This window comes from Anolis carolinensis, chromosome 4 (assembly GCF_035594765.1).
Source record: "Anolis carolinensis isolate JA03-04 chromosome 4, rAnoCar3.1.pri, whole genome shotgun sequence".
Taxonomy (NCBI): domain Eukaryota; kingdom Metazoa; phylum Chordata; class Lepidosauria; order Squamata; family Dactyloidae; genus Anolis; species Anolis carolinensis.
The window spans coordinates 197,967,320-198,039,408 of record NC_085844.1 but is presented as its reverse complement, the minus strand read 5'-3'; the positions used below and the strand labels follow the sequence as shown (position 1 = coordinate 198,039,408).

Sequence of the window (72,089 nt, the reverse complement as noted above, 5' to 3'; positions counted from 1 at the left end):
CTGCCCTTGAAGACGGTTCGGAAACTTCAGTTGGTTTAGAGATCAGCAGCCAGATTAATAACAGGAGCAAATTATAGAGAGCGGTCAACCCTCCTATTTAAACAGCTCCACTGGCTACCGATAAGTTTCCGGGCCCAATTCAAGGTGCAGGTTATTACCTATAAAGCCTTAAACGGTTCAGGACCTGCCTATCTCCGTGATCGCCTCCTCTCCTACGAATCAACGCGAGCCCTGAGATCATCCGGGGAGGCGCTCCTCTGGCTCCCGCCTTTGTCTCAAATGCAGCTGGTGGGGACGAGGGAGAGGGCCTTCTCGGCGGTGGCCCCCCGGCTCTGGAACTCTCTCCCTAAGGAGATCAGGTTAGCTCCTTCCCTGCCCATTTTCCGCCGGGAATTAAATACATGGATGTTCCAGAGCGCATTTGAATGAACAAGCCCAATACAGCTGGCATTAGAATGCTTCTCTCTGTTTTAAGGGCGTACGGCACTTTATCACTCATTTCCATGACATAGCACTTCATAAAACCTGTCCCCGCTGGTTTGTTTTTAATTCTCTGATTTTATTGCTTGGATTTTAATGTATTTATTATTTATTTTGTGAATCGTTGGAATGTTTTTGGTCAAATGTCTTGTGTTGTTGTTTTCGGGCTTGTCCCTGTTGTGAGCCGCCCCGAGTCCCTTCGGGGAGATGGGGCGGGATATAAAAATAAAGTTTATTATTTTATTATTTATATCTCCAGGGACCTTTTGAGGCAGAGCACTGCAACAACAAAAGAGAATGCATGTGGCTCCATTGAGCTTCAGCCACAATGCTCTTATATGAATCTCTAAAGTTACTATGATATGGATTCCCCGGTGGCGCAAAGGGCTAAACCGCTGAGCTGCTGAACTTGATGACCGAAAGGTCAGCGGTTCACATCTGGGGAGTAGGGTGAGTTCCCGCTGTTAGCCCCAGCTTATGCCAACCTAGCAGTTTGAAAACATGCAAATGTGAGTAGATCAATAGGTACCGCTCCGGCCAGAAAGTAACGGTGTTCCATGCAGTCATGCCAGCCACATGACCTTGGAGGTGTCTACGGACAACGCTGGCTCTTCAGCTTAGAAATTGAGATGAGCACCAACCCCCAGAGTCGGACACAACTAGACTTAGTCAGTGGAAAACCTTTACCTACCTTTATCTAAAGTTACTATGATATGGCTGTAACTTTAGTGTCATTAAGGTATTTTTGTCATTAGCATTCCTTTGGTCATTCATTCCAAAGAGAAAAATAGACCAAAGAACAACAGATCAGGTTTTATTTTATTAATTTCAAAAGATATATTCCATGTTACCACCCCAACGAACTGCTCATAAAAGTGTGCAGTAACTTTAAAACATATACAATAATATCAACAATAAAAGAGGAGGCCAGACCATTGAAAATAACAATATCGGCATCTTAAATGTCTTTTTTTTTAAATGGGAGGGTTTCACAAAGCAGTTAAATTGCATTAATTCTACAGTGTAGGTGCACCCAATTTGAATGCAAAACATATACAAGTTCCAGGCATAATCAAACAGTGTCAAACTCTCGATAATAGTATGAATTTGGCGACTGAAGGAAAATTTCATTGGAGTCAGAATTTGTACCAAGGCCAATGGCCACATTCCTCCCATCCCTATAAATGCAAACCCGGCAAGGACTCGGTTTGAGGATTCCAGCAAAGTAACTATCTGAAAGGAAGGCCTTCTTATAAGTAGGAACTTATTCAGGAATAGGGAAGACCAGAATGCATGCATCTGAAGGACCCCAGTAATTCAGTAATGTCAGCTTCACTTTGTGGCAAGGTTGTTGGAAACAGTATCTTCCTTGAATTCATCTCTCTGCTTTTGTTTCTTGCAAGCTTGCTGGGATTGATCCATTGGTGCTTGACCTTGGACTGTGTCTGGCCACCTTTGGAAATCTTCCTGTGTGCTTGTTTGAAATTTGATGGCTTAAACTTTGTTATTTGGCTTTGGAAATTCCTCGCTCAGCTTATGTCACTCTCTCAGGCAGGACTCTTGTCTTGTTTTTGGCTCTGTGTTTTATGCATTTCTTCAGTCTCTTAGCTACATAAGGTGGTAACAATTGTAATTCAATCAATTTTAGTTTTAGGTAGTAACATAGTAAAATGAGGAAAAGGCAAAGGCAGTTGAATATTCCTGATAAGTTCAATGCTGGCAGATGGCAGAACTCTGGTGAGGTGTACACAGATATCGTTGGACCAACAGAGGGGAAAGCTTAAAGCAGAGACACTAAAATCATTGGAATTTTACTAATCCTTTTAACACAAAATCTCTTAATCTTAACTGACTCAATACATTTTGGATTTATTAAAATTCATTAGCAGATCAGAACTTATGGTATGCTTGATCAAGAAAACTAAAACATGCAGCCACTTGGCGCATGCACAGTGGTCAGAGAGGGTGCCCCGCCCATCTCGCCCACCTGCCAGAGGCGAGGCGGGGCCAAAGACATCTGCCAGAGGCAGGGCGGGGCCAAGCGTCCACATGGCGCAAGCGGCCGCCCATCTCGGCACCGGTTTACCGCTCAGTCCTGCCGCCTGCCTCGGGACGGGTTGCCAGAGGCCCTGGCAGGTAAGAGGCCTTCCTGCCTCCGCAGCCGCGGCCTGTTCTGGTCTGCCCTTCGCCCTCAAGGCCAAGTCTCCGGGCTGCCTGGCCATGTTCCAGAAGCATTCTCTCCTGACATTTCACCCACATCTATGGCAGGCATCCTCAAAGGTTCTGAGGTCTGTTGGAAGCTAGTTAAGTGGGGTTTATATATCTGTGGAATGTCCAGGGTAGGAGAAAGAACTCTTGTCTGTCTGAGGCAAGTGCGAATGTTGCAATTAGCCAGCTTGATTAGCATTTAATGGCCTTGCAGATTCAAAGCCTGGTTGCTTCCTCCCTGGGGGCATCCTTGGTTGGGAGGTGTTAGCTGGCCCTGATTGTTTCCTGTCTGGATTTCCCCTGTTTTCAGAGTGTTGTTCTTTATTTAGGCTTTTCCTTAATCCCTCATTATCCAACATTTTCGCTTATCCAACACTTTTATTTTTCAGTGATTGGTTTGAGGAGGCGCCAAAATTCTGTTCGCCTACACTTGAAAATTGCCTTGAGCCGGCCCTGGGTGGAGGCTCCTTTTTTGGAAGCTTTTAAAGAGAGGCTGGATGGCTATCTGTCAAGTGTGCTTTAATTGTGCTTTTCCTTCATGGCAGAATGGGGTTGGACTGGATGGCCCATGTGGTCTCTTCCAATTCTGTGATTCTAAAGTTGTGTCCAATTGCATGGATATTAGCACTGGCAGTTATAAACCATCAGCAACAGAATAAAGCAAGTCACATTTTATAACTTTTTGGTACAGTGAACTAGAAAGCAAGCACCATTTAACTGGACTTCTTTTCTACTAAATATCCTTGGAATTGGGCTACAATTTTCTCTGTAAAAATGACATAAAATGTGTTCTCTTGAATAAGAAAATAACATTTCCCCACCCTAACAGTATGTTATGTGCCCAGAATCTTAAATTTCCTGCCCATGATCAACTGCATCCCTCCCAGCCCGAGCTATTGATTCAGCCCAGTGGCTCTGGGTGAAGTGTTTTTAGTTGCCATGGTAATGAGTCCGTGGCAAGCTGAATTTGGGGCACCACTGCCACCCAATGGCTGTGCCTAGTAAGTAGGCACAAGAGAAAACAGCTACCATTTGTTATTACAGGTTGAGCATCCCTTACCCCCAAATGCTTGACACCAGAAGTGTTTTGGATTTGCAATACCTGTATTTCCATATATGTACATAATAAGATATCTTTGGAGATGGGATCCAAGTCTAAATAAAATGTTCATTTATTTAGACCTTATATACACAGCCTGACAGCAATCTTATACCCAATATTTTTAATCATTTTGTGTGTGAAATAAAATGTTTGTGTACACTGAATCATCAGAAAACAAAAGTGCCTTTATCTCTGCCACCCATGTGGATGACTTTGAGGATTTGGGATTTTAAAATTCCAGATAAGGAATGCTCAATCAATATAATTTTTTTTAAAAAAAAAAAAGCTGTGTTGGTCTCTTTCAGTATAAAAAGGAGGATGTGAAGGAGAGGAGAGGTAAGGAATGTATTAAATGGTGTACAGGTGTGATGCATACAATGTTATCTCCCAAATTTAAGACTAACTGGCTGTTATTTCAGTATGAGTTTTCATTGATATAAACTCACTTCTTCGGGAGCTAAATATACTTCAGTTTGGTTCCTGGCCTATCTTAGACCTTTCTGAGATTTTTTTTATAAGTTGTTTTTCAAGTTGCTGTAAAAATGTGTCTGTAATGGCAAACAAGAAATGGAAGGATCAATTTTCATAATGGAGGGAAAGGCATAGGGTGCTGGGCTTTTTAACTCAGTGAATAATGTCATGGGAGCTGTGGATGAAGAGGGTACTCCCTTGCCGAGAAAACATCAAATTATTCAGCACATTAACATTCCCAAACTGAGAGGCGCTCCAAAAGCATCTATCAAATGGAATGGCAAATGAGATCGAGCATAAATATCTGCAAAGTGATGTGCATTGGGACAAAACACACTGATGGGGTCTAAATGGCCTGTAACCACTTGGGAGAAAAATATCTGGATGGTAAGCAGAAAGCCATTGCTTTACCAGAGCATGCATTCTGTGCTGGGGCTTATCAGTAAAGGGGATTGAAAATACAGGCAGTCCTCCAAGTTACAAACAAGATAGGAGCCGTATATTTGTTCTTAAGTTGAATTTGCATATAAATCAGAATAGGTGCATTTTTAAATGTAAAAATGGGGGTGAGACAACAGGAAGTGAGAGAAATTTATTTATTTATTTACAATATTTCTATCTCACCTTTTTCTACCTCGAAGGGGGCTCAAGGCGACTTTACAGATAGACAGCTATTTGATGTCTTTAAAACAATACAAAATTAAAATGGACATTTAAAAAGAATAATAAAATACAATTTAAAACAATCAGAGGCAATTAAAAACCATGCAATCACAATTAATCACATAATCCACAAGCATAATCCAGGCCGTTCCTATGGTCATTACATGTCATTTTATATCTGTTTATTGTACAGGTTCTCCAAAGACTAGGTCACGTAGCCACGTTTTTACTCTTTTACGGAAGATCATGAGGGAGGGGGCTTATCTAATATCCCTGAGGAGGGAGTTCCATAGCCGAGGGGCCACCACTGAGAAAGGCCCTGTCTCATTCCCATCAATCGCACCTGTGAAGAAGGCAGGACCGAGAAGGGCCTCCCCAGATTATCTCAAACTCCGCATTGGTTCATAGAGGGAGATGCATTTGGACAGGTAAGCTGGGCCAGAAATCTACCCCTAGGAAGAGAAATACACTCCTGGAAGAATTATCGTGGGGAAAAAGTGTCTCTAATGAAGTTTTATCACCAATCCTTTTTTCCACAACAAGCCAAATTTGTCAACATTCAAGGATCACAAGGACAGAAAGTGAGGTGAAATTGTCTGAACAGGGACACAGACAGACAACAAATACCACAGGCCAGGGGTGTTAATCGTCCCCTATGCTATCCAAAGCTATAGATAGAGGATTGATCAATCAATAGATAGAGGGCTGGAGTTACACTTGAAAATGTACCTGTTTTGATTTACATACAAATTCAACTTAAGAACAAATCTACAGGACCTATTTTGTTGATAACTTGGGGACTGCCTATATTCTGAACCAAAATATGAATGCTGATTTGCTTCTTAAGACACACATATTTTTAATCTCTTTTTCTCCCTCTCTCGGATGCCACTTTTGATAACAGTAGTGGAAATAAACAGCAAAATATCTGTGGCACTTCAAAATATATCATAGCCACCACTGAAACACACTTCCAGCTAGGATTGACTGATATACCTGGTAAACTGTGGCATTGCACCTTTTGACTACTACATGACAATCAACATGTCTTTTCAGATCAGCCAGGGTTTCTCCACATGTGTTCCTTTTAAAGACTATTAAGTTTTAATTCCTACATGCTTCACTATGAATATTTGGTTTGAGACTGTTAGTTTTCCCCGCAAAAGCCCAGTATGCCAACTATAATACATTTATGAACTCTTTGCTGACAAAAGATTGCTCTCTGCATAGCATTTTATATACAGGGATTTTAAGATCGAATTTCAGATTCACTCTGTCAGATCTACAAATACTAAGCTTAATGGTTTTTTTAAAAAAACTAGCAAAACACCACCATATAGAAACACCAATGCTCACCTGCTTAATCTTTAATTAAAAGAATAGAACAAGCAAGGGTAAGTACAAAAAACAAAATAGTAAATATTTAATCTGGGCATGGTGATTAAGCTAACAAGATCAGTAGGTTCCAAGGATGAGAAGTTGCAACTACTGAATAGTAAATCCCAATAAAGGTACTAAGGAGATAAATAAAACATCTCACAAAGGCAGAGATAAAAAGCATTGCAAGCACTTCAGCCATTGATTATAGTTATATAGGAACCAGCCCACAGGGAAGGAATAATACGTCCAAATTCTATACAGCAAGGCTGAGGACTAGGTGGTCGTCTAGATGCCATTAGACCAAAGCTCCCATCAGTTGCAACCAGCATAGTCAATAGTGAAGGATCTTGCAAGCTACAATCCAGACAGATATCTGGAAAGAGGATATCCCTGGCCCTGCTTTAGAGTATTTTTACATAAGTCTTGTAGAGTTTCCCAGAAAAATCTGAAGATACATCCCAATAGGTCAGGCATGGGCAAACTTCACCCCTCCGGGTGTTTTGAACTTTAACTCCCACTATTCTTAACACCCTAACAGGAGCTGAAGTCCAAAACATCTGGAGGACCGAAGTTTGCCCATGCCTGCAATAGGTGCACTGCCAGTGTCTAAAAATTTCATCAGTACTGACTGGTTAAGAATGGTCAAAAACTACTATGTGAAGTGGCAAACTACAGGTAACATTAGCCATTAGGAGTCCAAGATCACGAAGCTGAGTCAGTCAGAAGGTGGAAAAACAAATCAAGAAGAAGGACATGCTAAAAATAGTTGAATCCCTTTTCCAAGATTAAAGAAATCAATATCAGGTCTTCAAGCTGGCCCAGATTCTAAAATCTTTAAGGGAGACATTTCCCGAAATCCCACCACCTTTATAGGCATTTAAGAGGGAACTTGAAGAATGAATTTCCATGGCTGCTCCTAGACTGTGGGATAACTTTTCTAGAAGCTTAGGCTGGCTTTCTCTTTGTTTTGTTTTTTTCACAAGCAGGTACTATTTCAGCAGGCTTAGGAGAAATGCTGTTTTAGAAAAGGTTTTATCTGGTGTTAATTCTATCATTTCATTGTTAACATTATTTTAATCTTGTGTTATTTTTAGCTTTACTTATATGTCTTTTGTTATCTACAGCGAGAAAAGCAGGTATAAATAAAGTGATTGACTGATTGATTCCATGAAGAGTGACAGATGTTGCTTCCAGCACTCGAAATATGGTTGCAGCTCATTTTATCCACAGAGGTTGATTGCTATGTGAGGACAGCCAGGACCATTGCAAACTAAGCTTTAGCCTGGCCCCATGCTGGGTCACTCTCAAATAGTACTGCATTGCTGCCGTTTCTGAGACAAGCATGACAACAATCATGTTCCGCATTGCAACAACAAAACCATGCTTCAAGTGCCCACTAGGGAAATTAGACATCCCTTTAAGAGAAGCAAGGCTCTGAGAGATAGCTTTGGGATTTAATTCAATGTTCTCAACTAGTAACTCCATTTTTCTTGCCTACCAAAATCATTTTAAGATACATCGCAGAAAGAATTAATTTCAGATACTGTTTTGTAAGGGCTACTTACTTCCAATAAGCATCTGACTGTTAAAATGAATTAAAGACATTTTGCTAGTCATGCATTGACATGACATAGACAGTGATGGTGAGGGATGTTGTGACATGTGGTTGTTGTATGTATTAAAAAAACTCAAAAATCAGAACAGTAGATGGGAAGCAACACTCTGAGGGCAGAGGAGCTCCAGAGAAGGCTAATGACTCTGAACAAAGGATGCCCCCCAGGCAGGAGATGAACCTTTCCAATGCTAATTAAGGTGATTAACTGCAACATTCACGCTCGCTTCCAACTGACAATGAACTCTTCTCACACCCTGGACTTTCCACAGATATATATTAACCTTCCTTGCTTAGTTGCTCCATGCCTCACAACCTCTGAGGATGCCTGCCATAAATGTGGGCAAAACGTCAGGAGAGAATACTTCTGGAACATGGCCATACAGACTGGAATACATACAACAACCCTGTGATCCCAGCCATGAAAGCCTTCGACAACACGTTGTGACATGTATTTTTATCCCAACTTTCTAATAATTGTCTCCAAAAGTTACTCACATCAAAGAGAGTTGCGACAAAGAACATACAAAGAAACAGGAAGACCAACTGTTTAGCCACAGTCAAAGGAGTGAGCAATAAATATACATATCTAATTCAGAAGAGACTAGTTTTACCTTTGTGTTGTCGAAGGCTTTCTGGCTGTGTGGCATGGATAAACTAGGCAAGCAAAGGAAAAAATATATATCTGTGGAAAGTCCTGGGTGTGGCAAGAGTCCTTTGTCACTGGGAAGCCAGCATTAATGTTTCAGTTAATCACCCTAATTAGCATTGGAAAGGTTTTGTCTCTTGCCTGGGGGCATCCTTTGTTCAGTCATTAGCTGTCCTCTGCCCTCAGAGTGTTGGTTCCCATCTACTGTTTTGATTTTAGAGTTTTTTTTTAATACTGGTAGCCAGATTTTGTTCATGTTCATAGTTTCCTCCTTTCTGTTGAAGTTGTCCACATGCTTGTGGATTTCAATGGCTTCTCTGTGTAGTCTGACATGATAGTTGTTGGAGTGGTCCAGCATTTCTGTGTTCTCAAATAATATACCGTGTTCAGGTTGGTTCATCAAGTGCTCTGCTATGGCTGATTTCTCTGGTTGAATTAGTCTGCAGTGCCTTTCATGTTCTTTGACTCTTGTTTGGGCGCTGCGTTTGGTGGTCCCTATGTATACTTGCGGTCAGTGGTTCTCTTGATGTATGGTAAGAACACCTTTCCTCTGGGTGGATCTTTGTCTTGACTCTCATGGCTTGTTCTTGGCCTTGCAGCTCTTCTGATGTCTGTGGTGGAGTATCCATTGGCCTGTAGAGCCCAGTTTAGGTGGTTTAGTTCACCTTGGAAGAGGTGATGGTTGGAGTTTTTATGAAGGTATCTATCTGTGTGTGTAGGTTTTCTGTAAACTGTGTGGCCCAATTGTTGACTGGGTTTGCGGATGACCAAAACATCTAGAAATTGCAGTTTTCCTTCCTTTTCTTTTTCCATGGTGAATTGGATGTTTGGGTGGATGCTGTTAAGGTGGTCCAGGAACTTGCTGAGTTCTTCCTCTCCATGGCTCCAAATTGTGAAGGTGTCATCTACGTATCTGAACCAAACAGTTGGCTTTTTTGGTGCTGTTTCTAGGGCTTGTTTTTCAAAGTGTTCCATATAGAAATTTTCTACTACTGGGCTGAGAGGGATCCCCATGGCCACTCCATCTTTCTGTTAATAGAATCCATTGTCCCACTGAAAGTAGCTAGTGGTGACTGACCGCATAGGCAAACTGATGAAGAAGCACAACCTACAAACTATCTACAGACCCACAAAGAAAATCCAACAAATGCTACGGTCAGCGAAAGGCAAGAGGGATCCTCTCTCCTCTGCAGGAGTCTACTGGATACCATGTAGCTGTGGACAAGTATACATAGGAACCACCAAACACAGCGCCCAAACAAGAGTCAAAGAACATGAAAGGCACTGCAGACTAATTCAGCCAGAGAAATCAGCCATAGCAGAGCACTTGATGGACACAGTATATTATTTGAGACACCTGGTCTCAACCTGGACACAGTATATTATTTGAGAACACAGAAATGCTGGACCACTCCAACAACTATCATGTCAGACTACACAGAGAAGCCATTGAAATCCACAAGCATGTGGAAAACTTCAACAGAAAGGAGGAAACCATGAACATGAACAAAATCTGGCTACCAGTATTAAAAAAAACTCTAAAATCAAAACAATAGATGGGAACCAACACTCTGAGGGCAGAGGAGACCCAAGGACGCTAATGGCTGAACAAAGGATGCCCCCAGGCAAGAGACAAATCCTTTCCAATGCTAATTAGGGTGATTAACTGAAACATTAATGCTGGCTTCCCAGTGACAAAGGACTCTTGCCACACCCTGGACTTTCCACAGATATATATTTTTTCCTTTCTTTGCCTAGTTTATCCATGCCACACAGCCTCCGAGGATGCCTGCCATGGATGTGGGCGAAACGTCAGGAGAGAATACTTCTGGAACATGACCACACAGCCCAGAGCCGGCCCTAGGTATTTTTCAAGTGTAGGCGAACAGAATTTTGGCGCCCCCCCCCAAACCAATCACTGAAAAATAAAAGCGTTGGATAAGCGAAAATGTTGGATAATAAGGAAGTATAAAGGAAAAGCCTATAAAACATCAAATTACATTATTATTTTAAAAATTAAGCACCAAAACATCATGTTTTACAACAAATCAATAGAAAAAGCAGTTCAATACATGGTAATGTTATGTAGGAATTACTATATTTGCAAATTTAGCACTAAACATTGAACAGGGATATAGGGCAGTGTGGTCTTAGATAACCCAGATAGCCCTCAGTATTAAAAAAAAAACTCTAAAATCAAGACAATAAATAAAGGACAACACTCTGAAAACAGAAGAAATCCAGACAGTAAACAATCAGGGACAGCTAACTCCTCCCAAAAAAAGATTCTCCCAGGCAAGAAGAAGCCAGGCCTTGAAGCCACAGGGCCATTAAATGCTAATCAAGGTGATTAATTACAACATTCACACCTGCTTCAAAGAAAAGTTCTTTCTCCCACCCTGGACCTTCTACAGATATATAAACCCCACATACCTAGCTTCCAAGTTCCTACAGACCTCACAATCTCTGAAGGCCCCAAAGGTGGGCTTGCGTGGTGCGAAGGTGGGTCTGCGCCGGCCGGAAGGCCCAGCGCGGTCGCTGGAAGGCCCAAAAGAGAAGGAGGTGGAGAGTGGTGCCCTTCTCCCAGGACGATGGTGCCCCCGGGACGATGGCGCCACAGGCAAATGCCTATTTCGCCTTATGGTTGGACCGCCTCTGACACAGCCCGAAAGACATACAACAACCCTAGTCTTACCTTTCTTAATGTTTTTGCCTGATAGCTGTTAACGACTCCCATTCCTTTGCCTCATAAAAAGAGCTAGAATGCTATTTCCCAATGCTTTTGCAGCCTAAGAACTACAGGCACCTGGGGCCAGGTTTTTTGTTTGTTTGTTTGTTTGTTTTGCACAGAAAGAGAAACAAGTTCCTTCAAGCTGCTTTTTCTCTAGGGCAATGCTTAGGTCAGGTAAGTCTGTTCCTTGCCTTGGTATCATCAATAGCAGAAAACCCAATATGCTTCCTTCCTCCCCTCTAGACCCAAAGCTGTGTTCCTCAACTATTCTTTTTTAAATGTAAAAGAGAGAAAGCAAAAATTCTCAATAGAACATACCCTCAGTGATTTCCATGTTCAAACTTGCTTGCTTGTGCTTACAGTTCTGCTGAGATACTTTCGCACCATTTTTTAAATGGCCTGTATTCTTAGTAGTAGAAGGAGCAGCATGCCACCAAACAAATTTAGCTATGTGGCCATGCCACCATGACAAAATGAAAGCTAATTCAGAGTGAGAACAATTCAAGCAGTACTAAACCTACTGATGTTGCAAAACTTTCCCAAAGTTGGAAAAGATACTTGTTTTAGCTCACTAAACTTAGGAGCCAGATTCTAGTAATTCTAATCCAAAATTTATTTTTTCAAACCTTGGAACTCACTGAGCAATAATACTGCCTCTTGTAAGAACGGCAGTTAAAAGGGGAAAATAATGTCAAAGCTTACAGAATGACAAGTCTGATTATGATGACAACGACGATTTTATTTGTTACCCACCTCTATGCTAGACAGGGTACAACATGGTCAAAACACATCAACATAAAATATAAAATAAATACATATATTAAAACACATGGTACAAAGATTAAAATAAAATAGAGTAGTAATAGAATGTATATTTAAAACATGGTTTAAAATTGAATGACAATGGAACAGCTACCAAAATGCTGGAAAAGAATCTCCTTCCATCTTGCAGTAGAACAGAGGAAGACTCAGGCAAAATAATAGGAAGAGGTCCCTTGCTGGGAAGACATGGGGAGCCACAAGACAGGTGTAAAGTACACGCGCATGGTCAGTTTTTTTAAAAAAAAATCCATGTTACCCTGAGGACCAGGATGGTTGGACTAGACTAGCTAAAGGGCTCAAAGGCTAAACAAAAGAACACTGCCTAAAGCAGCAGATTCTCAGGAACCAACACTAAGAAGTGTTGTCAAAGGCTTTCATGGCCGAGATCACAGGGTTGTTGTATGTTTTTCGGTCTGTATGGCCATGTTCTAGAAGTATTCTCTCCTGACGTTTCGCCCATATTTATGGCAGGCATCCTCAGAGGTTGTGAGGTATATACATCTATGGCTGAAGGAATCACTAGTCAAGGTTAATTTCATGGGGTTTTTTTAACAGTACACAATTCTAGCACTATGAATCTACTTTAATCATCACAACTGCATCCTGTGAAATCATGGGGTTTGTAGTTAGCAAGGCACTGAATTTTTCTAGTGGGGAATTCTAAGTATCTCTTATGGCAGTCCTGTTCTTTACTCCATGATTATTTCTTGTCTTGCATATTATTTCAACCGACTGATAGAGGAATGTGTGTGCCATCTTCCAATAGCTTTTAGGCCAACCAAATAAGAGACAGAATTAACAGCCCTTTCTATCTGCACAATTTAAATATGTTTATTTACTTGGACAAACATTCCGATTCATCACCTTGGAGGAGCATCAACATCTGAATCAGTTCAGAGTTAGAAGATCTGAATTTAAATTAATGTGTATTCATTTAGTTAATCAGCCAAGTAATTAATTCAAGTCAGCCAACCTGCATTAATTTCATTTTCAAATTAATTGCCTTATTAATGAGAATACTAATAATGCTAATTTAAATTAAAGTTAAACAGTGGTAATTATCAAGTTTTGTTTAAACACATGCTTTTAATTTTGCATGATTACCAAGTCCTAAGACTCATAATCATATTAAGCACAATGCAGGTGTGATTACAGCAGGTATCCTTTGGCTACAGGCACATGCATAATGAGGACTCCTGGAAGTAAAAGTACTCAGTCATCATACCCACTTACTGAACAAAATCTCATAGCTCCCTTTCTCTCAATCTCACTACCCCATACCACCACATTAGACAAAGAGATTATTTTTGCAAATACAAAATCCCTCACTACTTCTAGTTATCGACACTCCTTATCAACATTGGTTTGGGTTGACTGTGGTATAACACACTGCTTTCTTAAACTATGGGTGACAACCCCAAATGGGGTCCCCTTACCTTAAAGTTGAGGTAGAAAAAACATTTGCACCAGTAAAACCTTAGTTTTTATACAAATCTGTTAGCAACTACATCCAGTGTTTTCAGTGGACTCTGCAGATAATGCTTGAGCTGTACTTCATAAAAAGGGAAATCACTTGTTTAGCAACCCTTGCAAATGCTGATTTATCATCCGCAAATATTTTGATTTTTTTATACCTGTTTTACATAACTATATACCCAGAGTCAAGTGAAAAATTATTGGGCAGAAAGGGGTCATGAGTGGAAAAAGTCTAAGAACCTCAGGTGTAGTAGATACATGACAGATTAGGAGAGACCCAGGTTTATATCTGCACCCACCTATGAAGCTCAATGGATAACCATGTATGATGCCCCATGCTCCTTGGAAAAAGGGACAGGTAAACACTATGAGGATAGGAGCCCTATTCATGTGCTATGCAATACATGTACACAAAGAAGGCCAAGTTCACAGCTCCCACTATCAAGTATGTTCAGAATAGCAGAGAAGGGCATGCTGCTATGTTTTTCCCTGCAGTTAACTTAACATGCCTTGCTGAATTAGCCACAAACAGGTCTCAAAAAGAAAATGCTGCTCTTAATGAGCTGCTAGGACTTATTAATATGTTCTGCATTGTAGATATGCGAATTGTCTTTTTGGGCCTTTTGCTAACCACACAGTCACTGTTACTTTAGCTTGTTTTCCTAGAGATGTCTGGCTATGCCATCAATTAGTCTAGTCATTGCTTCCAAAATCTGGAATCTTGCCATGGCCCTTATTAGGTAAAACAGACCTCCACAGTTGTAAAATCTATAGGAAATAGCCAGCTCACCCCCATGCAATATTCATCAACACAGAGCCATTTCCTTTAAAGAAAGACTCTGGTGACATCAGAAGCTGTAGAAATAACACTAGAGATATGGCATCAACATTAATCACAAAGGCATCAGTGCAGTCGACAGCTGGGAAGCAGGAAATAAAATGGAACATGGTGAAACTTCAAGAACACACATTGCTGAGACTCATTCCTCAAAGATTTCTATCAACTAACAAGTTCCCGCTGCCTCATTTGCAGTATGTTCAAACTGGAGATGTCAAGAATGAGGCAGCCCAAATTATACATAATGCAACATTCTTCTTTTGCACACAACTCCCAATTTGTTTCATTTCTCATGGTAGTGAAGGGGGCTCCTCAACACATGACTCAAAATATACAAGTAACTCCTGAATTCCCAGTTATCTTCGTGGTAGAAAGTAATTATTTTGCCCTGAAATTGGATCAATTTGCATGTGAGTAACATTACTATTTACATCCCACACCACTGAAAATAATATATGCACAAGGTCTATTTCAACGGAAATAATACATAAACAGATTGCCTACCAGAGTGATTTTATTTTCGTCTTTCTTCCATTACCCAGTAGCTCTCTCTGAACTCTTCCAAGGTTTTCAATGTTTCTACTACAAATTTATCCTTTGTCATAAATCCTTCTATACTCTTGGATTTTCATGTTTTAAAATAAGGTTTTTCTGTAATTTTATGGTAATCCAGTAACAACTGTTGCATCTAAAGGAGGAGGCTTTGCATAAGAACTAGACTGAACAGCATGCAGACTAGTAACTACTAACCTGAAGATAAAGATAGGAGCAGGGTTCAAGTCCTTTGCATTACACCATTTAGGATATTATTATTTTACTCTTCCCTCAAAAATATAGAATTCAGTAGGGATATTAGCATCTCAGGACAGAGAATATCATTGAATTGATCGCTGCGGAGAACTCACACCTGCATGTTCTGTTTAGGTGCACTAAAAAAAATCTAGAAGCATTTAACTGACAGGAAATTAATTGTTTCACTGTTGAGTAGGCAGAAGCGAATAATTTCATTGCACTCTAATAAGCCCTCTTATCAAAGGAGATTAAATGTGCTGCATCTACAAGCCAAATCAAGAGCAGACGACTCCTGTCCATCCAAAAAAAGGAAAGCAAGACCTCAAATTAGCTGGTCTTGAAATGATACAAGTTTACACAAGTATGTTTCCAATTCTTCTCAAAAGGTCGTTCTAGATATCTGGAGAGATACAGTTGGAGGGGGAGAGGCAATGGTGCATGTCAGTGAGTGCAATTAGAAGAGAGAAGAGGTCAGTATGAGAACTGTTGCACCCCAGCAAAGGTCCACCTTGCTCTCAACACACACCATTGAGACAGACTTGGTAGAAACAGTTTATTGGTGAAAAGGTAGCAAGAAGTAAGGCAAAATGCAATAAGAAAATGCAATTATCAAAATAGGATCTAATGTCCCAGGAAACAGTAAGTAAATCCCTAGATGGCAAGGCTTAAAACAGGAACATGATCTTCAAAGCAGAATCCAAAGTACACGATACAAACAGGAACATGAAGGCAAGAATACTTTTCCAAAATACATAGGCAAAACCTGAACTAGGTCTTGAGGCTTGAAACAGGAACAAAGCAGAAGATCTTGCTCTAAAAGCAAAGTTGCTTGATCTGAAATGCTGTCCTCACATCTCTTCTATTTACCCATTTTTGCAAGACATGAACACATTTCTTTGGCCTTGGGTTCCCAGCCTTTTGGCCACAATCCTTGGAGAACGTCTGGGGAGCCTGGTTCTCAGAAGCAACCTTGCATTTCTGTCTAATTGCACTCCCACATTATCACTATCTGAAAGTGAAACATCTGGCTGTTGCTGACTCTCCTGGCTGCCCTCCTCCCATTCTAAAAGCTGTGAAGGGTCGTGCTTATCTGAAGCCTCTGCTATCTCATCTTGGCCTGCTAGCTCATCTTGGTTCCCTGCCTGAGGCTCCTGCTGCTCAGACTATACAACTGTGAAACCCCAAATCCTTCTTCATCATCAGACTGAGCCACAACAAGAATTAATTCTGGAAAACACAGAGTGACCAAGGCTGTTACTCCATACACACATGCTTGGGAATAAGATCCATTAGACTCAGTGAGATCTACTTGCATTAGCAGTAGCAGTAGACTAGCAGGACCAACAGATACTGTTCAGCTAAGATTAGCTAAAGTACAACTGGAAACCTTAAGGAGTTTCAGTACAGTGAGAAATGGGTGGTTGTCTTTTTAGAAGGTATGTAACTATTCTAACAGAGCTTACTTTTGTTGTGTTTAAGAAACACAGCAGATATTGGTTTTAAACATATTGATAGCATTTTAATCCCATGAGATATCAGGACAGTGCATAGTCTTTAAAAATCCCAAGAAAACAACAACAAAAATCAAGTACACACATTTAAAATCTGAAAATATCAATATGAAGTATTTTTTGTCTGGCACCAAAGTGAGAGCAATGTTGGCAGCAGGCCAGTATCATTGGGAAGGGCATTCCATAATGCAGTGATAACTGTCAAGATGTTAACTGCACCCAAGATCTTTGTTTAGTTGACCAAAACAAACAAGATTCTGGCTTTCAAATGGGCAGAACAATGTCGTTTTTGTAGAGATTGTTCATGCTAGCATATGAACAACTGTTTCAACAGATGATCTTAAAGTGCAAGCAGGTTGCTTGTGCTTTAAGTATAAACTGGGAAAGAGAATTCCACTTGAGCTAAACCTACTATACCCATGAACTGTTGCCAACAGAAGGTAGGACACAATAATAATGCCTCCAGAACCCTACAGTAAAAAAGAAGGAAAGCAAATAAATATGTCTCATCAACACCCCCAACATGGTAGCATACATTTGTAAGTTTGGCCCCCAAAATGAAAATCATAAGAAAAATGTAAACTGGTGAACAAAAAGCCATCCCTGTATGAATTTTGGAAGAAACTTCAAGAGACCTCTAGGTGTTTCTGTTTGCTTATGCACAGTTTACCTGCACATATGCATATTGTTAGTTTTGAATTTTAAAAACCTGCTGAAACACATTGAATTCCCCTTTTTCGTTATTGAGATTAGGAACCCATCACTATTTTTTCCATGGTACTTCCCCATTGATATCAAATGTTTTGTTAAATAAGTAATGTCCCTGAACACATCTACTTTGTTAACTGAAGTTTATCTGTATTTGGGTCCCAAGTTGCTTGGAGATTTTGAAAGCAAAAAGCAGCACTTTGAACGAGGCCCAGAAACAAATAAGCTGAGGTGCACCCAATTAAAATTTTGGCAGTTATATTCTGTACCAAAGGAGCCCCGGTGGCGAAGTGCGTTAAAGCGCTGAGCTGCTGAACTTGCAGACCGAAAGGTCCCAGGTTCAAACCCCAGGAGCGGCGTGAGCCATGCAGTCATGCCGGCCACATGACCTTGGAGGTGTCTACGGACAACGCCAGCTCTTCAGCTTAGAAATGGGGATGAGCACCAACCCCCATAGTCAGACATGACTGGACTTAACATCAGGGGAAACCTTTAGCTTTACCTATTCTGTACCAAAGAAAATTCTCAACTATCTCCCAATGGCAGCCTCACCTATTGTAATCCAATCAAGTTACTAGAACTTGATTGGATTACAGATCACAGCAAAATTCATCCAGTAGTTGTTTTTAGTAAGATACTCTTTACCATAGAAATAACTCCAAAACCAGAATCCAAAACCAAAGATATCAAGCTGTGAAGCTGTTCTACATCCACAACCCCATCCAGAAAATACTGAGCATGATCTTACTACCAGCATCTGCTCACAGCCACCTCCATATTGTCAGAATTCAGTTACTCTATTGGCCCTCACTAAATCCACTAATAATAATAGTAATAACAACAACAACAACTTTATTTATACCCCGCCACCATCGCCCCGCGGGGACTTGGGGCAACTCACATTGTTACAAAAGTACCAACACAAATAAATTAGCACAATATACACAGGTTAAAACACAATAAGGTAATAAAACAAAAGTTAATACAACAGTAATAATATCAAACAGCCACCAATACAATTCAGTCAAACTTCATAGGTGGGGGGACTGCAGCAGATAGACTCATTCTATCATAAAGATAGAATCATTAGATTAAAATACCCAGATAAGAGGGACCTAGTAAAATTCAGAATAGAATTATAATGAGGCTGGTCATCCAATGGCTGTCTCTCCAAAGACCAACCAGAACTTCCAAGTTTTCAATTGTTTCTTAAAGGAGGATAGAGAGGGCGCCAACCTGATCTCCCTAGGGAAGGAGTTCCAGAGCCGGGGGGGGGGGGGGGGCACGGCCGAGAAGGCTCTCTCTTTCGTCCCTACCAGACGCATCTGTGAAGAAGGCAGAAGCGAGAGGAGGGCCTTCCCGGAAGATCTCAGAGATTGCGTACGTTCATAGGGGACGACGCGGTCACGAAGATAGGCAGGTCCCGAACAGTTTATAGGTAATAACCTGCACCTTGTATTGGGCTCGGAATATTATCGGCAGCCAGTGAAGCTGCTAAGGAATCCAGGAAGCATTTTAAATATACTGAAGGTAGGAACTGTGGGCTCCAATTTTCTCATTGAATCATCAAAAGCACCCCCTCCAATAGAAAGGAAGTATTTAATTAAAAACAAACGATAAAAGGCAAAAAGAAAAGCAGTACCTTTTTAAACAAACGAGCTGCACCGATTACAGCAGCAAAGCCTTTTATCTCTGACAAAACCTTATTTTTTGTTCACGTTATACTTCAGTAATCCCCATTTCTTCCAATCCTAAATCAGGTTATGTATTTCTGAACACTATACATTTATGCAAAAACATACATACCCTGTTTCCCCTAAAATAAGACATCCCCAGAAAATAAGACCTAGTAGAGGTTTTGCTGAATCGCTAAATATAAGGCCTCCCCCGAAAGTAAGACCTAGCAAAGTTTTTGTTTGGAAGTATGCTCACCGAACAGAACACCAGAGCAGATCAGTAAATGTACGTACCATAGAGTGTTATACATGGAAATAATGGTAATAACAAGAAATTCTTGATAGGATTCACAGTTTGTCTGGTTATGCTGGTTTATGATAACAACTACTGTATAGTATATAATAAATGTTTTTGGTTTTTTTGTTCCACAATAAATGTGAATTCTTCTTCATGGAAAAATAAGACATACCCTGAAAATAAGACCTAGAGCATCTTTGGGAGCAAAAATTAATATAAGACACTGTCTTATTTTCGGGGAAACACGGTATGTGCATTGCAAAGCGCAATCTGTGGGACACAATTACAAAACCTAATAAAGGTGAGCTTGGGGACTGGCATTACATCCAGCCTTCTTTCTCTAAAAGGTGCTACAAGATTCCTTCGCATAAATCGAGCCATCATTTCTCCTGCTGCTCAAGACAATCTATAATACTAACGATCTCACAGAAAATAGCTTTGTATGTCTATGAGGATTTCTTGGTGCTTGAAACATTACTTGTAGAAAGTAATTTTTATGTGGCTCAAAAATCTTTTCTTACTAACAACCTCTGGACACATTTATTGAAGTGGGTTATTGCTCTAACCTCCAAGTATCTGCTAATCTTCCTTGCTTACTCTCAATGGATTCTGTATAATAGATTGCATCAAAATATTTGTACTGATGCACTCATTTTTCTTATTTAAGATAAGATCGATGTACATATTACACACTTGAGTTGACTGCTTCTTATGTGTAACTGGTGCCATCCAGTTGTAGCTTAGTAATATTGCAGCTATTTCTATAGAGCAGCAGGTCTTTTATGTCAATTGGTAATTTTCTCCCTCCTTTTCTACCATTTACAAATGGAAAATGCTATGCTATGGATGTGAGAGAAGAGCCAAAATTCTCAGTAACATTTAAAACCATTTTTGGGCCTCATAAAATAAAATGAGCAAGACTGTGCTCACATTTCCAACATTTGCTAGAGCCAACCTTATACATCTTAGAAAGCCTCTCTAGTGTCAAATACCATTTGTACATAATCTTATTACAATTATTTCTAGTCATTACTCAAAGTAAACTTCTGACTCTTCTCCCATTATCTCAACTGGATTTGCATACCTATATTGGAGCCCCCTAACATAACTTTTGAACATAAGAATCAGATTTCATCTTCAGTCTCTAACATGAAACCCTGATTAGTTATGTCTCCAAAAGACTAAGAGTTCTAACGTAAGAATTTCCCATCTTAAGTTCTTACTTTTATTTCAAAAATAAATCAGGACTTTTCTCTAATGGCAACAGTTAAAGTTCTGTTTATTTTGGGGAAGTACAATAACATTTGAATTAACAATTAGATTATTTAAATACAAGCAGTTTAAAACACTGCACTCTCAATTTAATTGCATAAAACATTTTAATTTTGAACAAAAAGGCCTGGCTAGCATAAAGCACATATCCTTCTAGAAATATGTTGGCAAAAAAATCTGTGGGTAAAGATTTAAAAGTTACCTTCTTTGCTGAATAGATAAATGCAAGTAAGATGTGTCAGCTACCCAATTTCAACATCATATCATGAATCACATTCATGTCCGTCCCCCTACTCTGAGATTTGTGGAAACCGCATCCCAGCTACGTTCAGATAATGATTATAGCAGCATCCAATTTGTTTCGGAAAACAGGAATTTAATCCAAATGCTTTGGCTATTAATGTAACACCTAGCTAAAGCACATATTTTAGCTAAAAGTATAAATTCTGGCTCAAGCCCATCCTCCAAACTATTGGCAGATACATACTTACTGTTAATTGATTCAAACTTACTGCACTATGCTATACCAGAAAGGACTTTTCAAATCTAAAAAGAATTTGAACCCGTTTTTTCACTATTCAAAGCTCCCTACTTAATTCCAACATTAGCAGCATGGTAGCAGAACAGTGGAGCATGGACATTTGGCTAAGCTTACACATCTTGGAAGATAGAAGATGGCAGTTTTGCCTGATTGAACCGTGGAATATGAGGATAAGAAAAGCTGAAGGGAACATATTACAGAGCTGTGTTGGTACTAACAAAACAACAGATTTAAGAACATTGAAATATTGTTCCCAGTGCTAGATTGTTCTGTTTTAAGAAAGTTAAACAAATACTTGGTCAGAAAACCTATTTATTTATTATATTTTAGCTTAGCCCCACACATTGCTCCCACCCTTCTTTCAGTATCATGATCACAAGGCAAGCTTTATGGTTGAGTGCAGATTTGAATATGGGTTTCCCAATACAACGTTCTAACCACTACAGCACAAAAGCTCTTACACATGTCTGTGGAAGATTGAAGACCTTGAGTGGCACTGTTCTCTTCTCCCTGGGGCAAACTAAAAATAAAAGGCATGTCACAGCCACAAGTACTGTAATCTCTGATGAAAACAGAACAGGAGAATGGCTGTCGAGTTTCAAGCTGCAATTGTAGTTAGTGCCATAATAAGGTTCAGAACTCTTTTTAAGTGAAGAAATGTTCTAAAATGCAGATCTACATGCACAAAACTTTCTAATACAGATTCCCTCTCAAAGGCAACACTATTTGTTGACATTGTCTTTTTTAGGTACATCCTGCAATAACAATTTAAATATCTGGATGGAAAAAAGTTAGGATAGCATTCTGATTTACCTTGTAACATAACCTTATTGCAGTTCTATAATTAAACTCTGAATATGAGATGAGGAGTATTATTTGAACAGTTCCTTCTAAGTACAAGTTCAATCATTTGATTGTGGCATAACACTGCATTTAACACACCTGCAGAATTTTATTTAAGCAATTACAAAAAACGTACAAAGCAGATGATGTAGAATGTAAGGTAATTTTTCATCCACAAGGAAAGAAATGTGGGAATCCAGACTAGAGGAATCTGTACAGATCCAGCTATCAACACTTGGCTGCTGCTCAAATGCAGCAGTCCAGTGTTGGTTAGACTTGAGCACTTTAAATTCACATTTAGGAGACAATTCACACATAATAGCTATTGGCCAGGATGGAGCACAGGGCCCCACATCTGTCTGAAGAATGCTTTGCAGTCTGTGTTTCTGGTATCCAACAACAGAACCTGATAAGTCACTAGATAAGTCTGGCCGCACAGCATTCATGGCTTTGAGCTAACATAGAAAAATAAAATATTAACTGCACAATTTTAATAAAATATATCTTTCTTTAAACAGTACTGCAATCTAATCCCCCCCTCTCTCGCTCACACACACACAGAGAGACACACACACACTTACATACACTGGGAAAGCAGCTCAAAAAGAACATACTTCCAGAGCTATGTCCCAAGGATAATATGGAAAGCACAAGAGACACAGAATAAAGTAGCAAATGTCTTCTTTCATCAGTAGCTGCCCCCTTTATCTGCCTAAAAAGATTATTTTCTCCCATAACATGGACATGTTTTTTATGTAGCTTTCCAAGTGTTGATAGTAGCATCCAAAAATGGGAAGAGGAGGTGTACAAATTCACACTAAGTCATCATGACAGAGGGGTTAACTAGGAATCTCTACTGGGCGGCCACACATAAAGTATATAATCTAGTTATATTCTTCAAGTTCAGCATTGAAAAGTTTGTCACCTTAAGAAATTCTAAAATTTTAATATATGCATACTCTAGTTTTATAGTGCTTTTTAAAATATTTTATTTATGATTTTAAGTATGCATAAAAGGTAGGAGAGGGGAGGGGGATTTGGTTGAAGGAACCTCCCGCCAAGGATAAATGTGGTTCCTTTCCAGATCCTCTGCATCGCCGGAAAGTCTTCTTCTTCCCAAAATAAGACCGGCGAATGTCTATTTACATCCTAAAACCTAGGATTACTTATCCACATTTATAATATACAGTAGAGTCTCACTTATCCAACACTCGCTTATCCAACATTCTGGATTATCCAACGCATTTTTGTAGTCGATGTTTTCAATAAATCGTGATATTTTGGTGCTAAATTCGTAAATACAGTAATTACAACATAACATTACTGTGTATTGAACTACTTTTTCTGTCAAATTTGTTGTATAACATAATGTTTTGGTGCTTAATTTGTAAAATCATAACCTAATTTGATGTTTAATAGGCTTTTCCTTAGTGCCTCCTTATTATCCAACATATTCGCTTATCCAACATTCTGCCGGCCCGTTTATGTTGGATAAGTGAGACTCTACTGTAAGTTCAATTTTTTTCCTTGTCAAATATTGTCTCAGTTTATTCCAGTCTTTTGTCTTGGTGATGTAATTTGTGATATTGTTTCTGTTAATAAGTCCATATTTTTAATATCTATTAGTTTCAGCATCCATTTTTCTATTATGGGGATGTCTTGTGTCTTCCATAGTTTTGCTATACATATCCTAGCTGCCATAGTCATGTATATGAAGAGCTTTTCCGTATTTAAATCCATCTGGAAGTCAGTAATTCCTAAGAAGTAGTACTCCGGTTTTAAATCAAATTTTATTTGAAGTATATTCTCTATTTCTTTATGGGTTTCCTGCCAGAATTTTTTTTTATCTTTTTACACCCCCATCACACATGTATGAAGTCTCCTATGTGTTTACCACACTTCCAGCATTTCCCATCTCCCTTACCTTTGTTAAATTTCACTAGTTGTTCTGGTGTGATGTACCATTTATAAAAGATCTTGTACCAGTTTTCTTTCAGTTCCGTTGAGTATGTAAATTTTAGTTTCCTCTTCCATATCTTTTCCCGGTCTGTTAGATTTATCGTGTGTCCTACTTCCCTCGCCCATTTAGTCATGACATCTTTAACTTGTTCTGCTTCTGTATCCCACATCAGCAACTGTTGGTATAGCAGTTTAATTGTTTTTGTTTCTATTTTTAAAATTCTGTCCCAGCAGGTATCTTTTACTTGAAAACCTGTATTCTTATCTTCTTTGAAGCACTCCTTGATCTGCCAATAGTTCAGCCAAGTCATTGTCGGTTCTAGTTTTTTAATCTCCTCATACGATTTAAGACTAATTCCTTGATTTCCCACATTTAGTATTTGTCTGTATGTCAATCATTTTTCTCTTGGCAGTTCCCTCATGTGTTCCGCCTCCAGTGGAGAAAACCATAGCGGTATTCTTATACTTTTCCCAGGTTCCTATGAGCGCTGCCCTCAAATAGTGATTCTTTAAAAAAAATCCTTCCTTATTTTCCCTTTCCAAAGATAACTGTGTCACCCTTTATTTAGGTCTTGTCCTTCAAGGGTCAGTGTTTTCCTTTTTTTAAGAGTGGTCCTTGATCTAGCTCAGGGCTGCAGCATCGTAGTACAGCTGGAAGTCTGGAAGACCCAGACCTCCTCTTCTGGTGTCATCCTTTAGATGTATAACCCTCCCCCCCCCCCTATATATACTTCCTTATTTCATTGTGCCAGCTTGCTAATGTTGTTTTGGATCTTAAAATCGGCAAATTTTGGAACAGAAATATTGCCTCTGGCAAAATCTTCATTTTAAGTGAGAGCTGTTGTGGTTCCCATTTTTTTATTCTTTCTTTTATCTCCCGCAATTTTTCTCATAATTATTTTTATAGAGCTGGGCATTGCTTGCCGTTATCTCTTTTCCCAGGTATTTTATCTTTTTTACTACCTCTAATCCAGTTTCCTTTTTTAGTTTCTCCTTATTCATATGTGACATATTCTTTGTTAAGATTTTAGTTTTTTCTCTATTGATTTTTAATCCTGCCACTGAACCGAATTCTTCAATTGTCTCCCACCATTGGTCGATTTGTTTCAACAGATCTTCTATTAAGCAAGCTAAATAGTCTGCATAGGCACAGATTTTGTAACTTTGGTTCTTTGTTCAGAGTCCTTTTAATTCTTTATTTTTCCTAATTGCTTTTGGAGAATTTCTAGTGTCAGAATGAATAGTAAAGGGGAGAGGGGGCACCCCTGCCTTGTCCCCTTAGTTATGTTTATAGTGTTAGATGTTTGCATGTCCGTGATGATTTTTGCTGTTTGCTAGGAATAGATTGCTTTAATAGCGTTAGTGAAATAAAACCCTATGTCCATTTCCCTCAGAATTTCCATCATGCAGAACCAGTTAACATTATCAAATGCCTTCTCGGCATCTAAAAATAAGAAAGATATCTCTTTTTTATTGTTCTTATCATAATATTCTATGGCATTCAGAATGTTTCTGATATTCTCTCTTGCCTGTCTGCCGGGTAAAAAACCTGACTGGTCTTCTTCAATTCTGTCAGCTAACACCTCTTTTAATCTGGTTGCTAAAATGCTGGAGAAGATTTTATAATCATAGTTTAATAACAATATTGGTCTATAATTTCTGACCTGGGTATTATCGGCTTTGTCCTTAGGTATTATTGCAATGTTTTCACTCCTCCATGTGTTTGGGATTTTCCTTTCTTCTAGAATTCTGTTCATTACTTATTGTAGTGGTGTTATTAATATCTCCAGAAATGTTTTATAATATGACATAGAGAGGCCATCTGGCCCTGGTGTTTTGTGTGAGGTGAATCTCTTGACAGTTCTACTTATTTCTTCTGCTGATATCTTTCTGTTCAGAATTTCTCTTCGTTTCTCAGTAATTTTTGGAATAGCCTGTTTACCTAGATATTGTGTTGCTTTTTCTCTAAGGATTTTATCCTTTGTGTATAGTTTCCCATAATATGTACTAAATTGTTTTCCTATTTCCTTGTTGCGATAATAGGTTTTCCCTCCCTCTTGGATTTTGTTAATATATTGTGACTGTTTTCGTTTATTTTATTTTTCTCGCCAGCCACTTGCCTGCCTTATTTGCATTTTCAAAATATTGTTGTCTTACAAACTTTTTTTTTACAGTTTCCTCCACCTGTAAGGTCTCTAGCTGTTTCTTGGAGATCTCTAAACTAAATTGAGACTTCTTGTCTTTGGGATTTTTTAAAATATTATTCTATTCTTACTACTTTTTCTTCTATCCCCCTAAATTTTAATTTTCTGATTCTATTTCTTCTTGTATTTTGTTGTTATCAGCTGTCCTCTTATGTAAGCCTTGCTGGCATCCCAAATAACATCTATAGCAGTGTCTTCTTTATTAAATTCAAAAAATTCTGCCAGCAGCTGTCTGTATCGAACCTGATCTTTTGGGTCTTTTAACAATGTTTCATTTAATGTCCATCGAAATTCCCTTCCTCCTCTATCCTGGTTTTCTATTTTCACTTCTATTGGAGCATGGTCTGAGTTAATTCTAGCTAAAATCTTGGATTTTGCTACTTTGGATACTAATGACTTGGATCCCCAAACCATATCAATTCGGGACCATATCAATTGTCTGACAGAAACGTGTAGTCCCTTTCATTCCCGTGTTGAAGTCGCCAAATATCTTGCAGGCCTAAATCTTCTTTCATTTGTATGAAACTTTTGGGCAACTCTCCTGTTCCTATATTTTTAGCCTTACCTTTATATCTAGCAAGTGCAGCATTTAACACCCTGTTAAAATCCCCCATCAATATTAAGTCTTCATATTCTTGTTCTATAATATTTCGGTACAGTGTTTCCACAAATTTTCTTTTACTTCCATTAGGGGTGTAAATGTTGCATATAAGGATCTTCCTGTTCTCTAGTTCTAACATAACACCTAACATTCTTCCCTCTTGATCCTTTAAAGCTGTTCTTGATGGTAATTTATCGTTGACATAGGTCACTACCCTTTTCTTTTCTGCTCCGGATGCATAATATGTCTTTCCTAAGCTATGTTGGACTAGATGCTTTACCTGTTTGTGCATTATGTGGGTTTTTTGCAAACATATTACATCATATTTATTTACCCTTCTTAATGTATTGCCAAACTTTACTTCTTTTATTGGGAGAATTAAAACCATTAATATTATTAGAGTAGAGCTTAAGTGTCTGTGACATCATCTTCTATTTCGCCCTGCCCTCTGTCCATATTAGCTTTGTCCAGTTCCATTAACTTTAAGAAGTCTTCAGGTGATGTTTCTCTCATTCTTTTTTTCAATCTAACTCTTCTACCTCTCCAGGTCTTCAATCCTCCCTCTTTCCTTCTCCTTCTTTGCACTCAAATTCTCCTTTCCTTTTTTCTTACTCCTGACTTCAAATATCTTTCATAAAAAGCTCGTGCTTTGGGCTCGCTTGTTAATCAGTGCTTACTTACTTCCCATGTAACCATTAGCCCCCCTTTTTTCTCCCATTTAAATCTGGTCTCTTTTTTCGATAGAGTTACGAGTTGGGTCGATACAGGGAATGCTGTGGATGTAGCGTACCTGGATTTCAGTAAGGCCTTCGACAAAGTCCCCCACGACCTTCTGGCAAACAAACTAGTAAAATGTGGGCTAGACAAAACTACGGTTAGGTGGATCTGTAATTGGCTAAGCGAACGAACCCAAAGGGTGCTCACCAATGCGTCGTCTTCATCATGGAAAGAAGTGACAAGTGGAGTGCCGCAGGGCTCCGTCCTGGGCCCGGTTCTGTTCAACATCTTTATTAACGACTTAGACGAAGGGTTAGAAGGCACGATCATCAAGTTTGCAGACGACACAAAACTGGGAGGGATAGCTAACAGTCCAGAAGACAGGAGCAGAATTCAAAACGATCTTGACAGACTAGAGAGATGGGCCAAAACTAACAAAATGAAGTTCAACAGGGACAAATGCAAGATACTTCACTTCGGCAGAAAAAATGGAAATCAAAGATACAGAATGGGGGACGCCTGGCTTGACAGCAGTGTGTGCGAAAAAGACCTTGGAGTCCTCGTGGACAACAAGTTAAACATGAGCCAACAATGTGATGCGGCTGCTAAAAAAGCCAATGGGATTGTGGCCTGCATCAATAGGGGAATAGCGTCTAGATCCAGGGAAGTTATGCTCCCCCTCTATTCTGCCTTGGTCAGACCACACCTGGAATACTGTGTCCAATTTTGGGCACCACAGTTGAAGGGAGATGTTGACAAGCTGGAAAGCGTCCAGAGGAGGGCGACTAAAATGATTAAGGGTCTAGAGAACAAGCCCTATGAGGAGCGGCTTAAAGAGCTGGGCATGTTTAGCCTGCAGAAGAGAAGGCTGAGAGGAGACATGATAGCCATGTACAAATACGTGAAGGGAAGTCATAGGGAAGAGGGAGCAAGCTTGTTTTCTGCTGCCCTGCAGACTAGGACACGGAACAATGGCTTCAAACTACAGGAAAGGAGATTCCACCTGAACATCAGGAAGAACTTCCTCACTGTGAGAGCTGTTCGACAGTGGAACTCTCTCCCCGGGGCCGTGGTGGAGGCTCCTTCCTTGGAGGCTTTTAAGCAGAGGCTGGATGGCCATCTGTCGGGGGTGCTTTGAATGCGTTTTCCTGCTTCTTAGCAGGGGGTTGGACTAGATGGCCCATGTGGTCTCTTCCAACTCTACTATTCTATGATTCTATGATTCTATGATATTTCTCCTTCTCAGCTCATCTGTCAGAAAGAAGTATTTATGCCTTTTTTCCAGTACTGATGTCAGGTATTCTTTTAAAATAGCTATTTTATCTCCCTTGAAAAATGTTGGGATTTTTTGCATTGCCCTTAAGGTCTTTGTCCCTTAGGCTTTTCTTACTGAAGTGGACCACAATATCTCTGTGTATTAAATTTTTTGGAGTAATTTGAATGTGTCCTATAGGTTCTATCTATATTCACTTCCAACATTTCCTTGGTTTTCTGTGTAATATTAGCCACTATTTCTAAAATCTGCTCTTATATTTTCATCTTCTGCTTCTTGCAGATTTCAAAATTTTAGTTGAAATTCTTTTCTTTTGTCTCCAAAGTCTGTTTAAGTCTGTTTAACGAAAATCAATTGACAACTTGATTATTGCTGCTACAATTAATTGTTATATGCTGCTTAAAACTTGGTCCCTTGGTTGGCACTCTAGCACTTTATGAATTTTACTTGAATCAACACACCCACTAATTATAACATCTATAGCCGACCTGCACTTTAATTATATCAAATCCCCACATCCATGCTGCTCCCGCACTCTCTGCACTTTACAATTGCATTTGCACTTTGTATTAGTGGGTGGGGGTGGGGGAAGCTGGAGGACTACAAGGACTATAGGGTGGGAGGTGGAAATGGGTGAGAAAGGAATCTTAGTGCTATTGGGAGAGTAATACATCAAGGAACAGCGTTTCGACCACAGGAAGAGGGGGGAGAGGACAGTATGAGAGGGGAGGGAGGTGTGCAGGTGGGCGGGGGGCCCCTATAGAGGTGGTGTCAGGAAGGGTGATATGGGAAAGGGAGACCTAATTTAATTCGGCCTAGGGTTTGTGGAAGAACATTAGTAGCTTTAAAACGGTCTCCTGACATAGTTAATCTGGGTAACCAGGATGGCGGCCCCTCCGGATTAAAGGTGTTGCTGTTCAATGCCAGGTCTGTAAATGGGAAAACATTTATCCAGGATTTAATCCTGGAGGAACATGCAGACCTGGCATGTATTACGGAGAACTGGCTGGACGAGTTGGGAGGGATTAATCTTACCCAGCTCTGCCCGCCGGGATACTCCGTACAGCACCAACTGAGATCTGGAGGGAGGGGAGGTGGGATTGCAGTGATCTATAAGGATTCCATCCCCCTGACCAGGTGCCCTCGTCCTGCAGTCTACCATGTTCGAAAGTGTTCACCTGAGGATAGGAGACAGGTTAGGGATTCAGTTAGTGTACCGTCCACCCCGCTGCACTACAGTCTCCCTGCCTGAACTAGTTGAGGTGGTCTCGGGTCTGGCATTGGAGTCCCAATGGCTGATAGTGCTGGCCCTACCCAGAGCTGGACACACACTGGACCTGGTTTTCTGTCAAGGATGGAAGGTGGTGGAATTTACCATCACTCCATTGCCATGGACCAATCACCACCTGATCAGGTTTAGTCTCACTGCACCCCCCAACCTCTGCAGGGGTGGAGGACCTACTAAAATGGTCCGTCCCAGGAGACTTATGGATCCAGAAGGATTCCTGATGGCTCTTGGGGAGTTCCCCGCCTCCTCGGTAAAAGATCCTGTCAATGCTCTGGTCTCTCTCTGGAACAAGGTGGTGACTAGGGCAATAGACACGATTGCTTCAGAACGTCCCCTCTCAAGTAACAGAGCTAAACCATCTCCTTGGTTCACTGAGGAGCTGGCAGCGATGAAACGAAAGAGGGGACTAGAGTGCGTGTGGCGTTTGGAGCTGAGCGAGCCAAACTAAACACGGCTATGTTCCTATCTTAGGGCATATGCCACAGCAATAGAAGCTGCAAAGAACGTTTTCCTTGCTGCTAATATTGCGTCCGCAAAGAACCATCTGGTGGAGCTATTCCGAGTTGTCTGAGGTTTGTTATATCCCATCTCTTAAGACAGGATCCCCGACAACTCGGCAGCCTGCTGTGAAGCATTTGCTCGGTTATTTGCAGACAAAGTCGCTTTGATCCGTTCTGACTTTGACACCATATTAACGGCAGTCTCTGAGGATGTAGCAAGAACATCTGCTTGTCCAGTTTTGATGGATTCATTTCAATTGGTTGAGCTCGAGGACGTGGACAAGATCCTTGGAGAAGCGAGGCCAACCACATGCATCCTAGACCCCTGCCCATCCTGGGGATTGGCCGAGTGGGTGAAGGTGGTAGTTAATGCCTCCTTTTGGGAAGGCATTTTTCCAGCGAGCCTAAAGATGGCTGTGATCAAACTGCTGTTGAAAAAGCCATCACTGGACCCCACTCAATTTGGAAACATTCGGCCTATCTCCAATCTCCCCTATTTGGGCAAGGTTATGGAACGTGTGGTTGCCTCGCAACTCCAGAGATTCTTGGATGATACTGATTTTCTAGATCCGGCAGTCTGGTTTTAGGCCAGGGCATGGTACCGAGACAGCCTTGGTCGCCTTAGTGGATGATCTACGCTGGGAACTGGACAGGGGGAGTGTGTCCCGGCTGGTTCTGCTGGACCACGGTATCCTTCTGGGATGCCTCACGAGGATGGGTCTTGGAGGTACTGTTTTGCAGTGGCTCCACTCATTCCTGGAGGGTAGGCTGGCGGGGATGAGGGACAGGGCCTTTTCAGTGGTGGCCCCCCGCCTATGGAACACCCTCCCAAATGAAATTAGACAGGCTCCCTCCCTCCTGTCTTTCCAAGAGAATGAAAACATGGTTATGGGACCAGGCATTTGAGCATGAGTAGCAGCAAAAATGATGCATGAATATATGACCTACTGACAGACCCCACCTGGACATGAAAAGAGCCTTAAATGTATAATTATGTATGCTTTTTTAATGTATACTCTTAATTTTATTGTAATTTTTAATCTCGATGGATTTTAAAATCTGATATAAACTGTTTTTTGATCTATGTGTTTATACTGTAAGCCACCCTGAGTCCCCTGATGGGTGAGAAGGGTGGGGTAGAAGTGATGTAATAAATAAATAATATTTCTTGTTGGACTTTGATTGAGTTTATTGTTCTTTCTATTACTCCTATGTCCTTCTTTATTTCCCCCTGTTGATTTTGAATTAATTTGCTTTCTTTAACCCACTCTTTACATTCGTGTTGTCAGTTCTAGATCTTCTTTTATCATTTTTATTTCTTCCTTTTATAGTTTTATAGTGCTATTGACAATTATGGAGACTTAAATCTTTATAATACTTCACCTTTAAAAAATGGTTCCTAGCATATCCAGTAAAGGACCAAGAAACTAGCAAATGTCTAGGAATGTGATCCATTTTAGCCTCAGCAATACAGAGTGCTTGAAAAAGAACTCCCTATTCACCATTTAAATTAAATGGTGGAATAGGGAGTTCTTTTTCAAATACCCTGTACAAGGCACAATATAAAGGTTTAGCAGTTAGAGAAACAAGAACAAATACGGTCCCTTCCAGCCTCATGAAAGCTATAGTTATGACAAGTCAATGTAAGTCACACAGCACTCATAGTTTTAAACAGAGAAAAATATAATATACATGGAACAATCTTAGTACAAATAATCTTTCTTCTAACTGTATTGAAAGTCTTGTCTCCTTCCTCCCTCTCTCTCTCTCTCTCTCACACACACACACACATACACACACATACATACACAACACACAGAGTACTGGGAAAAAGCCCATAACATACAAAGCTTAAACTATGTCCCAAGATTAATGTGGTGAGCGTAAGAGACACAGAATAACGAAGTGTCAAATATCTTACTCATTCAGTAGCTGCCCCAATATAGAAATAAAGGCACCCAACACAAGGGTGCATCATATGTAGATAAAAAATTTACAGTCAGAAAAATGCTCAGTTTTTGGGATCCAACTATCAGTATAGCTGACTTCCAGACATTTAAAGAATCATGTGCAAGGTGCAAAAGGCAAGTTAGTACATAATTCATCATATACATATAAGGAAACTTAGCACAAACATAACTAAGGTGGAAGGAAGTAGAAATAGGCTTCTTTTTGTGCCCTCAGGCCAGCATGCAAATACAATGATTCTTCATTATGGAGAAACAATGGAGTTATTTCCACATTAGAAGGCCTCCTTTTAAGGAACATGTGTGACCCCTCACTTTTGCAATTCTTCCCCTATAGACAAACTGTAAGTCATCCCCACCAATCCCATAACTGTAAAAACAATAACTACAAATTCACATATCTATGCCCACGGAAAAACGGTTCATAGAAATGTTCAATGTGTTGTTGAAGGCTTTCATGGCCGGAATCACAGGGTTGTTGTGTGTTTTCTGGGCTGTATGGACATATTCCAGAAGCATTCTCTCCTGACGTTTTGCCCGCATCTATGGCAGGCATCCTCATATACCTCACAACCTCTGAGGATGCCTGCCATAGATGTGGGCAAAATGTCAGGAGACAGTACTTCTGGAACATGGCCCTACTGCCTGGAAAACACACAACCACCCTGGTTCATAGAAATGTCTAGACCTACAGTACAACGTTATGGTATGCTGGACATGAGAGTCAAATAATTTAATGGCATTTGGTCATATCCATGGTTTCAGGTAACTGAGGTTTTACTAAGAACATGTCCTTGTGGATATGGGATCTTGATAACGTAAACAGAAAAGTAACAACTGTAAGCACCATCTCATTACATGTGTAATGTTCAAACTGCATCCTTTACAGCCCCCAGGAAGTGACTCAGCTATGATATGTAAGTCTTGATCACAACTTGAATCTGCTTCTTACACAGAGGACAAGGTGATCGTGTCTTTTTTAACATTCTGGCACATGGAAAACAGGCCACAAGATGAGCAGTCTTTCCATGGACAATATTCCCATTTCGTGGCCTCTTCCGGCACAAAGGGCAAGGTTTCAGCAATTCTTTGCAAGTCTCAAGGGACTGCGCTTCTTCCTCTTCCTTTTCTTTCCGCTTACCCAACTGCAGCACAGGCTTTCTTTGTTCACACAACTGTGATACATCTAAAGAATCCATGGAGCTTTTAGGGCTTGAGCTACATGTAACGTCTGAACTACACAGGTCTTTAGGGCGTACAACTGGAGCTGATACTGTTCTTCGGCAGTCTGGGACATCCATCCCTTCTGCCTCGTCTGTACTTTGCAGTGAAGCAATGTTGGATGTGGAGACAGAATGTTTTAGTTTAGGGCAGTCAAAGAACCAGTCTTTCCTTAAGGCCCAGCAACGTAAGCAGTATCGTTTGATGGGGGAGTTGAACTTCTTGCATTTGGTGCATTGCCAACCATCCTAATAAATGAAAGAGAAAAGCAAACAAGTCAATGGGTGCATATTTAACTTCTCAATCTCACTCTGACTGCCAACTCTGTGGAATGATCCCTTCCCTTATCATAAGTTTTCAATGCTGTATTCTAAATTCAAGAAAAGGTAGTTCTTTAGCGTTATAAATGACTTTCTCAGGCTCTAATTAAATAAAATCTGCAGAATGTACACAACTGATGGTGGTTTCCTTGATCACCACATACACCATGGGCAACAGCTTTTTGAATTGAGCTATAATTCAGCTATCTAATACCAGAGTCATCCCAATTTGTCAAAAAGACACACATGCCACTTTAAAAAGAAGCACAACTTGATTCTGCAGACTATGAGGACCAGAACATGCACTTCTTCTTTGCAAAGCACAATCTCCAAAAGAAAAATGAAAGAGAATAACATAGAAATTGCGTTATTCACTGAATTTTAATTGCAAATGACATTGTGGAGGAATCACAACAGAGATCTTTCAGAAACTGACATATCAAAGCAAATCGTGTCACTTTCCTCTACAGACTCAATTCCTTTAAAAGCCCAAAGTTCAATAACTGCTGTGCTGATCCGCTTTGCTTCAAATGTGTCAAAGATAACCTCACAATCAATATTTTAAACCAAGTTAAATCTGGCCAGCGAACTTAGCTGTAACAAAACCATGAAGACATTTACCTGACTGTTCCTCCCCCAGAATATTATGTCTAAATTAAATGTGATGGTACTAGATGGACATTTCTGTTTACATATCACCTTCAACAGGATATCAAGCAAGTATGAGATATACTTCTTTTGTTCATAAAGGATGCAAAAGATAGGTAATCTGCCTGACTCCCATACTACAACTTCCCAGCCACTTCCTCTAACCACTTATCTCTAATTCTGGATATGGGTTCAGGATAGGTTTTCACCACTTTTTTGTTGGGGAAATATATGGCTCTATTTTTTTAACATGCTGGGGTTGCTTTTTTTTTTTCCATGTCAAGAGCAACTTGAGTCGCTTCTGGAGTGAGAGAATTGGCCGTCTGCAAGGACGTTGCCCAGGGGACACCCGGATGTTTTGATGTATTCCCATCCTTGTGGGAGGCTTCTCTCATTTCCCCGCATGGAGCTGTTAAGAGGGAGCTCATCCGCGCTTTCACTAAACAATTCTGGAAGCAGTTGCTGTTTATCTTGCTTGTTGTAGGTAGCATACACAGCTACAGCAAGATTAGATAGAGTAAAAGTCAATTCTTTTCCAAACAAAGCTTTATTGCATTATTACTGCAAACACACTGTTGTAACCCAACACTGAAAGTCTGTTTCTCCAAGCCTTCTTCATCAACCCACCCAGTGTTGATACCGTAAAGAAAATTCCAACTGGGCAAAGATTGAGGAGGAAAGGTTGAAAGGACTTTGTAAAAAGAAGCTTCTTTGTCAATAGCTTTACTAATTGAAATATACCTATATGCCATAAAGAAATCAGAACCCCACCCCGACATCAAGAGAATGAATGGAAGAATGTTACAGAAAGCTGGGGTTGGGGCACATTTGGGGGCACATAAACTAACCATGAAGACTACTGTGTTGTTTTTTTAGTTAAATCTTTAACAGCTTTTGTGCTCAAAAGACAGTTACCATCAATAAAACCTACAAATTGATCTGTTACACACTGTTTAGAACATCCCAACAAGAGAACCACCATATTGCACTGCTTAAGGTTTAAAGAGATGCAGTACTGTGACATATATCTAAACACATCCTTTACATTTCCAAACATCAAACGAATCAAGGACATCAAGGCTTGAGTATGCATACCTCAGGGGCAATATCGTTATCTGTGTCATCACTTAAGGATTGTGAATCTTCAAAGTCATCTGAAGATGTAACTTCACTTACCTATAATATGCAAACAAAATAGAATAGGTGTCTGTCAATACTTTAAAAGTTAAGAAACACTCTGCTCTAAGATTGTGCTTGGCGGGCAAAGCTATATCAAGTCATCTTTTTTACAGTAGCTGTTTTCTCTGTACTAAACGTACAGTGGGAAACAAATTTCTTCCTCATTTTATAGATTTGTAACTTGGTGGCACAGGAGGGCTATTAGCCAAAAAATGATTCATTTTGTGTTCCTATTAGTAATGTGGATTTTTCCAGAAAATGTTCAACACTGTTATTTTAAAAAATTCCAGTGACGCAGAGTACAGTTTGATTAGCCATATTTATTTTTATTATATTCACTAAACAAACTTTTAAATGCCTCAATAACCCTCAATAATAAAATATAGCACCAAACATTAGTTCATCTCCGAGTAGGCACTAATATATATTGACCACTTTTTAAAAATCCCCCAAAATTCTAAGCACACTTCCTACTTCTAAGCTGAAGGGAACAAAAAGACATTCTTATCATCACAGATTTCAGATTGGTTTTGTTACTGCTGATATACATAGAAGATTTTAATGGGAAATTGAGCACTGGAAAAAGTTCTATCCCCTATAACTGACTCCTGCTAATAACTGTCATATAGATCTCAAGTTCAGCGTAACACTTGAAACAGACTGCATAGGAGTATGACAGTTGTTATGCAATACAAGATTTTACAAATAAAAACTAAAACTGGAAGTATAAGCCATGAAGTCACTAAGAGTAAAAGCAAGCCAAAAGGGGTATAAGAGGGCAAATTATACTTATTGGGTCAAATAAACCCAATCTGATAACTTTGATCTTGGCCCTTACCATTTTGTTATTCTCTTTTCCATCTTCATTTGCGTGTTCACAATCAATTGTCTTCATTGGCACTGTGACACCTAACTGCTCTGAAACAGCTTCACTGAGAAACCATAAGTCATCCGTTGTATCTGAAACAACAGCAGTATCTACATCCTAGAGAGAAGCAGAAGAAAACTGAGATCATTTTCAGGTCTTCATTACACTTATAGATGTTCAAATGTAGCTAAAATGTGAAATGACTGGATTTCATTATCAGCAATGCAATAAAGTGCAAAACTGACTTAATGATTTGATATTTGTGAAATTCTGGTGCTTCTGCAATGTGTTCTAAGTGGCTTTACTAAGCTCCCTGACCCCAATTAGCCTACTAAAAAAATCTTCAGTAACATGATGCAACATTGATACAGTGAAGTCAATACAAACCCAGAGATACATCAAAGCACTTTTAGTATACTAAATTCCAAAGAGCCTCTTTTGCCTAGAAATGAGGACAACATTATCTGGGAAGTCTGAGTGACTGGGAAGGAAGAAAAGACCTCCCTTCTCCAACATGCTATGTTCTGCCATCCAATGTTTTAACATCTTAGCAGAATAAATAAGGAGTTTATAATGATAATGAGAGGAGCTAGAATCAAAAGTGGGAAGCATCTGCTAGATTTCACAGTGCATGCTCTTTTGTTCTCTACATTTGAATTTAGTCTGAGAACCTCAGACTAACACTCTGTATTTAGATATAGAGTAAAAGTATTCTTCTAACATTAAGTCTAGCCGTGTCCGATTCTGGGTGTTAGTGCTCATCTCCACTTCTAAGCCAAAAAGCCAGCGTTGTCCACAGACGCCTCCAAGGTAATGTGGCCAGATTGACTGCATGGAGTGCCGTTACCTTCTCATTAGAGTGGTGCCTATTGATCTACTCACATTTGCATGTTTTTGAACTGCTAGATTGGCAGAAGCTGGGGCTAACAGTGGGAGCTCACCCTGCTCCCCAGATTCGAACTGCCAACCTTTCAAGTCAGCAAGTTCAACAAGCAGTTCAACCCACTGCACCACCGGGGGCTCCTTAGTGTGTGTATTTAAATATACGCATGAAGAAATGACACTCACCTGACTAGTTTGTATATCTGTAGAACCATTACTTCTGGACTTGTAGTTGTTTCTCAGATTCCCCAAAAACCACCATGGAAGTCCAGGTACATCCCACTCTTCAAGCACACTATCCAGTGAAGTCTGTTCTTTTGATGGGTTATCTACCAGTGTTTTATTGCAGGAACCAAACAGAGTTCAGATTAGAATACGATTACTGTGATTTTAATTGTTCTTAGATTTCACTGTAAATGTTTTCAATTTATTATCTTTGGAAGGTGTCTCAGGTCCCACTTCAGGATAAAGATGGTATAAAATTAAATAAATGATTACATAAAATACTGTTTTGTTTATCTTTATTTGTATAAATAATGAAACCTAGGTTTTCAGACTATTTCTATGCTTCAGACTCCATATGCAAATATGCCAAGCTGAAAAATTAAAGGAAAATCCTACAAGTCTAGTAACTTGGATAATATGAACAGATACACAGTGCAAATAATTATTCATCTTATAATAAACATTCTCAAGTTTATACATATAAACAGCATGAATTACGTAAGAAAAACTTGCAGAAGATAAACTGATACTAAACTTATCTCTTGTTCAAAAATACCATTAATATAAATGAGCAATGACAGATTTCTTATTGGGCTCACCCAGATATTCACCCAGTATTTAAAAACTCACACTTTAGAAAATTCCCCAATAGTGTTTTAATTAATATAAATACATCGCATTCCGGTTTGTGTAACTTGATCAAAAAACCAAGCCCCTTTCCCTGACCTCCAAAACAGCAGGAACTTTGTCCCCAGCAAGGTAATATATTGCCTCTCACAAATCAATACTGCTGTGGTATTCAATCCCACTAAGCAGGTCACACATTTTGAATGGCAAAGAGAAAGGCTCTTATTAGGATCAAGAAATAATATTTTGAGTGAGTGTTATTCAAAAGGATGCAATTGCTTTTAGCAGTTTCTAACTAGCACATAAAGTTTGGACCTACACACATGAAGAACCAGATGCAAGAATAGCAGAGAGATTAAAACAATTCCCCACCCGCCCCAAAATCATAATGTAATCAAAAAGTGAAAATCCCCTCGTACGTGATTATGGTTCAACTCAGATTTCTTTACAAATACCACACTCACCTGTATCTTCTATGCAGCCAGATTTTGATGTATACCAGATGGATGTTTCCTCTTTATATTCAATGCTAGAACTTCTCTCTGTGCTACTCTGCTTAAAGGAGGAAGGACAAAAAAGACATTTGTTAACCCATCAGATCGTTTAGAGACACAGGGATGTAGCACTTCCTTTCTGAGTCACCAGCAGCAAAGCAACATCAAGGAGCTATGAGGGGAAGTGAGCTTAACTGAACATTCAAAGCACATTGATAAAATGACAAAGACAACTGCTAAGGATCAAATACACATAAGTAAAAGTTACAATCAAACCACTTTAAAAAAAAAGCAATCTGTCCATTTTCCAAAAGCTGCTACCTGCTAATGTTATCAAGATTGTTAACCAAATCACGTTGCTCTCACACAAACTGGGTTAAACCAATCCAACAATAGCACAGGAAACAAAGCAGATTATGCTAAAACGTTCTATTTATTAAAACCATTTTTAAAGGTGCTACTAAGCAGATCTAGATCACCATTCAGAAAATCCTACTCAACAATGCTAGCTGGTGTAACTGAGGACAAGAAGTGCTACATCCCAGAAAAGATGCTCAGAGACTGTAACTCTGTTAGGTAGAGAACAGAGAATGGCCACTCTGTCCCTGCTGTGTGGACTACCAAAAACTTCTGAAGAAGGCAAACAGGCAAACAGATCAGAAGTTCTGGCAGTCCACCATATACAGGTACAGAGAAGGGGCGCTCTGTACGAGAAAACAAACCACCCAGAGACGGGGTTACCTTCAGTTGATCTTGGCTTGGATTATCCACACTCTGATCCTTTGCGAGAGCATGTGTCTGTGCAGCATCTAAACAGCAGGTAAGAAAAAGAAAAAAACCTTCCCCAGTAATAACCATTCACACAACAGAGAAGGTCCCTTGACAAGTAACCAAAAAACCAAGCTGTGGGGCTGAAAACACCTCCCAAACAACACTGCTCCATTTCTTAGATCACTAATACTTGAGGAATGGAATTTATTTCTCTAATTCCTAAAATCTTTGAACAAGAGTAGGCCCCTCCAGTTCACAGGCGTTAGAGACACAGTATCCCTGCAAAAGTGGGAAAACCATGCATTTTTAGAAAACACTTTTTAGAAAAGACAAAATGCCTTGCAGATTTGATTAATATGTTCTCTCTAGGACTTCGTAGATCCTGCAAGACCCTGGAGGACCTAGAAATTTCTAAAAAGAACATATTAATCAAATCAAAAAAAGTTAAATCTACACATGAGGAGGACCAATTGTAGTCATATTCTAGCCTCATAAACTAGCACCTAAACACCTCCTCCTAGCACACAAATTACTAATATCCTACATGTTCGATTTTAAAAAATTAAAAAAATATGTGGACAGGCAGAACCAGATTGAAACTTTGGGAAGGGAGAGAGTACTTTAACTTCATGCCAATGTTTTACAATGGGAAAGATGCTTCATTGGGACCAGTGGGAGGTTTATTTCCATTGCAACACCTGGTGATAAGGGTGATTCCAAGTGAAATCATGTCAAAAGCCAAAATGTCAATGTCCTTTCACAATCTTCAAATGGCCACCACTCACATGCACCAACTTAAAAAAACTGCACAAGGGTGAACTATGTGATAAACTTATCATTTCAAATGAATTCCCTGACATTTAAAAGAACACTTTAATTGGAAAGAATTCTACATATAAGCTTCTAATTCAGCTTTTAAGTGGGATGTGACACAGAAACATGATTACAATACCATACATTAACCTTATTTAACAAGCACCAGGTAGAAATAGAAAAGATCTATCCATTATATGTGCTGGTGCTTAAAAGAAAGCTAAGTAAGTAGTCTTACTGTTGCAGAGTAAAGTCTCCATCTAGCAAGGTCAATATCCTTGTTGAATATTTCAACAAATCTCCAACAATGTCGAGAAAGGTTGAAATATGTTCTAATGGCTTCAAGGTAGGACCATTAACAAACAACTGGTATTTAATAATTAGTAATGTGATGTTGAATAAGATGACGTTCTAAAGCAGGTCAGACTATAAAACTACACTGCAAGTCTGCAAAGCTGGGCAATCTGTGGCTCATGACCTAATTCTGTAAGCCTTCTGCAAGTTCAGAAATCTAGCAATACCACATCTGAGGACTAAAACTAAGGTTAGTAATTCTTACTGAAATGATTTGTGTATTTGTGGCAAAAGCTGAGGACTGCATACTTAAATGTATGGATTACTATAAACACTTCAGTATTGTTTTCACTTAAAGTATCTCAACAAACTATCTAATCCAACTTTGGCAGATTCGTTGACAAGTAACTTTTAAAACTGGAAGAACATGACCTGGGATTCGGTTGGCACATGTATCTATGGTATGGGAAAGCCAAAAAACATGCAGGATTCAGAAATCATTTAATCAGACTAGCAATTCTGAAAACCTGGAATAAATATAATTCAAAGTATACCCCAAAACTCCACTTTCAATATCACCAGAAGAAGCATTTTTAGATAGGATAAAAGAAAGGAAGAAAAATGGTTGACGTATAGAGAACTTATAATATGAAAAGAAGATCAATATTTATTCAAAACATAATTAAAAATAGAAGGATACCAGCTACGGTGGTTCAGATACAGACAACTAAGGTTCCTTCCACAGAATATCAAGGCAGATAATCCACAATGCCTGCTTTGAACTGGATTATCTAGTCCACACTACCATATAATCCAGCTCAATGTGGATTTTATATACAGCTGTGTGGAAGGGGACATAAAGAAAGAGTTCTAATAAATAATAAAAGCAGCAGCCTTGAAAAAGATCTACCAGAATTTTTTTGGGGGAAAAAACTCAATACCAATGAGGAGTATCTAATACAGGGGTCCCCAAACTTTTTAAACAGGGGGCCAGTTCATGATCCTTTAGACCACTGGAGGGCCGGACTATAGTTGGCCACCAAGCAATAATAATAATAAATAATAATAATAATAATAATAATAATAATAATAATAATAATAATAAATAATAACGAAGGTTGGAAGAGACGCTTTGGGCATTGAGTCCAATAGGAAAATATGCAAGATGTTGTTAAGATGGGAAATGGAAATAGAATTAGTACAGGACTGTATGATAAAATGGGCACAAAATGTGGTACATATCAAACTAGAAAAATAGGAAACGATGTGGAACTCAAGACTAAAAGGAATCTTACGTCAAGATGTAAACAATTTTTATAAGATAATGTTTCAATGGTATTTGACCCTGGTGAGACTGGCTAAAATAAACAAAAACGAGAAGTACATGTTGGAAGTATAACAAGAAACCTAGAACTTTCTTCCACGTGGTGGGCTTGCTCTAAAGCAAGGCATTTTTGGAATTTAATACAAAAGCAACTGCATTTTTTTCAAAACTATAATCTAATTAGACCCTGAACTATTCTTATTAGGAACACCATATGAATACATAAAATTAATTAATGTTAATAGGAGCAAGAATGTTATGCACACAACACTGAAAAATGAATGAAACACCAAAAACCAAAGAGTGGGTTATAAAAAAAAATTTAAATGGCAGAAATGGACATATTGGCAATGATGCTCAGAGGAAAAAAGCGAAGTGACAATGAAAGGGACAAGGGACCATTTTTGAACTTTATTAAAAAAGAGAAAAACACACAAATTTGGAATGAGGGCTTCAAATAAGTTTGAAGCAAGAATAATTCTGTATTAGAAATATCTACGAACAGCATTTAGGCAGGGGGTCATCTTGGAAGATATCTGTTATAAATGTTTAAAGTAATAATAATAATAATAATTTTAGTTTTATACCCCGCCCCATCTCCCCGAAGGGACTCGGGGCGGCTTACATGGGGCCAAGCCCAGACATCAGACAATATAAAAACATATCAATAAAACAAGTCAATCAACAATAAAACAAGTCAATCAACAATAAAACAAATCAGAAAACAAATGAGGTCACATACAATAAATATACTGATAAAATCCTGGGTTGGCTCCAAAAAGTAATATCTCCTACCCAGAAAAGAAGAAACCAACAGAGAAGATGTGCTTGGGAGGGGGGGGGGGATAATTATACCATTGTATTACATTTTACAATGAACAAAAAATGTAATGCCTGCAAGACATTTGTGGAGGGGGGAAAATAACTAGACTTTCCTGCAATTTTTTTAATGAGGAAGAGCTTAAGGGTTAAACTATTACATATACCTCCCATTCTAAGATCCCCATGGATGCAAGTAAACCTTATATTTCGCTGATATTTGGGCCAGAAACATATCACAGAATTGCAGTGAAGAACATAGAGAGGCCTACAAACACTTTGGAGGGGAGAGTTTACTACAGTAAGTACAACCATGCATATCAAATCTATAGATAAGGAGACTGTACTGCAATCAGTAAAATCTTCATTATGTTTACCTAAACTACAACTTCCCAGAAAATCTGAATACAACATTGCTGGTTCCATTCTCTGAAGTAACATTTTATGACTTAATCCACTTGAATTCCATAATTTTGGTGCTTATGTTCAATGTATACTACATGCCCTTCTGAGGTAGGATATCCTCTATAGGGTCCATAATTCCTAGATCTGTTCTCCAACAACTAATTGAAGATATGCTTCACAATATATTATCCCGCATTTCCTTTCTTGGACACTTGAACTTCAAAAACAAAAGCCTACACCGAGCACCCTTGAATCCTCCATACACTCCTAGCTCAATTCTAGAAGTATTTCAAATTCCACTGGATGTGTTTACCTACTAAACTGAGAGTCGCTTCAAGCCTTGCACCAGAAATAGAGCAAGAAGCAGCAACGTTTACAGAAGGAAATTGTTATGCATGTGCCTGTCAGCTTGTACCTCAAATGTTTCTTGGAATCAAAGAACTTAGAAAGTTTCTCCAACATACAGTTCCATAAGAATTTCTTTCAAGATCAGATTGGGCATGATGCTAGTTCCATGACTGGAATTTTAAAGATGTATGCTGTACACAAAACAGCTACAGAGAAGCCTCAGTAACATAAGGATTGGAGTAGAATCTTTACTCCCTGGCATGGATATCTAACCAAAACAAAGCTCTGAAAAAAACTAGTTAAAATCTAGTTAGGGAGCACATAAAAGGATAGGGCACTCACAAAATACAAGACAAAGGATGAAATATATTTAGGAAGCTTTGTCAAGCTCCAAGAAAGGGCAAGCAATGAGGGTGCTGCCCAGCAAGAAGAAAAAAATATACAAGTGAAATGAGAAATGATTTTTTTAAAAACGTAAAGAATAAGATCACAGAATAAGTCATCTGCAAGGTTTAATCATAGACTAAAACCTCTATTATGAAAAAACACTCAGATTCCCCCTAGTTCTTCCATACATAAACCAGTTAACTTGACTGGTACAATCTAAGAGAAATTAATTCCATGGAAAGACAATATATAAAAATACATGATTAAATGTTTAGCCCCATTGATTTCATAGGGATGCAACATTCCCTGGGTTCCACTCATTGTGTTCAATGTTCTAAATATCCAAGCTGTTTTGCCAATGTTGCCCTACAACTATAACAATGTAAAACAGGTAAAGCTACCAGTTTATAGTGTACATGTATGAGAAGACTGCAGTGTTCTTACTCATCCCAATGCTTCATTGCCATTACCAATCCATCCAATCAAAATATTGTTCATCTATTGTACTTACCAGAATGATTTATATAAATATAAAGTACTAAATAAAATTTACTAATAACAGAGGAGACCTACCTGTGACAGAAGCAGGTGTCACATTCCTTTTCAGCATATCATACACCGGGCTGTAGAAAAGTAGTAAATAGTTAAAAGTAGGAAAAACCACCCTTACCCCACCCAAAAGCACTCACTGTTGTTCAATCGTAATGTATTGCAAGGTTCAAATAAACTAACCAAGAGCTAGAATTCACACTGAATGCAGAAAGAAGAAAACAATGGCCAAGATCCTGCACCAGGAGACATAAATATATCAAATCTACCTGTTAAGCAAAGTGTCCCTTTTCAGTCATGGGAGTTACAGATGTACATTCCTGAATTACATGCTTCTAACAAAAAAAAGGCATTCCAGACCTTTATGATAGTGTTAAATCTTTGAAACCACATAACTTGGACACAGCAGGCAAATGCTCTGAAGCCTGTATAGAACTCTTCCTGAAAGCACAAAATTAAATTCTACCAGAATCTAGTTTCCATTAGCAATGTGACTTGCGAAGCAAGATGACAAATACTATGAATATCAGAAACAAACTGAAAAACTTGGTGAAACTCAGTCCATTTTTGAATTGCTAGAATTAGTGGCCAACAACTGGCCACCTTCTATGACTGAATTGATCACCCTGCATAAAAACATTCTTACAACCAAAGCCTTTATTCCTACATCTAAATCCTACTATTAGTCACAAGTGATTTCCAGTAAGCCAAGACAGCTGTACAAAGACAAACTAATACAAACCCATGTCTTCCCTAAATCTCAGTTAGAACTAGGGGAAAATGTGGCTCTCCATTTGCTACTTACAAAATCCCTTGTTGCCTATGTAGGATAGCAATAATAGAATTGTGAACAAAAAACATCTGGAGCACCACAACTGCCCACTCCTGAATCAGATGCTTATAAGACAGGAAACCATTCTGGAACTTTAGGATAATTACTATAGGTGGATGATTATATGAAGGGTTTAGATTAAAACTTTCAACATCATTAGAACTTAACCTCTTGCTGAAAATGCTATTTAACACATAAAAATCTCACTACATTTGTTTTAGAGGTTTCCTACCTTGGATCTCTTACAGAGAAGCTTTCACGGCCCAGAAGATCCCCTAATTGGTCTCCTTCACAATAAACCATATGTTGTTCTTCTTTGTCATACAGCTGTTTCAGCACAATATATTCTCCAAGGTAATGTATGATCTAAGTAAATGAAAAACAGCATATTATAGCTACTCTGCAAACATTAAACCTGTAAGGACTATTTGTCATTTCAATTACTTTAGTAATTGTCAGACTTTCACTATGAAGTACCCTAAACTACTCTTTTATTATCTACAATGACAGTTTCCTACACTGTTAACACATGATTATAAATGTATTTAGTTCCCATTCTTATCTCACTTCTCCTATAAATTATAATACTGCCTGACCTTGTAAAGTGATAATGCAATTCCATGTGAACAGAACAAGAAACTAAAAAACAAGGAGTGTTAACAGAACCATTCGGTGAAGGACAGCAGCAGAAAAAAGTGTAAAGTTTCTCCAGCTGTCTACCTAACGAACTGCTCAATAGCAGCATAGTGTCAAGATCAAGGGAAGTAATAGTACCAACTATTCTGCTTTGGTCAGATCTCACCAGGAATAGTGGTTCCAGTTCTAGGATAGAATTTGCCCAAAGAGCAATCAAAAAGGTAAAAACTCTGCAATCCAAACCCTGAGGAGCAGTTTAGGGACCTGGGTATGCTTAGCTTGGAGAAGAGAAGATTAGAAGGGAACATGATAACCATGTTTAAATATCTGAAAGGATATCTGAAAGGGGGAGCAGGCTTTTTTTCTGCTTCAGACACCTGAAGAAATGCCTTCAAACTGCAGGAAAACATATTCCTCCTGAATATTAGAAAGAATTTCTTGACAGTCAGGGCAATATGCTGCCTTGGAATGTGGTGGAGTTTCCTTCTTTTGAGATTTTTAAACAGAGACTGGATGGCCATCTGTTGGGAGTGCTTTGATTGGGTATTCCTGGTTGGCAAAAAGTTCGACTGGATAGATCTTGTGGTACCTTCTAATTCTATGATTGTAAGAGGTGACAGGTGGAAGATATTGCGGTGCATGCCCTAAAATAAATGTTTTCTATCATCTGACACTATTCAGTCTAATTCACTGTAAAACCAAATACACAATGGAACAGCTCCAAAAAATAAAATGGAAAGATCTGATTATAGCATAATTTCAGCAACCATATCTTCATAAGACATTAGTAACTATGTCAAAATACGTCATCTTAAATTGAAATAAAAGGAATAAGGTAATGGATGCATACATGTCAGCTCTTAATATCTGATAAGTAGAACTATAATGGCTAAGTACCTTGAGATATGTATGAACTGTACAATGAAACCCAACTACACATCAGATGAGGCTATTAATATTAATCATAGAATTAGTTGGAAGAAACTGCAAGGGCCATCCAGTCCAAAGCCCTGTCATGCAGAAGAAGTACAATCAAAGCATCCCCAATAGATGGCTATGTAGCCTATGCTTAAAAACCTCCAGAGAAAGACTCTACCACACTCCAAGGCAGCATATTCCACTGCCAAACAGTTCTTTCCATCAGGAAGTTCTTCCTAATGTTTAGGTGAAATCTCTTTTCCTGTAATTTAAATCCATTGCACTGTGATCTAATCTCCAGAGCAGCAGAAAACAACCTTGCTTCCTCCACAATGTGACACCCTTTTAAACATTTAAACATAGCTATCCTGTCCCCCTCACAGCCTTCTTTTCTCCAAGCTAAATGCACACAGCTCCCTCAGCCATTCCTCATAGGGCTTGGCTTCCAAACCTTTGATCATTTTGGTCACCCTTCTCGGGACACATTCCAGCTTGTTAATATAATTCTGAATTACAGTGCCCTGAACTGGACACAGTATTCCAGGTATGGTCTGACCAAAGTAGAATAGAGTGGGTGTATGATTTCCCTTGATCTCAAAACTAGACTCGTATTGCTACAGCTTAGAATTGCATTTGCCATTTTAGCTGCCATATCACACTGTTAACTCATATTCAACTTGTGGTCCACCAAAACTCAGATTCTTTTCACATGAAATATTTTCAAGCCAGGTCACCCATCCTATATCTGCGTGGTTCATTTTTATTGCCTAAGTGTAGTACAGTAGAGTCTCACTTATTCAACATAAACAGGCCAGCAGAACATTGGATAAGTGAAAATGTCGGATAATAAGGAGGGAATAAGAAAAGGCCTATTAAACATCGAATTACATTATGACTTTACAAATTAAGCACCAAAACATCATGTTTTACAACAAATCGACAGAAAAAGCAGCTCAATACATGGTAACGTTATATAGTAATTACTGTATTTACGAATTTAGCACCAGAACATCACAATATATTGAAAACATTGACTATAAAAACATTGGCTACTAACAAATTGACTACAAATAAAGATAGAATTGCATAAAATGAACTTGCAGTAACAACACTGTCGGAAGTTAAATCCGTAAAAAGTTCAGTCCTTGCTACCTAGAGAAACAGCTGTGGATCTGGGCAGGAGGCAGACTGTGTTGGATAATCCAGAATGTTGGGTAAGTGACGGTTAGATATGAGAGTCTCTACTTTACTATACATTTCTCCTCCCTGTTGAGATTCACTTTGTTAGTTCTGACCCAGTTCTCTAATCTGTTAAAGTTGTTTTGGATTCTGATCCTGTCCTTTGGGATATTGGCTATGCCTCATCTGGATAGTAACAGTGGAAACAGCACATCTTAGGCTATACTTCAGGAGTAATTAAGAAATCATTAACACATAAGCCAGAAAGCACACAACTAGAAGCAGCAGCTCACAGATGGTTGTTTGCATCTCAGAACTGCTACAATACAGAAACTTATTTACCTTCAGCTGAAATGTAAGGGCCATACAATAAATACTTCTAGTTGCAAAGAAATGCATCTAGAATATCACTAAGTACAAAGCCACTGCCTACATTAGAAGCATCCATGTTCAATGTTAAATTCCAGTTGCTGTTTGATTATAGCATCACTGCCTCAAGTGCACTAAGATTCAAAATGCTCAAACTCAGCAGCAAGATCTTTGTGTGCAACATAGACGTGGAGCTCATCTTTCAGGCAAAACATTATGCTTAAAATCTGGTGTGCACTCCATATTAGCAACAAAGAGGGCTCACCTAAAGATAAATGCAAAATGAAAAACTGCTAGCAGTGTTTCTACCCACTGCAGGGGGACAGGTTCTCGCTGCGCTAAATGTAGGCTTTTTAACATTGAAACCCCTTCCATGTAAAGTATTCAATTTGTTTTTGCAAAAATATCAGAAGCTAAATAAGTTATTTAAATGCATAAGTGTTTAAAATAAGTCACACAGCTCTGCAGGAATATCTGACACATTCCTAATGAAAAACCACTGCATTTAATTTCTAGCTGACAGGATACCCCTGTAAATCACAGCTTGTGTCATTTTTCTAATCTAGTACACACTTTGCATTTTAATCTTAAAATAAATGATTTTGCAGGATGTCCTAGGTTTAGCTGACAAGACACATCCAATGAAAAAATAAAATAAAAAGCATAATTTAAAAACTTTCAAGCATCAATTGGAAACAAGGAAAAGCATATCTTAGTAGTCCCTCAGGAATACAACCTCATGTGGCAATTTCCCTCACACTGTTAAACCTTCTGCTAACTCTGGTACTCTTCTAGCAGCAGTTAAGAGGAGGCTCTTAAAATATTTTGATGAATAGAACATATACCAAGAAAAATGAAGATTTCCTGTCAGTAGGGAAGATGCAACAGGGAGGATTCATGGCTCAAACTCAGTGAGATGGCCATTTATAAGGATAGTTATGAAGAGTACTTGCAAAACCCACAACATTATCCCTAGCACTTAGAGAACTAAGGTGCTAGTTCAAGCAGCTGCATCTCATTCAAGCTCCTAAACACTTTACAAATTTAAAGACATCAATATACAGAAGTGGTTTCTAAACCAGTTTAGGGGTCTAACATCAATTTGAGAACTGAGTTATGGACTCCTCCCTAGAAAAATGCATCTAAACATAATTTTCAAAGTAACAGAAAGTACACAGCTCACAGGCCACATAAATTAGTAGTGTAAAATTGTCAAGAATAAACTATTATCTCAAAAACTTGAGACTTTTCACATTGATACATCCAAAAATACTTTAGATCATTTTTACTATTTCTGTGTTTTTTCAGTACATCATATGCAGAGATGAAATTTTCAGAATGTTTAAATGAAAATGAGCAATTTCTTTCTCTTTTTGAAACTACTCACTATACAATTATTCTGGTTTAGTAATAGGCTACCAGGAATTAGCAGCACAGGTAATTTCTCAAGTCATTCCTTCCTAGGCTCATTAAAGAACTAGAGGCAGGAGGAGGCTGTTTCGATAAAGGCATGAGATCCCTCTCTTTTCCTCTCCACTCCTCTTCCAAGAAAGGAAGGTAGGTGAGAGATTAAAGAGAACACAGCAAAGAGGAAAGGGATGAATAGTAAGTACACTGATATTAGGGAAGACTGAAATACAGCAGCTGCACCTGGAGAAGGATGGGATTACAATAGAAATAAGGAAGGAGGGCAAGGACAATCAAGAAAAAATATGCATTTTATGATGGTGACGAGTTGAATGTGATATATTATTTAGAAAGGTATTTTTTTTAAAAATATCCTAGGACTATTATTGGAAAATATACTCTTGAAAACTATGCTGAAGCATATCAATTGACTGCTAGGGGTTCATGGACCCCCAGTTAGAAATCAATGATGCACTGAAGAGAACATCTGAAAGGAGTCATCAAGAAATTTTTGGAAATTAGACAGAAGTGCCTCTGAAACATTTTTTTCAAATTATCCCTCAACTGCTCTTTTTAAAGTAGAGCACTCAAAAAACATCTGCTCTCACTCTAGAAACATATGCAGTACTTCCATTTGTCTTTCACATGATGTTGCTATGAAGCAGAAACCCATTTCTTCTTGGAAAGGGAAAGACAAATTTAGTTTGAACTACATAGTTATTTGCCATTCTTAATGGCAAGTAGGCTTGTGCACAAATTCAGGTTGGTCGGTTCCTTTCAGCCAATCCGGCTTGTTTGTCTTGGCTCTAATGGCAAGGGCTCAGCTGCAATGGTTTTTTCACCCAAAACGACCCATGTGGCTGTTGGGCACGGCTTTTCCCTTCTATTCAGGAGTAGGCGGCACATACTTCCTTAACCCCATTGCAGAAACCCAGACTCCCTTGAAGGCAAGAAAGGAAAGGGCCCCAGGAAGGGTGCTTCCTTAACTCCATTTCACAAACCAAGGCTCCCTTGAAAGGAAAGGCTCACAGGAACTGAAAGAGGAGCCTTGTAAGTTCCCCATTGCCATCAATTGGCCGCATCTTCCTGGAGCTTTCGGCTGCCTAGCCAAAAACAGATATTTCCATTAGTCAGTTTTCGGGAAGCTCCCGAAAACAGATCTGGGTGCCCAACAAAATTCAGATACAGTAGAGTCTCACTTATCCAACATAAACTGGTCAGTAGAATGTTGGATAAGCAAAAATGTTGGATAATAAGAAAGGATTAAGGAAAAGCCTATTAAACATCAAATTAAGTTATGATTTTATAAATTAAGCACCAAAACATGTTTTATAACAAATCAACAGAAAAAGCAATTCAATACACAGTAACGTTATGTAGTAATTTACTGTATTTATGAATTTAGCACCAAAACATCGCAATGTATTGAAAATATTACCTCCAAAACATTGGCTACTAACAAATTGACTACAAATAGATATAATTGCATAAAATGAATTTACAGTAACAATGTTGTCAGAAATTAAATCTATAAAAAGTTCAGTCCTTGCTGCCTAAAGAAACAGCTGTGAATCTGAGCGGGAGACAAACTGTGTTGGATAATCCAGAACATTGGATAAGCGAATGTTGGATAAGTGAGACTCTACCGTACCAAAAACAGCTCACCCTCCAGTCAAATTGCACAAGGCTAATGGCAAGTAAAATTGAAGCCGCCAGAGCCAGGATGCTTCCTGATAGAATGTAGTTGGTATCAGTCAGATTTCTTTTCTTTTCTTTTGAACTACTTTGGGAATTTTTTTAAGCTTGAAGAATAAAAACATATGAAATGAGCCATCAAAACAATATTCTAAAATGCATAAGCGCACAATTAACTCACCTGCTTTAATGTAAAAGTTTCACCCTGAGCCCCTGCAGTTTGCAATATCCTCAAAAGCGGCAGCTTGGGTCTTACCTAAGATATATGATACGGATTTATTTAGCCAAGTCACACTACATTTTGAGCAACATACATAAAAGCCGTCACATGGATAAATCTTTAAATCCATAACAGGGGTCCCCAAACTGAGGTCCGTGGGATGGATGCAGCCCTCCAAGGTCATTTTTGCAAGTCCTGCCCTAAACTTGAGACCTAGGGCTGCCCTAAGTCTATAGCGACTTGAAGGCCCTCAAGAACAATCATGCTAATATCTCATCGGGCAAAAGCAGGCCCACACTTCCAATTGAAATACTGGTAAGTTTATGTTGATTAAAATTGTTCTTCATTTTAAATACTGTATTGTTCTTTCATTTTTTTGCACTCGAAAAAGATATGTGTGGTGTGCATAGGAATTCATTCTTTTTTTTTCAAATTATAGTCCAACCCTGCAACAGTTTGCTTAAAAAGGACCTTTGATCTATTATATGTAAGCAACCCATGATTTTAATGGGATATTTTTATTATCCCATTACAAATTGTGATGAAACTTTTCACATGAAAATAATACTGACCTTTCCCAACTACAATGAAAAAAAATAATTTCCAAGAGTTCAAGCTATTAAAAAATAATGATAAACCTAGTGCAGATCACATGCTGTGTCTCTAAAAGTAAACTCTGACCTTGTGTAAGTGAAGGTAGGGAAAATGCACCTGATGAAATCCAAAGCATTAGCATACACTTAGGATGTTTTTCCCCAATTCTCTCACCCTAAATTATGACACATAATTAGCACCACAACAAGGCTATATTAACTGCAAGTGGAAAATAAATAAGGCCACATATTACCTGTGTGATTCTTTCAGATGATGTTCTGCAAGCTTTCTCGTGTAATGGAAATTGTGCAGAGGTGGAAGATGTCATTTTGGCAGTGGAATAGCTATCAGTGCAAAGCTAAAATGGAAAAAAAGTTCAGGAATTAGTCAGGTAGAAGACCAAAAAAAACACACCCCCACATACAAAAATTAACTGCCGGTTTTTCAGAAGCTTTAAAACATTGGTTCAAAATCAAATGATCTGCATTAAGTCCAGCATCACTTTCCTGGTTGCTAACCAACAAGTTGCTAAAATACTAAATCTACTAACTAAATTGATTATAAATTTTCTGGGCACTACTGAAGAAAAATACTACAATTTGTCTCAGCAAGTGTCCTTATTTTTTTAAAGAGCAGTATGAAGATACCGCCTTTAAGGTATCCTACAGTAAATCTATCTTACCTCAAAGAGATTCACAACTGTTGGGACTTGTTCAGACAAGAACTCAAACCGTTTGCTGAGTAATCATTGGAGTATTCATAACTGAGTCACATTCCAAACTGAGTCACATTCCACACATTCCACATTAACACTATTTGCTGGTAATAGTGAGTTAGTAAATGAAGGCAGGCAGTGTGATCGTATGACATACTTCCAGCTCAAGAATAGACAAAATATAGGATTTGGTATTATGCATTTTTGGAGCTATCTCCTGCTGACACTGTACAATGGCATAGTAAAATGTTGTCTTTTATCCAAAATGCCAAAATCAGGTTTTGCTTTTTGGAATTATAAGACTAGGGGGCCACATTAGTCCCAATTTAAGGTGTACCTCATACCAATAATTTGAAAGACTGAGGAAAAATGTCTAACCAGACATTTGCAATGGGCATTATCAGAACCTGTTAGTTCTTTCATGAACCATTGAGCTTTTTAATATGTATTTTCTGAATTCAGCATCTTTTTGTTGTCCATTTTTTGTCTGATACATTGCTGCTGTTGCTGCTCAGTCGTTTAGTCATCTCAGACTCTTCGTGACCTCATGGACCAGTCCACGCCAGAGCTCCCTGTCGGCCGTCACCGCCCCCAGTTCCTTTAAGGTCAAGCCAGTCACTTGAAGGATACCGTCCATCCACCTTGCCCTTGGTCGGCCTCTCTTCCTTTTTCCTTCCATTTTCCCCAGCATCATTTTCTTTTCCAAGCTTTCCCGTCTTCTCATGATGTGGCCAACATACTTCAGCTTTGCCTCTAATATCTTTCCCTCCAGTGAGCAGCAGGGCATTATTTCCTGTAGGATGGACTGGTTGGATCTTCTTGCAGTCAAACTCTCAAGATTTTCCTCCAGCACCAGAGTTCAAAAGCATCTATCTTCCTTCTCTCAGCCTTCCTTATGGTCTAGCTCTCGCATCCATAGGTTACTATGGGGAATATCATTGCTTTGACTATGCGGACCGTCGTTGCCAGTGTGATGTCTCTGCTCTTCACTATTTTGTCAAGGTTGGCCATTGCTCTCCTCCCAAGAAATAAACGTCTTCTGATTTCCTGGCTGGAGTCTGCATCTGCAGTGATCTTTGCGCCTAGAAATATAAAGTCTGTCACTGCCTCCACATTTTCTCCCTCTATTTGCCAGTTATCAATAGGTGTAGTTGCCATTATCTTGGTTTTCTTGACATTTAACTGCAACCCAGCTTTTGCACTTTCTTCTTTCACCTTGGTGATAAGGCTCCTCAGCTCTTTCTCACTTGTCTGATACATTACTCCACTGAAAAATACTGATGAGCACAACTATAAACCTTAACATGAACAGCCCAAACCATTAAGAACAGAGACCATCAATTAGGTCTCTGTAAATGTAACACTCTTTTACTGTCAAAGCACTCTGTAAGCATCTGATCAAAATATGGCTGCAAATGAATTATTTCAATTTTAAAAGAAAACGGTCTTCATATATCATCTGCTAAGAGTAGTATATTTATCAAGCGTATTATAGCCACATTAAGAACAAAAGTATATAAAACATAAAAGCCACCAGATTGAGTGAAATGTATCTTTGCTGCAGATCAAATATCACAATCAATTGGAAAGATGTTCATTCCAGAATTTCTCATGAGAAAGATGAATAGCATATCACTTGCCACTAATTTTAAAAAATCAACAAAAGACATCATTTCTCCAGAAAATCACATTTCTTTATCTCTACTTGAAGAAATCTGACATCAGAGTCAAATTCAGTACTTTATCAAACCAGGGCAATATTCAAATTATGACCAAATTTCTAATTTTGGGCAATGTGCATCTTTGCCATAGCAAGAAATAGCAATATTAAATATTTATTCCTTTGATAATACCCATAAAGATAACATAAGTAACTTGTGTCTGTTCACAATTTTTCCTTTTTCCAATTAGTAAAATAATTTCATTCCAGTATCATGAGACTCTAGAACACACAAGACGCACAGGCATGAGGATGTCCCACTCTCCACCACCTCACCAACAAAGTGGGCTTGAATTTTTGTAGAAGAGAAATAATTTGCAGGAGGTATTTTACATGCTCATTCTATCATCAAGGTTGAAACTGACTTGAAGGATGACTTGGATCAGAAGTTAGCCCAAAAATCATTAGGAATTTGTGTACCTCTATCATTTTCCTGCACCCTCTTAAAAGAATAGTTTTTTGTGCAAATAATGTATTGAGGTACGTTCATAAATCTGGGCCAGTATTTTTTTATTCCAATTTCATAGATTTGTTCTATTTTACAGTTACATTATTAAAGGGAAACATAAACAAAAAATCATATTTCAAGCAGAATACACTCCACCTCAGCTACAACATATTTTGTATGCTATGGTTAGCATGTGGTTCTGAATATCTGCTTAAGACAATGCTGCATTTTTCACAGTATATTTTCACACAGCTTTGTGGTTTTGAGTGTACCTGTACCACAATTACTAGCTATGCAAAATGGGAAAATATTGATTGTTCTACTTTTGAACACAACATTTTGCTTATAATGTCTAAGACTAAAGCTACACACATTGCAACACCCATACATTGATTTATTTACAAATGTACTATTTCATAAAATTAAATAGAAATAAATGAATTCATTTAGAATAAATGAAATACCAGTCAACATTATAATCAGTTATAACTTTGGGGTTTTCTAGTGATTGTGCCTTAATTCAAACATATCATGCGCTGATACCTATAAAATCTAACTCCCCAAATTAATAAAAGTTAATTCTTCCATTTAGCTAGTTTCCAGAAAAGTATTTTCATGCAAAAAAAAATATGTTTGAAATGCTCTTAAAAGACTTTTGCATGGCACAGGTGTTATCACCATACTGTAAATCCCACAACAAATGTGATTTAAAGAACCACTGAAGTCTCATGTTACTATTTACAATCCATCAAGCTTGACATAACTGTATCTAGACTTCATATTCTATAAGCAAGTCAAAATGATCTCTGACAATTCCGAGCTTTGTAATAAGGTTTATGGCAATATGACTTTCAGTATAACTTAGTTCTGAAATACTTAAATTTGCAAACATTTGTCAAGAGCTTTCTGTATATTGCCAATCATTTTGAAGCCAAGCAAAGGGTAACATACAGCACCACCAATAAGCAATTTAAATCATTTGAGGAAATGCATAATACATTGTCTCCAAATACAAGCACAACCTGAAATGATGCATTTGAAAAGGGAGAACACATCTACACTGACCATTTAATGTGGAAAGGCCCTAGATCAGCTCCATGGAGGGCAAATGCTGCACAGCACTGGTCCAGGGTAATGCAAGGCAGCCCCCTTAATGTGGCTTTACCCCACCTTAACCAAAGTCAGAAGAATTCGGAGTATCCCCCAACTTCAGGTCCATGTAAATAGTTGGGCTGATTGTAAGATGGAAAACAGTTTTGAAGGCCATCCTGTGTCCCTTGACACAGCCCAGAGACACAGGATGGCACTTACTGTTATCTCCTATATTCCATGTTGCGGAGGTCTCTGGCTGAGGGATGAGTTTTACCTGGTCAGCCAGCTTTGGCACTGGCTACGTCAACAGTCCAATTAGGGAAGGAAACAGAGAGGAGACAGCAATTCCTCCTCTCCCCACTAACCTAGTCTGATGCCACTGCAGGCAACAGCTGACCAGTAGGACCCTTGACATAGTTGGAGACTGCAATAACATGGAGCAGTTTCTTTCAAACTGTGCTCGTCCAGATGTTTTAGACTTCAGCTCCCACAATTCCTAACAACTGGTAAGTCGGCTGGGATTTCTGGGAGCTGAAGTTCAAAACACATGGAGGAACACAATTTGAGAAACACTGACATGGAGAATAAGATTGGGAGGATCAGAATGGCTACCTATCCGGCTGAATTGTATTCAGTGCCACTGGGTGGTCAGGGCTCCCTCCCACCGCTCCAGTGAATAGGAGGAGTGCTTGCCTGTTTCATAGTGGGTCAGTATAGATCTACCCAGATATATAAAAACAAAAGTGTAGAGTGCTCCTCTTCAGACTCTGTGTTTCCCCAATCATGTATTCTTCCAGGTAACTCCATGTAAACTACCGCAATTACATATTCTCTCCACATTACTTCATCACTGAACACACAATTCTTCCATGGATCTCGAATACAAAAGACCTTTAAGTCCTTCTTTGACTTCGGAAACATTGGGATTCCCCTCAATCTGCCAACATCTCGTATTTATGTGTGAACAACAAAGTTGATAATAAGACTCCACAATCAACTAAGACATATAATGGTGGCATACATGCAATGTCATATATTTAGGTGTTTACATTTTAAATGTAATGCTTTTGTCTAAGAAAAAATGTCCTTGCATCATATGTAAAATGACTACTCAACAAATAGTGCAAGGACCTACATGCTTCAGGCTCTTAACTTTCTCAGAACTATTTAACAAACACCCCAACTATTTTTACAGACTCTCGATAGCATATCTGTTTTGAGCATTCAAAAGTATAATGTTCAAAGTTTAATATAGCAAAGGCAGAAAAAACAGCCTGCAATAATGGCAAGCTTATATAATATATTGGGTTGGGCTTCCCACTACTGAGGGGAAGAAAACTTTTGAAAAATTCTGTCCACATTTGAACTCTTTTGAGGACCAGTACAGAGGACCCTTCCACACAACTATGTAACTCGGAATATCAAGGCAGAAAATCCCACAATATCTGCTTTGAACTGGGTTATCTGAGTCCACACTGCCATATATTCCAGTTCGAAGCAGAAAATGTGAGATTGTATTCAGTTGTGTGGAAGGGGCCCTGTTTTTTTTTTATTTAAAGGAATTAATTACTCAAAGATAAAGGCTTAAATGTATATTTTGAGCTAATGGGCTCATTATAAGGATAGAAAAAGAGGCAATTGTTTACTGAGGGGACTTTACTCCACTAAAATATTAAAAAGTGGATAGCATCATAACCCAATCCCCAAAACAGGCAGCTGCAGTTTGTATTTGGCCACTGGGCTTCCCCACCACATGCTTGGGATCCACATGGATGAGCGAAATGAAAGCTTTTGAACAGGAAGGAAACTGTAGAGACATTGAGAGCAAAAGGAACTAGGTTTGTAATGATCTGTGGCTATGATTATTTAGCAGGATTATTTAGCTTGTAAGGGAAGAATAATATTTTTTCAATACAGTTAGGATTGAGGGTGGTAAGAGTCCATCTCTAGTTATTTTTTCCTGGTTTCTGTTTCTCTATTCTATCAATGTGCGTCATATCAACTTAGGTTAACAGTAATAAATCCAATAATTAATGCCAAATAAGAGTGAAATGGGGACCACGATTACGCTTCACAACAACATTGAGCAGAAGTCTGATATAATTCAATTATAATGTTTTAACTGTTTACTTTAAATAGTTCAACTTCAAATTCTATTGGTGTTTATATCTCATCAGTCTTAAATGGCAAATCGTATTCTTTTTAGCCGATCTGAGTCTCCTTATGGGGAGAAAAGCGGCATACAAACAAGGATAATGATGATGATGATAAAAAGTAGTATTTATATTGATTTATAATAAGGCAACAAAATAATAAGTTATCTCTAGTAGGCAAAGCCTTTTCGGAGCATACGAACAGCCACGAAGCTTGTAAAGCAGCCAATTCAAACATTTGGGAGGCGGCCAAACCCTCAACGGTTTCTTCTTCTGTTCTAACTCCCCTTCACTAAAAAGGCCTTTTAAGATACCAGTCGTTCATATAATTTGAAATTATTGTCATGTAATCGCGTTAAAACTGCTGTTTCGCATTTCCCCCGAGAAGACTCACCCTCAGGTGACCTGCGACTCCCGCGGAAAATGGCCGAGACTGGGCCGTCCCGACTACCTCCACCCACAACAGGCCGCCGCCATTTTAGTCCTGGCGGAAGGGCCTCGGGACTTCCCCCTCGCCCGCCAGTCAACATGGATGCCACGCACTTCCGGCCGGGACATAAAGATCCCGGAGACTTCCGCAGACTCTGCAGACTTCCGGTCCCGAAGAGGACGGGCTATTCTTTAAAAGCCGATGTGTATCCTCCTCAAGGGACTCAAAGGAGAGACAAACAGAGATACAGGAGTAGAGAGGGATAGGCCAGCAATCAGAACAAAAATATAGAATAGCTTTTAAGGCTAAGTATGCACCTCTACTGTAGAATTGGGTTGTTGTGAGTTTTCCGGGCTGTATGGCCATGTTCTGGAAGCATTCTCTACAGACGCTTCGCCCACATCTATGGCAGGCATCCTTACAGGTTGTAAGGTCTGTTGGAAACTAGGCGATTGGAGTTTATATATCTGTGGAAGGTCCAGGGTGGGAGAAAGCACTCTTTGTCTGTTTGAGGCAGGTGTGAGTGTTGCAAACGGCTAGCTTGGTTAACACTGAATAATAATAATTTTATTTTTATACCCTGCCTTGCAGTTTCAAAGCCTGGTTGCTTCCTGCCTGAGGGAATCCTTTGTTGAAGGTGTTAGCTGCCCTGATTGTTTCTTGCCTGGAATTCTCCTGTCTGCTGAATACTGCTCTTTATTTACTGTCCTGATTTTAGAGGGGGTTTTTTTAATACTGGTGGCCAGATTTTGTTCATTTTCCAAGAACAAACCACAAGAGTAAAGACAAATACCTACCCAGAGGAAAAGTATTTTTACCCTACATCAAGGAAACCACTGACTGCATAGGCAAGCTGATGAAGAAACACAACCTAAAAACTATATACAGACCCACTAGGAAAATCCAACAAATGTTATGTTCAGCAAAGAACAAGAGGGATCCTCTCACCTCCACAAGAGTCTACCGTTTACCATGCAGCTGTGGACAAGTCTGCATAGGGACCACCAAACACAGCATTTCCCAAACACGAATCAAGGAACATGACAGGCACTGCAGACTAACTCAACCAGAGAAGTCAGCCATAGCAGAGCACTTGATGAACTAATCTGGACACAGCATATTATTTGAGAACAAGGAAATGCTGGACCACTCTAACAACCACTATGTCAGACCACACAGAGAAGCTGTTGAAATCCAAAACCTTGTGGTCAATTTCAATAGAAAGGAGTAAACCATGGACATGAACAAAATCTGGCTGTCAGTATTTTAAAAACTCTTAAACTCAGGACAGTAAATAAAGAACAACACTCTGAAAACACAGGAATTCCAGACATGAAACAATCAGGGCCAGCTAACACCTCCCAACAAAGGATTCCCCCAGGCAGGGAGCTGCCAGACCTTGAAGCTGAAAGGCGGCTGGCAGGGATGAGGGATAGGGCCTTCTGTGTGGTGGCCCCTCAGCTGTGGAACTCCCGCCCCAACGACACCAGATCTGCCACCTCCCTGCTAGTCTTCAGAAGGAAAGTAAAAACATGGTTCTGGGATTAGGATTCAGCAATTAATATAGTGCAATAATAGACCTGGAATTATGTACAATTCGACAACGGTACTGCTTCGGATTATGATTTTCAGATGATGTGATTTTAATACTAAATATAATTGTTTTTAAATGCTTTAAATATTTAATATGTATTCATTTTAAATTTTAATTGATTTTAAGTCATTGTATGTTTTTAAAGGCATCTGATGCTTGCCGTATGTAAGCCGCCTTGAGTCCCCTTTGGGGTAGAAATAAGGTAAATAAATAAATAATCTAGGTGATTAATTGCAACATTCACACTGGCCTCCAACAGACAAAAGTTCTTTCTCCCAACCTGGACATTCCACAGATATATAAACCTCCCTTGTCTAGTTTCCAACAGACCTCACAACCTCTGATGATGTCAGCCACAAATGTGGACGAAATATCAGGAAACAACGCTACTGGGACATGGCTATACAGCCCGGAAAACTCTCAGGAACCCATATAGACTATCTAGGATTTCCAGTCGTGTACGGTTCTGTTCAACTCTGTAGCCTAGCCAGCTGAGGACGATCCCTCCTAGAGGCGCAAGGAAAAGTTAGAATCTTCAATACGGAGGCCGCGCATGCGCATTTCGAAGAGGCAAGGTGCCCGTAGAGCTGCGTACCAAGCACGTAGTTTGGCTCCCCCTCGCGGGCGTGTTTGCCCTGAATTCACGGCGCCCTTCCCCTGCCTTTTGGTACGATTCAGAGCTCGGCTGCGATCTTTCTTGCCTCTCTCTGCCTAGCACTGATTTTATCCGTTCTGAAACAGCGCAACGCTTCGCCTCCCAGCAAAACTAAACCTTCACCATATTTCCATTGTTTCTTGCATGGAATTGGAACAGAGAATGACGCGTTCTTTCCTCTACTTTCTGATATAGCACCATAGTAATTCTAATCAGCGTGAAGCCCGGATAGCTCAGTCGGTAGAGCATCAGACTTTTAATCTGAGGGTCCAGGGTTCAAGTCCCTGTTCGGGCGAATTCACCTTTTTTTCCCCCTCCTTCATATTTCTGTTTTAAAATCATTGCTCTTTTCTTTCTGCCACTTCACGAGCTTTTCTGTTTGCTATCGTGCTTTAAATTGTTATAAAAAGCTATGCTTTCTGAGTGCATTTTAAAAAAAGATACACGCGTTTCGTAAACAATCTCTTCCCTTTCTTTACCATTAGTAGCACCTAAGATTCAATGGTCTATTTCGCTGTAATTTTCAATTAAAAAGCTTGCACGCCCGAACAGGGACTTGAACCCTGGACCCTCAGATTAAAAGTCTGATGCTCTACCGACTGAGCTATCCGGGCGCTCTGTAAGGCTGGCCGTTGCATACCTTTTTCATGCCTAGAGAATACAAATGGCAACTGCATGACCCTGTAATTCCTTTCTGCCATGATCTCTGACTCTTTGTTAAGTGCTATAATCGCCTCTTTAAAAGAAAAGAAATACTTGTAATTTAGGCACCAGAACTGTAACCCTTTGAGCTCACATTCTTTGTTAGTGCAAGATGTTTTGTGTGTGCTGTAAATATATGTATGCATACAAACATCCACACACATGTCTACATTTTAGATTTATATTTCACAAAGAGGTTGCAAGCTGTTGGGTTCTGCAGAACTTTTCACCAGTTAAGATAGAGCAAAAGGGCTGGAAAGCTGGTTGAGAGAATTGCAAGCCATGGCATTCAAGTTAAGCAGTGGAACCATCTGCCATGGAGTGTGGTGAAGGCTTCTTCTTTGGAGGCTTTTAAGCAGAGGCTGGATGGCCATCTGTCAGGGGTGCTTTGAATGAGATTTTCCTGCTTCTTGGCAGAGCGTTGGACTGGATGGCCCATGAGGTCTCTTTCAACTATGATTCTATGATTCTATGATTCTAACTCTCAAGCAAACAGAAACTTCATTTATCAGGCATTTTCTAGTTAACCGGCACCCATCCCGGTTAACTGAGAGTCTACTGTTGTTGACTTTCTTCCTATCAGACTTCTTCACTGTCCACTTTCACAACCATACATAGAAACTGGAAATACAATGCTACACACAATCCTGATTTTGGCATTCAATTACATATGTTTATACTTAAGGATCTTGATGTGATCCTTTATAACTGCCCTACCAAATGCTGGTCATGACACTACAATGTCCATTCTGATGAATGACTGGGCTACGTTATAGGAAATATTTTACGATCTCAATGTCTTCATTGTTTACTTTAAAGGCAAGTAAATAATTTATGGCCATTAATTTTGTTTTCTTTGTGCTCACCTGTAAACCTGCCTTTCTTCAACATTTGCTCCACGACTTTGCTATTTTCTCCTAGTAGTATAGTGTCATCTGCATATCTTAAACTGTCGATGTCCTTCCTCCAATTTTCACCCCCTTCCACAAAGTCTGATCCAGCTTTGCACATGATATGTTCAGCATACAAGCTAAACAAATAGGATGATAAAATGCCTGACCACCTTGCCGGTTGGATGCTATTCTGTTTCTCCATATTCTGTCCAACAGAACAATCAAAAGTTGTGGTACATCCATTTCTTTGCAGTTTAGTAACAAACATTTAGAATTCGGAATTCTCTGCCAGAATGCTCATTGTGAGGTTTTACAAACTGCAAGATTCCATAGGAGGAAACCATGGCAGTTGAAGTGGAAGGATAGCACTATTATTCTGGGTTGATTGCTGTGTTCACACTGTTCCTGTATGGTGTGAAAGGGTTCTTTGGTTGTTCCATGCTGCACCTACAACTGCCTGGATGAAGAAACGAACAAGGAGTGTCAATTCCACATTTGTGAAATGCAAAACAAACAATCCCATTGTTTCTTGGTACCTCACAATCTACTCCCATTTTACTTAGGTTACCATTTCCCTAGTGGAACATTTCTGTGAATTTAATAACTTTAATGAGTTTTTCGGTGGCATCCTTTAATGGGTATATTGGTATTAATCACAGATGCTCCATCAAAACCCACCATCACTGACACAAATGCCATGAATCATTTAGTCTTTTCCAAAATGCAATAGCTGACTAAAATATCTTGGCTCTGAAGGTTTAGTCACTCTGGGCTCTGGGCCTTCCCTTACTCCGTTGTGTGATGACAGTGTGGGTAATCGAAGCCACAAATACAAACAGGTCCTGGGACTGAGAGTATGCCAGTAACCAAGCTTAATGTAAGTCAAAGCTCATGGTGGAGAGCCATGGCACTAGTAAGGAAAAATATTGGCTATTGATGAAGGTGTATTGGGAAAATATAATACTTGTATTGGAAACTATGTATTGAATGTAATCATATTAAAAATAGAAATAGGAAAAATGTAATCACAAGCAGAATTGTGTGCATATAGCCCCAAAATACTCTGCTCAGCAAATGTCTCCCCATAAGCAGAAGACCAAAGTTCACTTAAAGAGGCCTCGAACATGCAGAAACATCTGTTAAGTGTCAATAGACCAGATAAGCCCGTACCGGTGAACTGAAGACAAATTGAGGCTTTCAGGGTTGTCAAGGGGAGCTTAAGTAGCCTGTCTCCATGAGGAATGAAAAGAGGTGCTAATGAAGGTCGAGGGGGAGCCCTAAAAGCCTAGATAGGAAATTCCTTAGATAAGTCCTAATGGAGGGTCAGAGGTCTTGAAAGAGCCTATATTTTAGGAAAATGCAAAAAGTAGCTTTTAGTAAAAGTGCAAAGTAAGACTTTTTTGACACTAATTTGTGATGGATAATGCCTAGATGACGTAAGTAGATGGAGGGAAAAGGGTATATAAGAACCTGTGTTTCTTTGTTCCGTACCTTCGCTTTCCTGATTACAGGAGAAGGTCCTTTTTCTTACAGTATTGCTTATTCTCTCTGGCCACTGAGAATAAACGTCTTTTTTCTACAGCCACCGGAACTCTCTTTGTCTCATTACCTCAAACCTTTGTCTGCCATTTCACTATGAGAATAATAAGAGGTAGTATCTTACAAAACAAGCTCAGTGAGACCAGGGGACACAGAGCAGGAATAATGGCCCTGCTAATTTATGTATGTAAAATATATGTGTATCAAAATACATAGTGCCTAAATGTTGCAACATTTATTTTGATGTATAAAAGGACATTCCACATCTCCTACCCCCAGTAGCAACAATACATAAGAAAAATAAGCAACTAAGAATAAATAAAATAACCATCAAGACTACATTAGCAATGAGGACACATTGATAAGTAAAAGCCTCATGATGCTTCATGAGATTGCCTGAGGCAGCTGCCTCACACTAATAGTAGAGTCAGTTTTGTAACCTGGGCAATTTCTACACTGCCAGATAATCCAGTTCAAATTAGATAATCTGGATTTAATATGGCAGCATAGAAGGGGCCCTGGAGAAAAGAGGTGGATGTTTTCAAGGCTGAAGTATCAGCTTAAAAGCAGGTTTGAGCTCCAGCATGTTGCTGAATACCAAGTGACTCTTGATATTATTATTTACATGGCAATAAAATTCTATTGAGTCCTAAAATCTAGTCAGAAATGTATTGGTTTCAATCAAGGCTAGTTGAAGAGAAGCAACTTGCATTGGTTTCAATTTTTATTCAGCATATAGAAGGCATATAGAATTTATGTCCACATTAAGATCATAGTCAGATTTGTTTGCCAGGTGTACATGACCCAAACGTTCAGAACTAAAGAGAAAGAAAATATAGTCATCAATGTGCTTGAAGACCGTTGGGGAAATTGTGCAAACAAAGAAACCAATCCCTGGGAGATATGTTAGTCACCTGTGCTATAATTGTCATCACAGTACTGCCAACTGAGTACAAAGACAAGTGAGTAGCAACATTTTCCACATTTACCTCTCCTCTTTTTGCAATTTCTCATCTGAAGGCAGTTCTTGTCGCTCAATCAGCAAATGTTAGGGCTACTGTTGTTTACAGCGAGGACTTCCACCCAGCCAGCCAGTATTAACGAAACAAAAAGTCTACTCTTTAGGATGACAGCTGGAATTAGAGCATACAAAGCTAAATAAAATGCCATCACAATCCTTTTGTGTATGCATGTGCTTGTGCAAAATATGTCATACTGAATGAGGAGAGAAGTTGCCTTTGTAGTTGGGTTGCTACAAAAAAATGGCTCCAAAAAGAGAGAAAATTCATGGTACAAAAAAAGGACATACATTTACGGGAGAGAGGGAGAGATGTAAATTGATATAGTAGTGGATATTCTGTAAATGCAAACTGTTGTACAAATGTCTAATGCAGTGGTTATCAACCCATGGGTCCCCAGGTGTTTTGGCCTACAACTCCCAGAAACCCCAGCCAGTTTACCAGCTGTTAGTATTTCTGGGAGTTGAAGGCCAAAACATCTGGGGACCCACAGGTTGAGAACCAGTGGTCTAATGAGTTGGTAGCTTCAAGTTCCCTATTCTCTCTTCTTGTGGCTCTTTTGCCTTAAACTGGACTTGGACTGCTCTACCTTCAAACAATGTGGAGATTCACACATGTAAGAGAGTCCTTCAGGTTTTTGACCAATGTTGCCTGGAACCAATGAACATTGCAAGGCAACAGCATTTAGAGGACCCCATATTTCCCATCCTGATAATAAAATATGCCTTCAGCAATTCAAATGTATCCCAACAGCTTAAGTGAGAAATGGCAGGTTGTGCATTATGTAGTCTCTTAGTAATCACTGATCGGCAGGCATTTTGAGCAACAACAGTCTCCAGTTGTTCCCATTGGGAAAAGGTGCAGTATCATAGCAATGAAGTTGGGGCAATAACACATCCCTGTTTGACACCTGATTCCACCTTAAATGGGTCACTTTGGGAGCCGTTGTTGTACAAAACCATTGCCATCATGTCATCGTGGAGGAGTAGCAGGAAGTCCAGGAACATAGACATGTGGGTCATGGTGTACTTTTAACTCTGTTGTCTTTCTGCCAGTAATTAGGAGTTATGCCAGGCACCCCAATAACTGGTGCACGTGTGTGAGAGAAATCTCTGTATTCTGAGTCACTTTGTACTTCATCTGCCAAAGAGATCAGAAATCGTGAAAATGAAAATAATGATCTGCTTTTGATATTCAGACTGTGAGTGCTGTTTTTGTAGGTTAACCAGGACCACATGCATGGAAAAACAAGGCATTTCAGCAGGCTTGTCCTGAAATCTGCAAAAGTACAAAACTATTGAAGGGAGAGAGGAACCCCCTAGCTAGCCCAGTGGCTGTAGAATACTGCTAGAGGGGCAGAAAACAGGATCTGGAGTGGCTATAACACAGAACAAAAAATTAGAAAAGATTATTTCCGAGGCTACTGCTTCAAGAATTTTATAGTTAGCACAGCACACACTAACGGATAATTGTAACTCAAAAGTAAGTTTTCAGAGTTCTGTTCTGAAAAGGGGACACTCCATTCTGGAACATTTTGTTGCATGCTGGAGTAATATTTGTGCAAAGAACCAGAATGTTCCAAATTTTAGCTTGTATAAAAGAGCAGACTTCTCTGGATTTCTTTTGTCAGGCAGTGGGAGTTAGAAAATGTGAAATAGTTTCTTTTACAAAACTAATATAATCCCCTTGTATGTCAGAATACTTGATTGAAATCATAAAACTATTTTCAGAGCAACTGTACTATGCCTATTGATTAAGTTCCATCAGATTCAACTGTGAGTATATGATTGTGGTAAGTGAGCAGAAATACAGTGAATTTTGTTTTTGTTTTCTTTTTTAAAAAAATTAGCGATTTTCTATTTCTCCACTAGAGAGCAGGTTTCCCCCACAAACCTCCTTGGCCTGCGATCTGAGGTTTGTTTGATTGGAAGCTTCGCCTTTGAAAAGATACCCCAAACAAGTACAGGTTTAAACCCATCTTCCACAGACCTGTTTCTCTTGAACTACAACTCCCACCGTTCCAAACAACATTTATGTTCAAACTAATGTCTGGTTTTTTATTGTCTTTTCTTCCACAGTGTTCCCAGTTCATTCATATGGAGCCCTGGCAGTAATTTATTTTCTTAATACTGTATTTATATACATACTATGCTTGCGCTGACTGTACTGTTATTTAGTCAATATTATAAAGATCACACATCAAAAATCTAATTGGGTGGTAATTCAAAGATCTAAAAGTATCTCAGATGGAACAATAATGTCAAAAGTCAAACGCTAATTAGAGAGCAAAATAGAGTTTATTAAAGTAACAGTCCAAAAAATAGCTCAACAAACTAAAAAGACTTAAAACGCTTAACTTTCAGTGTTACTAAGTAGAACAAGCGGGTAACACCCCAAAAAACAAGAACTGGCAAATAATCCGGATTAGCCAGAGATATAATCCGGGTTAAACTTAAAGTTCTAGAACTTGACCCAAAAGTTCACAATGGGCTGAAAAACAGAGGCATGAACTAAAGCAAGCAGTATTGAAGCCCACAAAGCTTTCCCAAAACTCAAAAGTCCAAAAAAAAGTTCAAAACAAACAAACACCCAAACTGAGCTAGGGAACTCCCAGTTGAGAGCAACAAAGCCAGTGAAACAGCGAGACACTGGCGAGCTCACCGCAACCGCTGCTGGAACATACACCAAACCAAGAGTTAAAGGAGCAAAGCAGGAAAGCATCGTCAAGCCAGTCCGAAGTCAGGATAAACCAGCAGCGCCAAGCTGCTGCAGAATCAAAGCCAAGCCAGGAGTTTAAGGAGCAGAGCGGGAGAACGTCGTCAAGCCGGTCCGAAGTCAGGATAAGCAGACAGCGTCGGTATCAGGAGTGTCAGCAACAGCAGACAGCCACAGAATAGAGAGTGACACCAAGCCACGGATTGAGAGCGAGAGCAAAGCCGAGTCAAGTTCCAGTCCAAGGTCCGAGAGGTTGAAGTCATCCAAGAAGGTCACAATATGAAATAGCACAGAGAGCCAAAGCGACGAGGGCGAACAGCAGCTAATACAAAATAGTAATAGCAGTGCAGTCCAGGAAAACCCACACAATTCCAGCCCTCCGTTGCAGAATAACCCAGATTAAACTTACATCTGTTGCAAAGTCCCAGTCCAGTCTTCAGTAACACACACAGGAAACCCAATGGTGCCCAGCAACACCTTGCCACACGCAAGGTATAATGGCCAAACAACCCCAATATATCCAGGTCTCCCCGGGCTTCCAAACTATCTACGCCCAAAGAGCAGGTGTCTCAACTTCTTAATCTGAATCAGAACTCCACACAGCCAATGCCCTTGGGTCAGACGTTCCTAATTCCTCATCAGAGTCCCAATCATCCTACCCATGCCCAACTCTATCCACACCTGTGGACCCCCTCTCACTCCTCCAAGCAGACCAAGCGGGATCTGCTTCTGAAGACACGGAAGCTTCCCCAGCATCAGCAGTATCCATGGGCCCCGATTCGTCCCCAAGCATCTCCGGTCCGTGCCCAATTCCTTCGTTAACACCTGTTCCCCAGCATCCATTTCCACCTCAGGATCACCACATGAATCCTCCTCAGAAGACTCCCCATCAGTCTCCCTGACCCTTTTCCTAAACAAATCCTCCAACGAGCCCTCCTCGCGAGGGTTTTTCCTTCCTCTCCTGATCCCACCACTATCATCCACAGTCTCTGAAGGCGCATTCACAACAATAATGACGAAACAAAGCCAATGATTCCCTTTGGTTGTTGGACCACTGTCCTTTATTTAACATCTTTGGTGACCTGCACAAAAAAGAAGCTTTGGCCCCACCTACACTGCCATATACAGTAGAGTCTCACTTATCCAACATAAACGGGCCGGCAGAACGTTAGATAAGCGAAAATGTTGGATAATAAGGAGGGATTAAGGAAAAACCTATTAAACATCAAATTACATTATGATTTTACAAATTAAGCACCAAACCATCATGTTTTACAACAAATTGACAGAAAAGCAGTTCAGTACACTGTAACGTTATGTACTAATTACTGTATTTACTAATTTAGCAACAAAATATCTCAATGTATTGAAAATATTGACTACAAAAACTTTGGTTACTAACAAATTGACTACAAATAAAGATAGAATTGCATAAAATGAACTTACAGTAACAACATTGTCAGAAATGAAATCCATAAAAAGTTCAGTCCTTGCTGCCTAGAGAAACAGCTGTGGATCTGGGCGGGAAGCTGACTGCGTTGGGTAATCCAGAATGTTGGATAAGCAAATGTTGGATAAGTGAGACTCTACTGTAATACAGTTTGAGCTGGATTATATGGATCAGTGTAAAGACTCATATAACATAGACTGAACTGGATTTTATGGGTCTACACTGCCATATAATCCAGTTCAATTCAGTTAATTTGCATTCTGAAACTGAATTATATGGCAGTGTAAATGGGGCCTTTTAATCACACAATTGGAAATAGTCTCAAAATAGCAACAGTATATGATTTGGTGTAGACTAAAGTTCAATTTGAATCTTTATGGTATAGTGGTTTGAGTGTTGTATATCTACACTGTAGAATCAATGCAGTTTGACATGATTTTAACTTCCATTGCTCATTGCTCTGGGATTCTGAGATTTGTAATTTGATGAGGCACTTGCACTCTTTCTCAGGGAAGGCTAAAGACCCTGTGAAACTACAGCTGCTAGCAACCCTGTAGCCCAGGGGATGTGGAAGCACCCTGGTTTACTCATGAATGTTAACTGGTTAACCAAATCCCCATACTAAGTCTGTGAGAAGCAAACTCCTCCAGAATTGCAAGCACCATCACACTCTCATTACCTACCTTTCGGACAATTTACATTGCAATAGCAGCAATAGACAACATAGTGGAAATGACCAAGTTTTGACATCATGGATGTTTAATCAACATTTTCGATGTGAAGATATAAAATCCAATGACATCAGAATTGTACTCCCAGGTTAAATTCCATAAGAAAAGTTTAAATACAATTTACAATATTTCCAGGTGTATAACAACAATGATAATTGCACTTGCTTTAAAAGTTTATATTTTAATTTCTCCTAAACTATTAAGTATTTTTGAATAACTAGGTACTGGATTAAAGGTATTTTATGTAGTTTCTAAAAATGTAATAATATGTGTGGTTCATAGATCCTAATTTTTAGATATTTCAATTTAAAATGAAAATATGTGTAAGAGATCTTTCAAAATGCTTTATTTCTGACTCTAATCAACATTTTCATGTAATTATACAGAATTATACTGTTCCGCAATCTACTGGGTTCGAGTGTGTCCACCTGAAAGTGGGTGGCCGGGACAGTTTGGGGATTCTGCTTGTGTACCAACCACCCCGCAACACAGCAGTCTCCCTGCCAGAGCTAGCTGAGGTGGTTTCTGCTCGGACCTTGGAGTCCCACCAGCTTGTGGTGCTGGGTGACTTCAATATCCATGCAGAATCCACCTTATCCAGAGCAGTTCAGGACTTCATGGTTGCCATGATGACCATGGGGCTGTCCCAGGTGATATCAGGCCCCACTCATAAGGTTGGGCACACATTGGACCTAGTTTCAATATGGTTGGTGTGGAAAAGCAAAATATTCTTCCATTGTCATGGACCGATCATCACCTGGTCAGTTTTAGACTAACCGTGACCTCAAACCTCAGCAGGAGTGGAGGACCTATTAAAATGGTTTGCCCCAGGAGGCTTATGGATTCTGATGGATTCCTGATGGCTCTTAGTTAATTACCTGTCATAAAGGCTGACGATCCTGTCGATACCCTGGTTGAGCTCTACAACACTGAGATGGCCAGGGCAGTGAACACGATCGCCCCTGAACGTCCCCTCTCGTCTTGCAGATTCAAACCGGCTCCTTGGTTTTCTGAGGAGCTGGTGATGATGAAGAGGATGAGATGGAGGCTAGAGTGCTGCTGGCAGACGACTCATAGTGTACCTGACCGAACACGGGCTAGAGCCTCACTTAGGGCCTACTCCGCAGCGATGAAGGCAGCCAGGAAAACTTTCTCGACTGCCTGCATCGCGTCTGCAACAAATAGACCTGATTAGTTGTTTTGGGTGAGTTGTTTGGCTTCTCCATCCTCACCAGGGGGGTTCCTGGCCACCCAGCAACTCGATGTTGCAATTTCGCACATCATTTTGCAAACAAAGTCGCTCAGATATTCTGTTATAACCACTAAATTACCAATTTGAAACTTACCAAGACTTGAAACTTTGTAACTAAAATAGACATTTGATTTAATTACGTCTCTAGAAAATATAGAATAAATCATAGAATTTAAATTATTTTGTGCTATGTACCTACTCTTCATAATTCACTAAAAAAAATAAAATGCTTCAAACCCCCCCCCCCCCCCATTTTTTTCTGGCTTCCAAGATTCTATAGCATTGAGCTATGGCAATTAAAGTGGTGTCAAACTAGAGATTTCGATATCCACTGAGGGGTCTTGGAATCAAATCCCAATGGATGCCAAGATCCCA

At 39.3% G+C, this 72,089-nt stretch overlaps 1 protein-coding gene and 2 non-coding genes across 6 annotated transcripts; 1 reads left to right on the top strand and 2 right to left on the bottom strand.

The window, feature by feature from the left end:
* Positions 1–32,277: 32,277 nt before the first annotated feature.
* Positions 32,278–59,276, bottom strand: mdm4 (MDM4 regulator of p53). Of its 4 annotated transcripts, none has more exons than XM_003220407.4 (11): positions 59,129–59,274; positions 52,860–52,964; positions 51,974–52,048; positions 45,821–45,954; positions 44,781–44,830; positions 39,788–39,855; positions 39,017–39,107; positions 37,887–38,029; positions 36,789–36,935; positions 35,867–35,947; positions 32,278–34,051 (listed from the first exon to the last, which is right to left on the bottom strand). In XM_003220407.4, the coding sequence occupies exons 2-11, from the start codon at positions 52,932–52,934 to the stop codon at positions 33,491–33,493; spliced, it is 1,425 nt and encodes a 474-aa protein (XP_003220455.1). In that variant the 5' UTR covers positions 52,935–52,964; positions 59,129–59,274; the 3' UTR covers positions 32,278–33,490. The 4 variants fall into 4 exon arrangements, 3 of the variants coding, with proteins under 3 accessions (XP_003220455.1, XP_008107856.1, XP_008107857.1); XM_008109649.3 differs by having other exon boundaries at positions 39,017–39,104; XR_010005486.1 differs by lacking the exons at positions 32,278–34,051; positions 35,867–35,947; positions 36,789–36,935; positions 39,788–39,855 and having other exon boundaries at positions 38,011–38,029; positions 39,017–39,104; positions 59,129–59,276.
* A 2,359-nt stretch (positions 59,277–61,635) lies between these two features.
* Positions 61,636–61,708, top strand: trnak-uuu (transfer RNA lysine (anticodon UUU)). Its single transcript has one exon. It is a non-coding gene; the product is annotated as a tRNA-Lys (tRNA).
* A 246-nt stretch (positions 61,709–61,954) lies between these two features.
* trnak-uuu (transfer RNA lysine (anticodon UUU)) lies at positions 61,955–62,027 on the bottom strand. The gene has a single exon. It is a non-coding gene; the product is annotated as a tRNA-Lys (tRNA).
* Between the last annotated feature and the right edge of the window lie 10,062 nt (positions 62,028–72,089).

What these genes read in the sequence shown, in the direction of transcription:
- mdm4 (XM_003220407.4), bottom strand. Translation starts at nt 52,934, where the DNA reads ATGACATCTTCCACCTCTGCACAATTTCCATTACACGAGAAAGCTTGC. An exon ending in CATCTGAAAGAATCACACAG is followed by an intron (nt 52,049 to 52,859) that starts GTAATATGTGGC and finishes CATATATCTTAG; the next exon opens with GTAAGACCCAAGCTGCCGCT. An exon ending in CAGATATACAAACTAGTCAG is followed by an intron (nt 36,936 to 37,886) that starts GTGAGTGTCATT and finishes GCTTCTCTCTAG; the next exon opens with GATGTAGATACTGCTGTTGT.